Here is a 72,089-nt window from a genome sequence, read left to right on the forward strand (position 1 = left end):
AGTGGACAAACGTACAAAATCAGCAGGGGATCAAATACCTTTTTCCCTCACTGTAACACAACGGTTTTACCCTATTAGGTGACCGGGGCTATCCACTAAAAACGTGGCTTCTCACTCCCTTTACCAATCCCCGAACAGCAGAGGAAATGCACTGCAATTTGGCGCACGGCAGAACAAGGTCAGTTGTGGAGCGCACCATCGGACTGCTGAAGGGCAGGTGGCGTTGCCTTGATGCATCAGGTGGAAAACTCCTCTACAAGCCAGAGAAGGTAATTAAAAAAAAAAAAAAAAAAAAATGTAGTCTTAAAATGGGTCAACTTAAAAAGCAACATATACCAACATTTTATATTTAGCATTTTATTGAAATTGCACACCCAAAGTTTCTGGCCAAATAGCTGAAAACAGTTTTTAATTTGGCCCTACGGTTACTGAGATGTCCCCTTGAAACTTGTTAATTTTGTATCAATGCTAGTGTAAACAAATGGAATCAGCTGATTCCTTTCGTTTCCACTAGCATTGCAACAAAATGCAAACATATTTCAAGGGGACATCTCAGTAACTGTAGTGCCCATTAGTAGTGCAAGTTTCTTTGACAAGAACATTGGGGTGTGCAATTTCAAACCTAAATATAAAATGTTGGCCTGTTTTAAGAATGAATGTTTTCCATCCCCAATCAAAGGTGACGCATAATACTGGCAGGTGGTGTGCTCCACAACATAGCCCTGAGGCATGGTATTGAAATGAATGCAGAGATTAGAATGGACCCCCAAGAGCCTCCTAACCCACCACCCAATGGAGCACCTGCCCCGGCTGATGCAATGAGAACCAGGCAGCTCATACAGAGATTGGTGGTAAGAAACAGAATGCCAGACAATATACAAAGCATAGGTTTTTTTATCCATGTTGTGGAAAACGTTCAACAATTGCATTATGTAAATTAATCAAAACCCTGTGTATTCTTCCGAGTTCAGTCACAATCTGTCCAACCAATGTGTTCAACTCATTCTGGGTTTGCAGGACTGAGGCGGTCAACACGCAAACTGTAGATCTGGACGCAGACGTGGATGGACCCTCGACACATGTGGCCAAACATTTCCCCTCACTCCTGGCACCTGCTGGTCTGTGACACTTGGGAACCGGGGCCTGACGGACTTCATCCCAGCTCATGGATGCAGACGTGGACGGATCCTCAACATCTGTGGCCAAACCTTCCCCCTCACTCCTGGCACCTGCTGATTTGGGAGCCTCACGCACTTCATCCCTGGGTGGAGGGCGCACGGACTGCAACGCAGCTTCCCTTGGTGGAGGGGGCACCCTCACCCGGTACACGGGCTGCAACGCAGCTTCCCCCGTTTCTATGTGAATAAAATAAATCAGTGCATGTCTTGTATATTAAGTTACTGACAACCAAGTTTCACATTCTCTTAATTACCGTGATCCAGTGATGCAGTCGTGGGGGTTTCGCTCGCCGACTTTACCGTTTCCGATGTTACTGCTAAACAATGTAAAAGTTGGGATTAAACCATATGAAAAATGTAAATAAAACAAAAAAGCAAAATAGAAGAAACTCACCTATTTTGAAACATTCACTGTCGCCGTCGGAGCATGTGCCAGTGTATGTGCTTTCCCCAATTATTGCCCCGATGCGCTGGTCCATTTGGGAGAGCTCCGGCGTACCAGGCCCCCCTCCCGTTGCCTTAATGCTGTGGTTATGTAGGGATATTCTTTTTTTCCCTTGCAGTTTAAGGTCAGACCATTTCTTTTCAACATCAGCCACAGTTCTGTCTTGCTGCCCCACCTCGTTCACTGCAGCGGCGACACACTCATAAGCTACCTGTTTGGCTTTGTTTGTCAACACACATTTAGTCCACCAAATAATACATGTTGCCTGTCTTCAATCTCTTCTACTATCGCGATGATCTTGTCTTCCAAAAAGTTAGCTTTTCTCTTTTGATCCATCGCTATTCTTGACTAAACCCTCATTTGTGCTCGCATTCTTTAAGGGAAAAAAATAAATAGGCAAAAATAATGGTGTTCCAAAAAAGGTCCAGTTGCCAGGACCTCAAATACAAATTCCATCAGACACCGTTGCACTAGAGCACACAAAAAACGATACATACCTCAACCTAAACATCAGCGCCACAGGTAAATTCCACAAATCTGTGAACGATCTGAGAGACATGCCATCAAAAGGAACATAAAATTCGACACACCAATTAGGATCTGGCTAAAACTACTTGAATCAGTTATAGAACCCATTGCCCTTTATGGTTGTGAGGTCTGGGGTCCTCACCAACCAAGAATTCACAAAATGGGACAAAAAACAAATTGTGAATATCCTCCGTGTACGATGTAAAACACCAAATAATGCACGCAGAGCAGAATTTGGCCGATACCCACTAATGATCAAAATCCAGAAATGAGCTGCTAAATTCTACTGCCAACTAAAAGGAAGCGATTCCCAAACCTTCCATAACAAAGCCATCACCTACAGAGAAATTAACCTGGAGAAGAGCCCCCTAGGCAAGCTGGTCCTGGGGCTCTGTTCACAAACACAAACAGACCCCACAGAGCCCCAGGACAGCAACACAATTAGACCCAACCAAATCATGATAATTACTTGACACATTGGAAAGAATTTACAAAAAAAAACAGAGCAAACTACAATGCTATTTGGCCCTAAACAGAGTACAAAGTGGCAGAATAGCTGAACACTGTGACTGACCCAAAATTAAGGAAATCTTTGACTGTATACAGACTCAGTGAGCATAGCTATTGATAAAGGCTGCAGAAGGCGTAACTCTGAAGAGAAGTGCACACTGCCCACAAAATGAGGTGGAAACTGAGCTGCACTTCCTAACCTCCTGACAAACGTATGACCATAATAGAGACATATTTCCCTCAAATTACACAGACCCACAAAGAATTAGGCGAAACAAATCCAATTTTGATAAACTCCCATATCTTTTGGGTGAAATACCACAGTGTGCAATCACCGTAGCAAGATTTGTGACCTGTTGCCACAAGAAAAGGGCAACCAGTGAAGAACAAATACAATTGTAAATACAACCTATATTTATGCTTATTTATTTTCCCTTTTGTACTTGAACTATTTGCACATCATTACAACACTGTATATAGACATAATATGACATTTGAAATGTCTTTATTCTTTTGGAACTTTTGTGAGTGTAATTTTACTGTTCATTTTGTATTGTTTACTTCACTTTTGTTTATTATCTATTTCACTTGCTTTGGCAATGGAAACATATGTTTCCCATGCCAATAAAGCCCCTTAAAATGAATTGAATTTAAATCAAGGGGATTGGATGCATGCTTTAAAGAAACTCCCCTCAAGATTAGAGTGGAGTTGAATGGAGAGAGAGAATGTTCTCCGTTGAGTTCGTTAAACTGTACAAAGAGCAGCACGGTAGGGATGTTAAATGTAACAGGGTGTGAACAAAATTAGGTTGATGTTACGTCCATGAATCTATTACAGAATGCAACCTTTTGACAGGATTTGTTAGTCACTTGCATTAGTCCCCTTGTTTGGTGATTGGCATTTAGGCTGTCACAACAAAAAGGCAGCAGACAGACCTACAGTATGTTTTTGCAGGGAAGTTTGGTAGGGTGACCCGATTTGTAACTATGAAAATAATTTTGTCAAACAGATTGATAACCCAAAAGTTTACACTTGACTGTAGAGTGGGAAAATGAATAGAACAATTATTTGGTTACGGTGTAGGGACAGATTTATGTAATCTTGTGTTCAGGAGATTTTCTTATATATTTACTTTATTTATTCTGATCAGTTGAACAGTTCTCATTTTTAACAATTACCAAAAATATAATAGTATTGTGCACGTGCTAGGCAGAAATGGTACGGGGACTCACAACTCATAAAAGCATCATATTTTGTCTACGCAGAATAAGATGATGGCAAGGATGTTCAACTGGTAGGCATTAACAACTTGAATATTGATATTCATTAGATTTTTCTTGAAGGTTGGGTGATTTTGAGAAATTAAATATTACAGTTCCTTGCAAAAGTATTCACCCCCTTGGCGTTTTTCCTATTTTGTTTCATTACAACCTGTCATTTAAATAGATTTTTATTTGGATTTCATGTAATGGACATACACAAAATAGTCCAAATTGGTGAAGTGAAAAACAAAAACGGAAAAGTGGTGCATGCATATGTATTCACCCCCTTTGCTATGAAGCCCCTAAATAAGATCTGGTGCAACCAAATACCTTCAGAAGTCACATAATTAGTTAAATAAAGTCCCCCTGTGTGCAATCTAAGTGTCACATGAACTGTTACATGATCTCAGTATATATACACCTGTTCTGAACGGCCCCAGAGTGCAACACCACTAAGCAAGGGGCACCACCAAGCAAGCGACACCATGAAGACCAAGGAGCACTCCAAACAGGTCAGGGACACAGTTGTGGAGAAGTACAGATCAGGGTTGGGTTATAAAAAAATATCACAAACTTTGAACATCCCACGGTGCGCACCATTATATCCATTATTAAAAAATGGAAAGAATTTGGCACCACAACAAACCTGCCAAGAGAGGGCTGCCCACCAGAACTCACGGACCAGGCAAGGAGGGCATTAATCAGAGAGGCAACAAAGAGACCAAAGTTAACCCTGAAGGAGCTGCAAAGCTCCACAGCGGAGATTGGAGTATCTGTCCATAGGACCACTTTAAGCAGTACACTCCACAAAGCTGTCTTTACTGTCTTTATGGAAGAGTGGCCAGAAAAAAGCCACTTCTTAAAGAAAAAAATAAGAAAACATATAAGCCTCCCCAAACATATGGAAGAAGGTACTCTGGTCAGGTGAGAATAAAATTGAGCTTTTTATCCATCAAGGAAAATGTTATGTCTGGCGCAAACCAAACACCTCTCATCAACCCGAGAATACCATCCCAAGCATTCTTCAAAAGTTGCCAGTTGTTTCTTGGGTGACGCATGCACCATTTTCCTAGCCTGGTCCAAGATCTGTTTGTGCTTTTGCCTACTCCATCGTCATTGTCAGTGTCAAGCTAAATGTTTGTCAAGAGAGCAGAAACAGACTGGCACCCAGGCTACCATTTTCCCAATAGATATTCAAAACAGTAGCAATAAAGTGTAACCCCTCAGTTCCTCTGAGAAAACATTTATCCCCACAGTTAAATAGGTCAAAAGGACTGTAAATCATGGTGGAACACTTGCAATGAGCTGGAAGTCAAATCAGTCATAATGATTGCATAGACAAGAGAAAGCAAAGATTGTGTGAGGAGTCAAAAACCCTTCAGAGTCCTCAGGGCATTTAACAGTAGAGGGGTGGTGAGATAATGTGTGTTTTAATAGATTTTATTTGTGCCATTCTGTATTTGGAATAGCCTCAACCCAATGGCTAATGAGGGATCCAATTACCTCTCTAATTGTCATTCTGGGGAAATTAAAATAGCAGGAATTGCCATTTAAATATCAAGTCACCTTATCCCTTTATGAGGGATCATGTTACAACATAGCTTTACATTTCGCTGATGCTTTCAGCCTGACATTCACTATCTTGAGTATATTCAAACAGTAGGATATTTGACAATAGTCCTATCCAACTTAAACATTTTTTTTGATATTGCCACAATGATGAACAATATTGTGAGGGCAAGTGCCTACTTCCCTTAAATCTGATTTAAAAAAAAATACAAATTCAAAGTGAGATTTTTGTTCTTCACAGTGGAAAAATGTTTTTTATCTCCCTGCTCCACTCCCTCTTCAGCCTGCCCCTGGGACATGACAAGCCCTGGACCCATCGCTCTTCCCGTTAAGCCCGCATCTCTGTGGAATGATGCAAATGATGACAAATTCTTTCATCCCTCATCATGCATGTGCAGCTAATCGGCATAACACACAGGGATGGACAGATCTTGGCACTTGGCTGAGGGGCAAGCTGCCTGATTAAATCACTCAGGAGTGGCGCCCTCGGACGTGCCCGTATCATGCTGCTGTCCGGCTGCTGAACCATCTCCTCAAGCAGGGCTCGATTGACTCTGATGCTAAACCCTACGCTCCTCTGGTACAGTGTGATGAAAACACATTATTCCCATTTGTCACAGAATAAGCTTGTCGATTACGTTCATATTTCATTCTTGTCTGTGACTGACAGTATATGCCATGTCAGGGATTGTGCACTTTATGTTTCTGTGACGTGAACACAGTTCAGTTTGGAGTGAGGCCACTTATAATAACCAATGTGCGCTTGGTTCTAGATGCTAATTGACATGGCCTGCTGATGCGAGCTTATTATATTGTGTGTGTGTGTGTGTGTGTGTGTGTGGGGGGGGGGGGACATTTAATTTCACATTTGAGCTCATTGAAGAAAACACACATTTTAGATGTTCCTCTTGCCTAAACGAATAACCAGGGGTGTAGAACATATTAGGTGTTTACTGCTGGTTAATTGACGGACCGTGCTCTCCGGGATCCTTGGGACGTCCATACCCCACTGCAGTTGAAATTGAAAATGGTTAAGGTAATGGTTAAGGTTAGGTAAGGGTTATGGTTCAGTTTAGGGTAGGGGTTAAGGTATGGGGCTTAGGGTAAGGACGTCCCAAAGATAGCACAGACCGGTAATTAACTCCTAGATGATGGCACATTATCATCACTAGGTGGCAGTAGTAAGTCACAGTGCAGTGGCAGTGCTCCACAGATAAATTACAAAGGTATGGCCTCATTCAGTATACAGGGGAGAGGCAATACAATTTTGCACAAAAAGTAACCATCACTTTAGATGCTATTACTCTTACTTATCGTACAATTTTGTAATTAATAATACAATCACAAAGGTCGTGATTCAAAATGAATCACAATTACAATTCAACCAAGACCGTAGACAGCTTCAGAACTTCTATAGAAGTACAAAAGCCAATGCAGGCTGTAGGGACACTTGTTTTCGGCACTTCCAAGCCTAGATATATCAACTTGTGCTTGTCCCTCCAATGAATTCATATCCACGACCGGTCTCATTTCTCCCGACATGGGCTTGGCCCGTGATGGATGTGACATTAACGGGAGACGAAGCTAGGGAGATGCGACGCCCCAGTCCAATAGTGGCATTTGTCACTGGCCTCCTCCCTGGCTATGCAGATTGGGCGAGCGACAGCGTTGTGGCCACTGACTAAGATTAATGACGACGGTGGCCCCGTCTTTGTTTCTCTGTGTGGCTGTCCTGTGCCAAACACAGTCCCCAAACATGACCCGTCTCACATTAACCCTCACAAATCTGTTCACAATATGCACAATGACAAGTAAATATTGGACACTGAGGCATCACATGGCTTGTATTGTGGTTTAGTTCAATGCCGAGGGATAAAAATACAAACATTTTGGCTATGATTCCATGATATTTAATGGAAGAAAAAAATATATTGTGGTGTGTAAGCGATGCTATATTGCTGCTCTAAAGGCTACCTATATTGATTATGTGAGGTATGCAATGAGTAAAGCAAATGAAAAAATATGTTTTAAAAACATATGTATTATTTTTTCCGCACAAACCTTTATTAAACCACGTTCACTACACCAAGGCCAACTGTGATCTGTATACCAAGCTGTGTTCATCTCTCTCTCTCTCTCTCTCTCTCTCTCTCTCTCTCTCTCTCTCTCTCTCTCTCTCTCTCTGTGTGTGTGGCAAGCTTAGAATTTTAGGATCACCCTGTTTCTATCCCAGCAGTTTGCAATGAAGAAATGAAATAACCTTAAGCTTTATGCACTGCTGCACAGAAAATGGTTTCTCTCTGACAGATGAGGTGGCTGTGGCTGGGGCAGGCTCAGATGGATGTGGGGGGGGGGGAATCGGGCTGCTTGTATCAGGCTGCTGGGATGCAGCACATTCCCCCAGTCATCCATCATCCGGCTGACACATCCACTTATATCTGTACCGCACACACATACAGATGTAATACTCTGTTTGATCATGGATCTCCCTATTGTTATACAATGCACGCTCAGTGGAAGGAAGAGAGTATGTGTTTGAAAATGTCCCCATTCCAATGTGTGTTTATGTGTGTGTGTGTGTTTGTGTGTGTGTGTGTGTGTGTGTGTGTGTGTGTGTGTGTGTGTGTGTGTGTGTGTGTGTGTGCGTGCGTGCATGCAACCTCTCGCCATTACAATAAAAGGAGAGGTTAGAAAAGGTTTGCGTAGTCATGGTAGCATAATCTATTCTTATTTACAATAAAAGTGACCACAAAATGACACAATACATTATTTACCATTCATTTCTATTAGGCACAAAATAATCTGAAACACAACCAAAACAAACAGCAAATGCATCCAACAAGTGAGTCACAAGCTTGGTGTAATCATTGCGTGCTAGGAATACGGGACCAAATACTAACCTTTTGACTACTGTAATACACAAATAAGTGTCCCAATACATTTGGTCCCCTAAAATTTGCAATCTAAGTGTCACATGATCTGTTACATGATCTCAGTATATATACACCTGTTCTGAAAGGCCCCAGAGTCTGCAACACCACTAAGCAAGTGGCACCACCAAGCAAGCGGCACCATGAAGACCAAGGAGCTGTCCAAACAGGTCAGGGACACAGTTGTGGAGAAGTACAGATCAGGGTTGGGTTATAAAAAAATATCACAAACTTTGAACATCCCACGGTGCGCACCATTATATCCATTATTAAAAAATGGAAAGAATTTGGCACCACAAGAAACCTGCCAAGAGAGGGCCGCCCACCAAAACTCACAGAACAGGCAAGGAGGGCATTAATCAGAGAGGCAACAAAGAGACCAAAGTTAACCCTGAAGGAGCTGCAAAGCTCCACAGTGGAGATTGGAGTATCTGTCCATAGGACCACTTTAAGCCATACACTCCACAAAGCTGTCTTTACTGTCTTTATGGAAGAGTGGGCAGAAAAAAGCCACTTCTTAAAGAAAAAAAGAAGCAAACATATAAGCCTCCCCAAACATATGGAAGATGGTACTCTGGTCAGGTTACAATAAAAGGGGAGGTTAGAAAAGGTTTGCGTAGTCATGGTAGCATAATCTATTCTTATTTACAATAAAAGTGACCCCAAAATGACACAAGACATTATTTACCATTTATTTCTTTTAGGCATAAAATAATCTGAAACACAACCAAAACAAACAGCAAATGCATCCAACAAGTGAGTCACAAGCTTGATGTAATCATTGCGTGCTAGGAATACGGGACCAAATACTAACCTTTTGACTACTGTAATACACAAATAAGTGTCCCAATACATTTGATCCCCTAAAATGGGGGGACTATTTACAAAAATTGCTGGAATTTCTAAACAGTTCACCTGATATGAATGAAAATACCCTCAAATTAAAACTTACAGTTTACACTTTAACCTCATAGTCATTGTATCGTTTCAAATCCAAAGTGGTGGAGTACAGAGCCAAAATAACAAAACATGTGTCACTGTCCCAATACTTTTGGAGCTCACCGTATATCCCAGTGACACTTATTATCCCAAGTTACAACAACACTGACTGGTTTAGTGTCAGAGCACAGAGCTCATTACCATCTATGCATATTGGCAAGTCTCTCATGCATTGAGCCAGTACATCCCAGATGTTGTGGAGTCATCTGTCCTCCATGCCTCCCCATGCCCCCATGCTGTTCCTTCCTGCAGTGAGGGGAAATCAACCTCCGCACTGCTGTCACTCCCCTGCCATGTCCAGCCTGCTCTTGACCCTCCTAGGGGGGGTGTAGGTCTGGCCAGGACCTGCTGGAGCATGACAGGGGAAGCTGTCCAGGGGATGGGGGTCTCTTTGGGGGCTCGGATAGAATGTTTGACCCCACTGTAATAGGTGGATAGATCGATAACCCTAAACCAAACCCCAGATTTGATTTGGCTGTGGCTGACTGTCTCCAAGATGACAGTGTCTCCAGTGTGTTTGGATGAGGGTAAACAGTGGAGCCTGGCTGCCGTGGTGGCAGTGGCCCAGGGGAAGGGGCCTAATGTGGCCGGGGTGGTGATGCAGAGAGCTGCCTCCGGATCCCTGGGGGATATGAATGTTGATTAAACATGTGCTCAGCCTTGGATATTGAGTAATTGGACGTGGAGCAAATGTCAAGCGTTTGTTAATTTTGGCGTTATGCAGCTCTGGGTTTATGGGCTGTGATCAGGGAGTGGAGGGAGTGGAGAGAGCGAGGGCTAAGGGGCTGATGAGGCGTGACCTCACAGCAGGGTGTTGAGGAGGAGTTGTTGCACGCCACGCAGATACAGACACACCCCAGATCTTAGAGCCTGTCAAGGGGTCTGGCGTAGTAGTTACAGATATACACTCAACAATCAGTTTATTAGTATCGGGTTGGACACCCCCCTTTGCCTACAGAACAGCCTGAATTCTTCGGAGCATTGTACAAGGTGTCGGAAACTTTCCACAGGGATGTTGGTCCGTGATGGCATCACGAAGTTGCTGCAGATTGGACGGCGGTACATTCTTGCTGCGAACAGCCCGTTCCATCTCATCCCATAGATGTTCTGTTGGGTTGAGGTCTGGGGACTGCGCAGGCCACTCAAGTAAACTGAACTTGCTTTCAGGTTCCAGGCAATGTTTTTCCACTCCTCAATTGTCCAGTGTTGGTGATCACGTGCCCACTGGAGCCACTTGTTCTTGTTTTTAGCTGATAAGAGTGGAACCCGGTGTGCTTGTCTGCTGCAATAGTCCATCCGTGACAAGGATCGATGAGTTCTGCGTTCCGAGATGTCGTTCTGCACACCACTGTTGTACTGCGCTGTTATTTGCCTGTTTGTGGCCCATCTGCTATCTTGCACGATTCTTGCCATTCTCCTTCGAACTCTCTCATCAACGAGCTGTTTTCACCCACAGTACTGCCGCTGACTGGATGTTTTTTGGTTTGTCACACCATTCTCAGTAAACCCTAGACACTGTCGTGGGTAAAAAGCCCAGGAGGACGGACATTTCTGAGATACTGGATCTGGTGTGCCTGACATCGATGATCATAAGTAACTTAATGCCTCGATGCCTGTCTGCCTCCTTTATATAGCAAGCCAAGGCCATGTGACTCACAGTCTGTAGCAGCGAACCGTTTTCGTGAACGGGGTGGTGTACCTAATAAACTGGGTGTGTGTATGCACCCAATTGTGTCAACCTGAACTGTGGTAGCTCGGATTTTGTTTTCACATTCTCTTTTACAGAATGGTTCCAGCAACTACGGTGGTTGCATAACCAGATCGGCACAGTACAGCTCGGCTCGCCTCAGCTCAGAAGTGTGAAAAGGTTATTACAGTTGATAGAGGAATTTTCAGTCCTAATGCTATAAATTAACAATCAATAAGCCTTGACTAATCCCCAGGGTTTGTAAGACACTGGGTTCAGAATGAGGCAAGGACTCAGCTTTCTGCAAAAGGTCTGTTCAGTTTATTCATGAGAACGTTCTGAGGTCCAAATGACAAAGATGTTCATTTTATCCTCTCTCCGCTTACGCACACACATCCACGCCCAAAAGTAGATGACCTATGCACACACATACGCACGGTGAACAGTATCTCTTCCTTGACCTCCTACCACTGTTCCAGCACTGCCTGTTCTTTTCCCCATAGATTAGGAGGACCTTGAAGGCTACTCCCGATATCTCTAAATACACACATACATTTCTCTCCCTTTCCAGCCTTTACTAGACCTTTATGAGACTAACGTTCAGTACATTAATGATTAATTATCCATGTTACATAACTACTAATCAATGATGGATTATTGATTCATTTACCCTTATTAGATAATTCTCTTATCAACAGTATACATATATATAATACAAGGAGAATGTATAGTCACAAGCCACATATAAGGTCCTAACTTCAAAATCTACTGCCAACACCACAGCCCCTGCCCCTGCTCTTCTCTCTGCACCTTGAGGGAGAAGTTCTCCAGGTTTCTCCATCTTGTCTCTATGCAGTGTGCTCTAAATGTGAACCCTGGTCTTCCTTTATTCTCCCTAGTCCAATCTAATGAGCATCCTCTCAGTCCCTGGATGCAGCGGGCTGTGGCTCCCCTCACTCTCTCTCTCGCTCTCTCGCTCTTTCTCTCTCTCTCTCTTTTGTGCTGTCTGGACAGGTGTCTAACTGAATGATGAATGTCCCTGTTTCTCCCCATATAATTGGCTACTGGCTTTTTGGCCCGAGCCTGGCTCGATGTCTGCCGGGGCGGCCACCTCCATCTGTCAATCACCAACCTGCTGCAGCCTGGCTGGACCTCTGATAGTTATGCTAATAACCACCCCAACAAGCAGATTGGTTGGAACCTGCGCCGGACCAAGCAACCAAGCTAATCCATTACAGCTCTGACAGTAATAATCTCCCCCCAAACACAGGGTCCTGTGTGCTTAACGTTATTTGACCGTTCCTGTCACATCAGCGCTGTTGGGCGAACCGGGGCAGATGATGGATGACCCGGGCCAGAGCCCCCTCCCATTCATCACCTGCTGTCTGACGTTGTATTTGGGGCTCATCCCGTTTCGGTCATTTTATGTTACGCTGTGATTTTTAGATGATGTTTAATTAAGAAGTGTCCACCCACTATCACATTTACTGGGAGGGTTGTGTGTTTGTTTGTGAGTACATGCGTGTGCGTATGCGTGTATATGTACGGAAATATCAGATCAGTGGAGGCTGGTGGGAGGAGCAATAGGAGGACAGGCTCATTGTAATGACTGGAATGGAATTGATGGAACGGTATCAAACACATCAAACACATGGAAACCACATGTTTGTCTCCGTTCCATTTATTCCATTCCAGCCAATACAATGAGCCCGTCCTCCTACAGCTCCTCCCACCAGCCTCCACTGGTACGTACGTACATGTGCTTGCATATGTGTGCGTATTTCACCTGCATTTCATCTTACCTCACATGTAAAACAGTATCATATAACAACAGGACATTGGTGTGATAAGTTATCAATGGTTTGGATTGAGCGTCCTCGCCTTCCTGACAAGCAGTGACAGCGTGTGGATCGGCGGACATGTTTATTTTAGAGAGTAATTGCACCAGGCTCACTGTGATAGATGTGATGAGAATGAAACAGACTCGCCTTACAAGGGCAAATCAACCGCTCCTGCACTGTGGAGCACACCGATTAACTCCAATGGTTTTATTTTCTTTTATAAATTGGGTGGTTCGAGCCCTGAATGCTGATTGGCTGACAGCCGTGGTATATCAGACTGTATACCACGGGTATGACAAAACATGTATTTTTAGTCCTCTAAATATGTTGATAACCAGTTTATAATAGCAATAAGGCACCTCTGAGGTTAGTGGTATATGGCTAATATAACACGGCTAAGGACTGTATCCAGGCACTTTGCTTTGCGTCATGCGTAAGAACAGCCCTTAGCTGTGATATATTGGCCATATACCACACCCCCTTGTGCCTTATTGCTTAATTCTCACTCAGCAGCTGTGGACTCTCACTCTGGTCCTTGGATAGAATTCCACTCCTCCGCCTACCTGTATGAGGGAAATTGTATTATTATTTTAGATCATAAAGAATCTTTGTTGAACGGCTCTGAAAATCCAAGATAAGAAAAAGAAGAACAAAAACAAAGAAGAAGAACAAGTAGACTTTCCTTGATCTGAAAAGGAAATGCATAATACAATGAATATTCAGTAGTCCCAAGTCTTGACTTTTAAATTACATCAAATGTTTTTAACATTAACAATCAACATGAAAAGGGCATTGAGGAATTAAGTTTAAACTAAACCGAATCAGAAACATGTCTTTGGAAAAAATGCCTGTTTTGTTATGGGGCCCTGTCTGTGAAAACGCCAAAACGACCGTTCTGCATTTCTGTGTTGTCGGCTTCTGCGAAGATTTATGGGATGTGAGTGGTCTGGGCACGTTTGTTCTCTGGGATGACCCTGTCAGATCCCATCGCAGGCGGAGGGCAGAGGCATTTGTCACATGGACACGGCCGTGAGAGATTCTCACCGCAGGATTTTATCCTATCCAAAAGACGAGGGAACCATGATAGGGCCTAATGTTTTTGGAGCACGGCATACACCCCTGACTCCTCTCAGAGAGACTCTGTCTTGGAGGTGAATAACCCAGGGGAGAGCTCAAACAAACAGCTGCACAGCACTACTCAGCACAGAAACTGTGGACACCTGTAATTCAAGCTTGAGCCAAAATGGAAGATTTTGCAATATAATTTACCGTGTTAAATGTAGAGCTCAAACAGCCCACTCACCAGCATGAGCTTGAGCCAAAATGTAAGAAAATACTGTATAATTTATAACACATATACACAGATTCCTAATGTCAATATCAGGCTGAAATGGCTGTGGCGATGAACTCCTCTTTGGATTAAGTTCCTGTTTATAAATACACTGTGGCTCAGTCCTCCTCTGGAGCCTTGTCCTCTCTCTCAACCCCGACCGTTCCCCCGAAGAGGCCCCACTTTACCTCTGTCTGCCCGCTCCATCCGTCAGGCCCGACCCAGACTTTGTTGTCGTAATGGAGAACCAGATGAGTTTGGCGAAGTCGCTTGGCGCTCACACTCACTCCTCTCTCTCAAATCATGCTGTTTGTATGTGGCTGCTATGAAAGTGAACTGTGTTTACGGTGATCAGGGGTGTATTAATTCTGCCGATTCTGTCGAAATATGTTTCTTAAATGCAAACAGGAAGAAATGAGGATAAACATACTTGAATTTGTCCAATAGAAACTTTCATTTGCAACTGTTGGACTAATGATTACATCCTAGATCAGCTAGATGCAAGTAAGAGTGTGCAAGGCGGTATTGAATCTATCACTGTCTGTCACCTTGATTACTCCGATTTTTTTCTCTCGACCTGAGCACTAGGCTAGGTTATAGCAACCTCATGACGGTTGTCAGCGATGTAAAGGTGCAAACATTGACTGTAGCTGTGTTCCGTGTTGTCTTCTGCACTTAAAAGACTGCGGGGAAACGTGCGCTTAAACGGTACATTAAGGTGAAGAAATGGAGACGTGATTAACAATATCAAAAAAATGAACGCCGATGAACGTGTCGCGTTAGCGCGTTAGTAACACGCTAACTTTGACAGCCCTACTTCTAACGCATGTGCTGGGGACATCTGGACATTTTATCATCAAGTATTTTATCATCTGATCAGATACATAACTTTTGTAGCACTTGATAGGCAAGGAGATGATAGCTAGAACATAAATGAAATAAATAATTTTCAACTCATGTGAACAGGTCAGTAGAAACCTATGGTGAACTAACATCTGAATGTCTAAATGTGCTTTTTAAAACAACAGTCCTTCCCTGTAGTATTCATTTGTCTTTTCGTCATCGTGCCTTAGACAATATGCCTAAACAAATCTCACTTCTATTGCTCTCTGCCTCTCAGTGATTGCCTGATGACTTGACCGCTTGTGACAGTTGTAGCCAAACAGTGGGGCCGGCTAATCAAAGTCATGTGCGCTTTCTGAGGTCCTGTTTTGACCTCTGACCTTTAATTTCTCATTAATTTGCACTGACATACAATATCTCATTTGTCAATGCTTTTCCCTATTCAGACTGTTCCACATGTGCGATTAATTAGGTTACATGTTGGTTGCTCATTTAAACCTATTTTCAACCTTTTTGAGACTCAGTTATTAGACTACTAATGTATTTTATGTTCTGTTACATTAACACATTATTTAAGTGTTGTTACTACTCAGGATAAACATGAGTTAATAAAGTGCAGAGTATGAATTTACTTTTATAAAACAATAGAGATGTAAATGTTTATGAGCTTGTGACTTAATGAACATGCAATGAATGATGTGCGAACACCAGAAGTAATTTCTGACTGAAAACGATAGTAAACATTTATGGATAGGTGTTGTCATTTTACGGGCTCATCATGAGCCACTGAGGACAATAAAATAGGTGGTAAATGTGTCTGAATGAAGAAGGGCTCAGATGTGGCAGCTATGGTGTGAGAGGATGTCACATACACTGGACAACAGTGGAAACAAAGTTGTCAGGTGAATAACCTGGGACGACATCTGTCACTTTGATTCTCAGAGCAGCATCCAGTGTTGCTAGTTCACAGTCCAGCGTGCCTATCTGAATTCTCCTCTCTCTCACCCTAATCCGAGTGAAAACTCTCATGTCCAGAGATCCCAGACGCAGAAGGACAGGGCTTGAGGGAGAGGCTGGGCAGGATGAGAGAAATTCTCGAATATAATCTTAAAATGGAGAGGAAGGGTGTCTGATGCCTTGGCTTAACCCGCTGATGTCAAGAGACATATACATTACATAGAAACATAAACTCATATGATGCCAGAGACATTACACTGTCGTTAGGTAGTAAATCAATGTGTCCTCATCAGAATATTTTACATTAATAATGTTCCAATATTACTGTATGCAACACTGCTGTCCTTTTTCTGGGTCCAATGGAAAAGTAAACAGCATATACTGAATAGCAAAGTTAACATGATATTCAAGTAACCACGGCGATTAATAGTCAGTCAATTCTTGTGTGCCTTAACCCCAAATAAAATGGCCGTTGAAAGACTACAGTAGTGTTAAAAACTCCAAAATGACCTATAAGCTGTCTTTCTCCTTGAAGGGAATGCGTTTCATTGAAGACATGAGGTCACCATTTGATATAGAATGACGTAATAGTATCTCCCTGCTTAGCGCCATGAGGCATGTCAAGGTTGATACCGAAGAGATGTTTAGAAGACCTGACACATCAAACATCACCATCCGCCCTCCTATAAGAATCCCATCCGAACTGCACTATTTATGCCCTGCTGGCCCCTCTCTCAACTTTGACCCCTGACCTCTGGCATGCATTTGCTGTAAATAAAACTGACGAGAGGACTGCTGCCGCCAAGCTGCCCCACCTGATTTTCCTTATCCCCCAAAAATCTCAAATTTAAACACCAATCGCTCCCAGACAGGGAATTGAACCAGGGGCTAAACATCTATCCATGTTGCAGGGAGTCTCAAAGAAACTTTTTGCCGATTCCGAGAGGGGAGATATACACATATGAGATTGTGTTTGACAAGGCAGCTTCAGGGGTTTTGTCATGGCATGTCTGTAGATATTACTCAGATTATCTTACCTGGGATCAGATGGTGGATGAAATCAAGGGGGTGTGGAGTAATTCTATGCTTGTATTAAGAGGAGACCTATTACTGCAGCCCAGTAGTCCATGAAATGATTAGGGGTGAAAGTTGTCATTACTGTTCAAATCAACACGTCAATCAATAAATCACCAATAAATACTGTCATCTACTGAAATATCTTACCATTCAAATATACCTATATATATATATACATGTCACAATCTGGGTAGATGACAGTGTTACCAACTTAAAAAGAAAACAAAACCTTCAACTTTTTGGTCACAATTTTTTTTGTTTTGTTATATAGCCCCTAACCCGAACGTAACCTATAAGCACTGTTTTCTATACCCTACATGTGGCTGCAGTTAACTTGTTGACCCCCTGTTGATAAAGCCACATTTCCCACCAGAGGCTAGATTCTCACAGCATCTTCCAGGCTGTATGACTACCGGTACAGGGCCTGAGCCTGGAGACCTCCCTAGCCTGTTCTGGGTGATGTCAGCCTGTATCTGGGACATGGGTGCCTGGCCTGCTGCCTTGACAGGATGAAGACATGATTGAGAAGATGAGCTGGGTGAGTAGGCTGCGATTTTGTGACCAGAGGGTGAAATAAAACCATCCATATCACCGTCTGACGATCCCTCCATTCCTTGATTGAAGAGAGAGAGAGAGAGAGAGAGAGAGAGAGAGAGAGAGAGAGAGAGAGAGAGAGGAGTGAGTGTGTGTGTGTGCGTGCTTGTTGGACAAAAAGGGTGATAAAGGGAAAGAGAGATCCTCAGATTAGAAAAGACATTTGGTCCCTTTTAAGGAGGGAGAGTTAGAGCAATTTCAGAGGGCACATTCAGCCTCGCTTGCCTAATATCTTTACCTGGCCATAAGATCATGGCTATAGTGTGAAGTTGGTTGCATTGCAACGCGTTGGCAGAACATAATTGAACAGAGCATGCACCCAGTTTGCAATGTTCATTGTTGATGCAAACTTGTTGGAGAAAATACAGTGCATGCAAAGAGAAACACTTCATTTTATGAGTTACTGTTTTCCTGACTAACCATGCATCTTTCTCGTGTGTTAGTTCATGTAGGCCTATCTATATGGGATAAGTTAACTGGACTATTGTAATTAATTCATTACTCACTTATTACGGTTGTAGAGGCGCAGGTTCCGTTTAACAGAAGTGTTGGCAGTATTCCGTTTAGTTTAACAGAAGTGTTGGCAGTATTCCGCGCGCCAGTGTATGGACGTGTTCTGAAAATAAGAGTTCTCTCCCACGTGATGTTACTTTCTGCGGGAGGGATGACCCATATTTCATGTGAATAGGCGCTTGTTTCCGGCAGCCTTCAAAACGCATTTGTTTTAACTACAGTCGGGAAAAGGCTGCATGCGTTTCAGTATGCTCTTTGTTTTTTTGTGTGTTAAGTTGCCTACATCTGGAAAATACAATGGGTATCCAGACCTATGCAGGTCATTTATCACAATGATTTTAGCTTGTATGCAGTGTAAACTATATTTCAATATTTTTATGTTTTGACTTTGAAATCATTATCATATCCAATTGAAATAATTCAACCGTCCAAACCTTTTGTTTGTTTGCGGAAGCAGATTTCGTTGATGTTCATTTAAATAACATGAGGATAACGGAAGAAATGCTTGAACGTTTCTTGTCAAATGTATACTTTTCTTAGACCAATATCAAGTTAATTTACAGCTACCAATTGAAGTATTACATAGGCTAAGGAATAAAGACATCTCAGTATCATGGATTAAACCACGAGTCCAAGGCCATTGGTCTGAAATGCATTGTGCAAGGTGTATTTCTGTATTTTGAAAGTTATTTATCTTGAAAACTTCATTGCTGGCATGCAAACAGTTTGGGCATATATCAACCATGGACTAATGAAACAAACAAAATAAATGAAGGAATTTTGCCTTAAAGATGCTAATTGACATAGCTTATCAAATAAAAACAATAAATATTATCCATAAGGTTAGAATTAGGCTCACAAGTTGTTATTTTGCCTAAGGCATCAGTTTTGATGTTTGACACTAACGTTTGAAAATCATTTCCAATAACCGACCCACGCGGTGCACAAATCACGATGCACGTTAAAGCATCTATATTATTTCGAGAAAACAATTTCCCTGAGTTGTATTGAATTTGTGAACTATTCGTGAGGAAAAGATCTTCACAGTAATGAAAATTTTGCGTTGCAAAAATAATATATATATATATATATATATAGCCTATTTGTTCATATTCGTATTGAGTTGACACAGGTAGAAGATGGAAAAGTGTGATTTTAACACGTAAAAAGCTCTTAAATGAAAGCTTAAATTGAATCTCACAAAACCAATGGTATCTTTTGATGAGTTATGTAAAATGTTCACTGACGGTGGTATAATAGGTGTAATTGCTATTTGGTGTGAGATAAAAACAGGACACGTCAATAATAGTAACTGTTTCAAAAGGCATAACATTGATTAGGCCTATAATAAGTATCAAATAACAAAAATAATTAAATGCGGCTTAAATAACATACCAATAATAATAATAATAATAATAGGCCTAGTAATAATCATCATCATTTATAGATAATATATATATATATAAAACGTATAGCCTAATGTTTATAAGTCATAGCCTATCAACGGACATTTGTCCCAGCTATGATGAATAAAAATGAATAGGCCTAACTCATAATTACGCATTTACCATTGGCCCATGAGTTTCTCATCTCGCAATAATGTAATTCTTCTCATCAATACAGCACACAATATCGTTACTGGTTGACATTGATAAATGATCCTCCAAGTAGCCCACAACATTTGTTTTCTCAGTCCAATTCACACCCCGCAATACAGACAGCATACTAGACAAACGAATATATCCTGGAAAAATACAGCAATATCAACAAGACTCATTATTAAACCATATACCAAAGAATTTATCTCAATCGACGTTTTGCTTAGGCTTCGTTACAAGACTCATCTTGAAATATTTGTTTACCCTTTTTCTCGGGGGACTGATATCATACGAAATTATTTGAAAATATATGACATTTTCCTCGAGGCTTCCACTTAATTTTTATTGCATAAGCCTATTGTGTCTTGATAAAAACGAATTAGTGTGGCTTTGGTATTCAGCGTATCTCCCTGTATTTCGAATACCGGTAGTCCTAGGTCATCCATCATTCCTGTCAGCCTCAATCGAGTAAGAAAACAGCGACAGCAATTTCGTCCCATATCGACCAAAACTGTAACTTGACCTCATGTGTGAATACGAATTGTTGTGTGTTAATACGAAAATCATTTTAATTTACAAAGATATGCGGTATTTCATAAATGTTTACCATAGATACAGAGCAGGAGGTAGCTAATGTGCAAATAACCACCGAACAGCAAACAAAAAAATGCATTCACTTCTTAAAATTATCCAAATGAATTAGATCACAATATCGTATTATATTTTGTACAAAATATTATTAACTCAAGGCATAGCTCTTCTTTTTCTTCCCAACGGGTTATTTATTTCCCAGATGAGAGGGAATATGTGCTGAAAAAAGATTCCTCCAAAAGATTTGAGGTCAAGTTTTAAAATGAGTTTTTATTTTGGTTTTTAGTGTAGAAACCCTTTCCTTCTTCCTGTGTGCTATAAAAACTATTTGAATGCGATCTAAATGGAAGTCAGTCCAGGATCCACCTTACCAGTATGGAGTCAGTTCATCAGCTCTTTCAGTCTTTTACTCTTATAAAAAGCGGGCTTGGTATTTTGCTGGGAGCTGGATGGAGCTGCAGACTCTGAGTCAATCTCTCTCTCTCTTCCACAGCACATAAAGGTGGGATCAGTGATAAACTCTCACTCTATAAACTAGTGATCACAAAGCACAAACATGGACAGATCAGTCAAATGAAAAAGCACAAGTCTATACACCACAACAGTTATTAGAAGTCTTAGTCTCCATCATCTTTTTAGATATTCCACAGTGGTTGTTTTCAAATGGTGTGCTCATAGGATGAAGTGTGTGAGAAGATGTGTGTGTGTGTGTGTGTGTGTGTGTGTGTGTGTGTGTGTGTGTGTGTGTGTGTGTGTGTGTGTGTGTGTGTGTGTGTGTGTGTGTGTGTGTGTGTGTCTGTCTGCGGGTTGTGTGTCTGTACAATTGTGACAATATATCTTGAGCAAATACTTGAAAGTTCTTGTCCCAATGGTCCACCATTGTAGAAAAATAAATAAATAATAATTAAAAAAACCGAATTTGTCAAAATGTTGTTGAGGTCATTTTAGCTTCTGTTGTTCATTAGAAGTATTTTTTGTTGTTGTTGTCTGTAAATGTTGTTGTTGTTGTTTATTCCTAGATCCTGGTCTTCCTCCAGCCATGAGGTTAGTTAGTAAAGGTCAATGTGGGCAGGGTCTTTACAGGTATGGGTTGTCCCAGGGTAGGTGTGGTCCTCTATGCTCCAGTGCGGTTGTGAGGTGGGCGTGGTCAGATGATGGGTACAGGTGTGACTTGGGCGGAGTCACGCTTTCATTGGACCACGCGGCAGGATGGAATTTTCCCTGAGCAAACCATGGAGGCCTGTCACACAAAGAAGAAGCCTGGGTCAGTCTCTTACAGAAAAACAAATATGGAACCTACGTAAATCTTATAAGTTAAAGACAAAGCCACACATGACAGAGACAAACATAGGCCTTACAACATATACATACATTGGGACAGTGCTGGTTCTTTGGTGTAATACTTAAGGGTTCCCTAATAGATAAGTGTTATGGGTCTGACTCCATCGTGCATAGGATAACCACATATTACTGCAAAACAACCCCACATGGATCCTTGGGTAAATTTACTGCCATCACAATCAGCATACGGTCTCACTACAGATTAAATTAGGTGAGGAGAACAGCCTCCTGTATTACGCCATTACAGTAACCGGTCAATGATCATTCAATGAGAAATGATTGGATGAAACAGTCCAAAAATTATATTGCCAACATTTATTCAGCTTGAGTGCATAAGATGTCTATGTGGGCTGTATTTAAAATTTAGGCGATGTGCCGTCGCTGCAATCACCATCATGCTCTTTGGACTTCATTAGCAAAATCTGTGGATTATCGGGAAGGGAAAGGGGCTGTGTTGGCGGATTTGGCACCCAGTGAAAAGTGAGGCAAACGCGGGGTTCCCTATTTACATATAAAGAGCTCAATTAATCAAGGTAAGTGTCATTATAGCGTGGCTCATTGAGCAGTGGAGTGTGGGTGTTAAATAAAATACGGTGAGCTCCAGTGCCTCCGGCAGGCGATACATCTTGATTTGTGAACTGTCAGCAGGGCTAGAGAGCTGATAGGGCTGGAGGGGGACAGAGGGAGTCCAGAACCCCACACTCTTAATCATATTGGGCCCCGAGAAGGAGATGAGAGGAGGATGGAGAGGGGAGAAAATGGAGAAAGAGAGAGAGAGAGAGAGAGAGAGAGATGGAGTGATGGAGAAGGATTGAGGAACGATTGAGGAAAGGGGTGAGAAGGAGAGGAGAGGAGGGAGAGAGCAAGATTTTTTTTTAAATAGATGGGGGTGTTGTGGAGGGATGGGGGACTATTGAGGTGAGGGGTGAGGAGGAGAGGAGTGGAGAGGAGGGAGTGGGAGAAAGATTGAGAAAGAGAGAGAGGGAGTGATGGAGAGGAATAGAGAAACGACAGAGGAAGGAGGCTTGTGGGTGACAAATGTAGCAGGGGAGAGAGATTAAGGCAGTGCTTACTTCACCATCTTCTTCAGGCTTGCCTCGGTTGGATAGGGTTTACATGTAGTGCCACTGTCCATCCATGCCCATATTCATTCCCATGCCACCCATAGGTCCTGCAGAATGAGTGACAGAGAGAGGAACCAATTACATGATGCAATATACACAGGTTCATATAAAACTCTGTAATATTTAACCCATGAATAGACAAACAGAACCAAAACTGATTCTAGGCTACATTGGTAGAAAGGAACAAATAACCAGTGGTGTAAAGTACTTAAGTAAAAATATTTTAAAGTAGTACTTAAATAGTTTTTTGGTGTATCTGTACTTTACTTTACTATTTATATTTTTGACAACTTTTACTTTTATTTCACTACATTCCAAAATAAAATAATGTACTTTTTACTCTATACATGTTCCCTGACACCCAAAAGTATGTTACATTTTCAATGCTTAGCAGGTCAGAAAAATGATAAGATTCACGCACTTATCAAGAGAATATCCCTGGTCATCCCTACTGCCTCTGATCTGTTGGACTGACTAAACACAAATGCTCTGTTTGTAAATTTTGTTTAAGTGTTGGAGTGTGCCCCTGGCTATCCGTAACTAAAAAAACATGAAAATGGTGCCATCTGGTTGGTTTAATATAGGGAATTTGAAATAATTTATACTTTTACTTTCAATACTTAAGTATATTTTAAGAATATTTTTGCAATTATATTTACTTTTGATACTTAAGCATATTTAAAACCAAATACTTTTAGACTTTTACTCAAGTAGTATTTTACTGGGTGACTTTCACTTTTACTTTAGTCATTTTCTATTAAGGTATCTTTACTTTTACTCAAGTATGACAATACAGTACTTTTTCCACCACTGCTTATGACATGGTGAGAATGAAGGTTGCTTACCGCCAGGTCGAATTCCCATGTGCTGCTGTCCGTCGAGTACAAAGCCTCCCATTGGTTGACCGTCAGGGCTGTATGCTGTCCCCTGGCCCACTGTGGATGTAAAATAAACCAGAAATGGCTCAGTATAGAGATATAATACTAGATTATAATTCTATTTCTAGGGTCTGTATGTTTAGAGGCCACAAAACAGAAGAGATACACCGTAACAATAAAAGTGGCATTAAAAAAAATCCTTATATACATAAAAAAATCATATAGTATAGTACAATTAAATATATGACAGAGCAACATTATCATCTCATCGTATTATTATCAATGAACAAATGTAAGTTGTGGTTAACCTGTTCTGTTAGACTGGTCAATCATAGGCTGCACTATTCTCCTCCTGGCGTTGATGAACCTGGGAGAGATAGGGAAGATAGAATGGAGAGAAAATTCCAATCACTGTCCGGACAAACATGGAATATACAGTTCATGAAGCTTCTCCTTGCTTTAGATCTCCTTTGCATTTATCTCCCTGGTCTACTTAAGATAATATTACACAATCAAAGCATTATAAATCAAACAGAATGTGACAATTTCCTACCCCAGGTTTACTAGAGTTCTAATCTCTCATGATCTAGGGTGTTAGGAGAAAGCCACATACAGTATTTTACCAAGTCTATTGATTTGGGTTTAGCCCCTTTAGCCTTGGGCTGTGATAAGGCTAAACGTTTTGCAAATTTTGGGCAGAGACGTACCACTACCCAAAAGAACGGACCGCTAGGTAAACTAAGCATTTGCCTGCTTTGATATGTGTATTGAAGTAGATCCATGAGAAAAATCCATAGACTTCTTAACTCCTTGGGATTAGAGGTACACGTCTATGTAATTAGGTCTGTTGAGAATCTGATACACTTAAAAAAGACCCTACCATGGGATTCTGGGACGGGGGGGGGGGGGACGGGGGATTAATCGCGAGAAGCCAATGTCATCTCAATTAATCCAAAACTGACCCTGTGTAAGCCCCAAGTAAAATGACGCCTTTTAGATGACACGCCAGAAATCTATCCTCTAAACCAAATCCCAAATCCCCCTGTATCTCTTTCCCAAAATATGCTAAGCCATCTACAAAGGGGCAAGGGTGCTGGGCCTTAAATATACTTTAATCCATCATGTTATACATGTAAAATGAGTCTGGGGGATTGTGTGGGGAGGAGGGACACACACACACACCTCCCCTTTAAAGTTTCAGTGTGTCCCCCAGACAGTGAAGATAGATAGAGCATGTAAAACAGTTCAATTTCCAAAGAGCTGAGCTTAGAACGTCTCTGCTTCTCCTAACACATGGCTGTAGCGTAGATGTGAATGGGAGCATATTCACCAGTGCTGGGAGGAGGCAAGAAGGAAAGACAAAAAGGAAGAAGAAAGGACAGACATAAAGAAGGAAAGGAAGAAAGAAGGAGAGAAGGAAGCGCAGGGGTTAGGGTTAGAGTGGGGACATGGGGGTTAGCTACTCACCAGTTGTTCACTTGCAGGATGGTGAGGCCTGTGTCCTGTGCTAGCTGCTTCTTCTGTTCCTCTGAAGGATAGGGGTGCTGTGGTACACAGAGGACAGAAAGAGAAGAGTCTGTGCTTCAGTCTAAAAAAAGAACACCCAGCTTGCATTCATTTAGAATGATCACGTCTAGAATGAAACACCCTGAAACACCCTTTAAAGAGAAAGTCGCTCAGGAAATGTAATCAAGCCCTGTGACCGACTCCCATCCACAGTGATCCTTGGCACATAACTCCCATCCACAGTGATCCTTGGCACATAACTCCCATCCACAGTGATCCTTGGCACATACACACACACACACACACACACACACACACACACACACACACACACACACACACACACACACACACACACACACACACACACACACACACACACACACACACACACACACACACAGAAGTCTATCTCTCTAGTTAGCATAAGCACAAGTGAACAACCAAGACTGACCACTGCTTGGCCCCCGCCCCTAACACTTTGGGCTCAAAGCGTGTGGCATTGTTTGACATTATTTGACATTATTTGACAAATGATCAGATGCGATACAAAGGGACACAATTGCCACCTTTGTTAGGGCCTGAATAGGGGCCCCGGCCCCTGTCTCCCTGTCCCTGCCTCTCCGCTGGCGGTATGACAGAGGGAGGAGGGTGGCAGATGGCAGACAGAGGTGACCCATGTACAGGGTGCAGGGTCGGAGGCGCGTCCCCTTTTTGGTGCTGTCAGGGCCGCAGCCACCTCCTGTGGTCATCGGGTGAAGGATGAGCTTCCAAGCACTTCATTTTTAAACAGGGCTTTCAGGCACACACACGTATACACACACTCAGTCACACAAGCGTGCACACACATGCAAGCATATAGCACACACACACACACACACACACACACACACACACACACACACACACACACACACACACACACACACACACACACACACACACACACACACACACACACACACACACCGACATGGTGGTGACAAAGGCCACTGTTACCACAAGTGATCGTCATGGTCACCTCCCAGCTTGGTGGCTGACAGTCTAGTGACGGATGGCTCAGTGCTCCTCCCTCAACCCAGCAGAACCCCTCTGTCTAAAAAAACTAAAAAACACTTTGCTAATGTCCCACAGACTGTTGTCACGTTGGGGCCTCTCTCCAATGTACAACCAAATTTACTCAGGTCACTCTGGGGCAACCTGTCATTGAGCTGTGGACTTAATCCTTTTATCTCCTAGCAGAGGAAAGGGTCTGATGGTTGAACAAGAGGACCCTTTTACAGCTGCATTTCAAAACGCAATGTATGTTTGTCATAACTAATTATATACATAGTCTAGAACAGAGCTTCACAAAGATCTGTCTCAATCAGCATGCAGATGGAGGTCTTCAAACAGCATGGCTCGCATGGAAACCAACAGTTACTGTATGACCATGCTAATGGGCCAATAAGGAATCCTAGAAGTAATGTAAACCTTACACAGCTGCTTTCTCTATAGCTTTGTAGAGGAGGATCCTTAGAGTTCTTCCTCAGAATAGGGACCACAAAAGCTGGAGGCTAAGACCATCCAGAGAAGCCCCCCCTCTGTCCCTTCTCCGGTGCCAGCCTCAACGGTAAAGTCGGGACAAAACATAATCCGGCTCCTTTCACAATTCACACCCTCCGCGGCCCGATGAATGCTTGATCGCCTGGGTGTTGCAACTGGACCATTCAGAGGACATTGAGGGGCCCTCGCACAGTGTTCACGAGGCACATCCTGCCACGACAAACACTTGTGCTTAACTAATTAGGCTGAAAAGGGGGAACAGAGAGGGGATAATGAAATTAGCCCCTCTTTGCAGCTTCTTTTTTAACTGGGGAATCTAAAGGTGGGTTTTTAGAGGAAAGGATTGCTGCCTGTACAGGAGCTGTGTGGCCGCTTTTCACCCGGCAACCAAATAAGAGGCTATGAAAACATCTAAGAGCGGGAAGAGGAGAAAAGTAGAAAAACTGAGGAGTAAGAGGCAGTGGCGGCATCTTTTGGGCCCGTAGATAAAAGGTGAAACTCTCCTCATTGAGGATTGGTTGGAAGTCGTTGGAATGTGAGCTAGTCCTTTCACTTTGGGAAAGTAGCCTATTCTGTTTTTGTAAAACGCAGTTCAGACGCTGAGTAAAGTGGCATCATTCCGAACAAGTGTGGTATGATGGAGAGGCCACGTTTAGACAACATGCGCTACTTGTCTTTTACACAGCTCTCTGTGCCTTTGTCTCAACGACTGTTCTCACTAAGAAAACATCCGAGAGAAAACTGCTCGGTGAAGGACTACAAAGCCACAGGCCGACGCCCTTGTGCTGTTGCGCGTTGAGTGTTGGATGCAAGACCTTCAGTTCTCAACCGTTATTACTATTGCCCCTAGGGATACTTGGCCTACTCTCAGGGGGTACTAGACAAGAGCCATAAGATATGTGCAAAAGATAGGCTTCATGGTTAAATTGATAATAGTCATGACCAGTTGCACCTGACGGTGGGATTGGTGTACAATAACCAAAAAAAGGTTGAGAACCACTGCATGAAGGGAGAATGTCTGGAGCCGGTGCTAGGCTCGGCCTGCCGTCTTACCGTGAGGTGCTGGAAGAGCCACGCTCGCATGATATTGGTGGCCACTTTGGGGAAGATGCCTCTCTTCTTCTGCCTCTTCTTGTCCTGGTCGTCCTCGTCCCCTGTGCCCGGTGACGCAAGGCTGTTGTCGAGGCCGTCTCCTGCGATAAGAGGAAGAAGTAGAAGAAGAGAGGTGGCGGGATACGTTAGGAGAAAGGAGGCTTTCATTTCGGCACGTCACCTCCATTCGCCACGAACACACATTAAAAGTGCAGCAGAGGTCTAGGGCATGGCAACAGCATAGCAACACAATATTCCACATATCGTTCACATTTGCATCTCCTCATCCACACTCTGCTACAGTGTCTGGATGTTGAAGAGAGGTTCATACAGTATACTGTACTGAGAGACCTCAATAAAAAAGCCAAGCTATTAACTCAATCTGAGCTACAAGTTTGATGTGAAGTAATGATTGTGGGATCCGGGCTGTTCACTTGACATGAATAATGACTGTTAGTGCCGTGGCCGGACACAATGCGCAGGCAGTAGCGTATTTATTTATATACGCCGCCGTTTGATATAGACTAATGATTTGGTTATAAAAAAAGAAAAAGACGAACAATAACAAAAACAACAGTTGTAACCTCATGGTTAAAGCTATGAGAGGACAATAACATATCAACCATTTGGCTAGGGATGTGTTGGTGGATGGATGGGGGGGCTGTGGTCATTTCCCCTCAAGCCCCCCCCATGTGTTCAGTGACCCACACCCCACCCCTTCCACGCCCCCCTCCAGTCTGTCTGTGTCGGATTGTCGGACACACACACGCACACACGCACGCACGCGCACACGCACACACGCACGCACGCACACCACCTCTCTCCACCTGGCATTATTAGCAGGGCATCTTCGTTCGATTTCTGCGGGAACCTTCACACGGATCAAGGCTTCCTTTTAAACTGAGATTTCCGCGGCTTCCGCCCCTGCCCTTCCTCGCCATCACAGCCCTCTCTGTGCACTCTCTCCATGTCTCTCCTTCTCCCTCTCCGCCATTAATTGTGCATCAGCAGAGATGATTTACTTTTAACAGTAGTGGTTATTTTTCTTGCCCTCGGGGCAGAGATGCCTTGAAAGCCTGCCTGGAGGGCATGTGAATAATGTATCTGAGAGACCCCTCCCCCAGGGCGGGACAGGAACCCTACTTTTCTTAAGATTCGCCCTGGCATGTCTTTTTGTTTTTGGGGATGCATCAATCAAAGGGGCTTCTATATATGCGCCCATATTCATGCATAAATATTTAAGCTAATGAATATTGACATTAAAAAGGATGAGTTGGACTGAGTGGGGTGGGACGGGGGTGAGGGGAGGGAGAGGAGGGGGGTGGGGGGGTGGGAGTTTTGACGGATGGTGTAATCCGTGGACCGGACAGGGCATAGGTGATGCTTCACTTTGTTCTCCATACCCCACCTTCTCTATCTGTAGACGTTATAACAAGTTGTTATAACAGTTTTATTCTCTAAGGAAATGATGAGGTTTGTTGTGGGTGCAGAGTACTTGAAGGATGGTGTTGAAGAGATCTGTCATTTCAGAGAGGACAGTTAGTATACCGTCTCACAGGCTGAGAGAGACACCACTCAAGACATGCCTTGAGTGGTAAAATAATCAATACAAACTATGCCAAAAAATCATTAAACGCTGGGCTTAGCGGGAAATCAAAATGACCAAAACCAATATTGGTCATTTTAAGTCATTTGAAAAAAAAGAGAAAAAAAAGAAAGAAAGACAGGACAGAACTCACTAGCACGGCCTAATTATATCTAACTCACTAGCACGGCCTAATTATATCTAACTCACTAGCACGGCCTAATTATATCTAACTCACTAGCACGGCCTAATTATATCTAACTCACTAGCACGGCCTAATTATATCTAACTCACTAGCACGGCCTAATTATATCTAACTCACTAGCACGGCCTAATTATATCTAACTCACTAGCACGGCCTAATTATATCTAACTCACTAGCACGGCCTAATTATATCTAACTCACTAGCACGGCCTAATTATATCTAACTCACTAGCACGGCCTAATTATATCTAACTCACTAGCACGGCCTAATTATATCTAACTCACTAGCACGGCCTAATTATATCTAACTCACTAGCACGGCCTAATTATATCTAACTCACTAGCACGGCCTAATTATATCTAACTCACTAGCACGGCCTAATTATATCTAACTCACTAGCACGGCCTAATTATATCTAACTCACTAGCACGGCCTAATTATATCTAACTCACTAGCACGGCCTAATTAAATCTAACTCACTAGCACGGCCTAATTATATCTAACTCACTAGCACGGCCTAATTATATCTAACTCACTAGCACGGCCTAATTATATCTAACTCACTAGCACGGCCTAATTATATCTAACTCACTAGCACGGCCTAATTATATCTAACTCACTAGCACGGCCTAATTATATCTAACTCACTAGCACGGCCTAATTATATCTAACTCACAAGCACGGCCTAATTATATCTAACTCACTAGCACGGCCTAATTATATCTAACTCACTAGCACGGCCTAATTATATCTAACTCACTAGCACGGCCTAATTATATCTAACTCACTAGCACGGCCTAATTATATCTAACTCACTAGCACGGCCTAATTATATCTAACTCACTAGCACGGCCTAATTATATCTAACTCACTAGCACGGCCTAATTATATCTAACTCACTAGCACGGCCTAATTATATCTAACTCACTAGCACGGCCTAATTATATCTAACTCACTAGCACGGCCTAATTATATCTAACTCACTAGCACGGCCTAATTATATCTAACTCACTAGCACGGCCTAATTATATCTAACTCACTAGCACGGCCTAATTATATCTAACTCACTAGCACGGCCTAATTATATCTAACTCACTAGCACGGCCTAATTATATCTAAGGAACGTAAACCCCCCCTGCCCCCCTCCTCCTCTCCCCCATCCCTTTCTTTTTTCCTGCTCCAGAGAGGGAAGGCCTCAGGGCAGATCCTCCGCTACGCTAATCGCTTCTGACTGTTCCCTGGCAACTCAGCCAATCTAACCAGTGTGATGGTGCACTACTCACAAAGTTGTACCCATGGAACTCTCCTCCCGTGACCTAGCCCCCTTCGCCTGCCTGCTTGCCCAGCTCCCTCCCTGCCTGCCCCAGTGTCTACACGCGTAACATAGAGGGGGGGGCCTGCTGCCGCAAGGCAAGCTGGAGTATCGCCTCGGGCGCTTTAGGAAAAACAGTACCCTAAGATATGAAGAAGAGAGGCATCCTTGTCTGGCATCCGCTTCCACCCCCCCCCACACTTCCCTGCATCTCTCTCTTTTTATCTCTCTTCCTCTCTCTCTCTCCTTCTCTCTCATCAACAACAGCAGAGACCAGTTTTCCTACAGTCAGGTGTAAACTGGGACAACTAGAGGCAAGAGAATCCACATGATGACATGTCCATATAAGACAAAGTGCAGGGTGGGCTACTAGCTAGCAGAACTGATTGCTGTATCCCGGTCCTGCATTGGTGATGCGAGCCCAGTGCAGCTTGCTTAATGAGCTCACCGGGACCTGATCCATCACCAGTGACACTTCTCAGCCCTCCTGTTATTACCCATGATGCACGCTGCTAAATGGGAGCTGCTGTCTGGCAGCTTGCCAAAACACGGTGAATCCATAGTGTGAAGATGTTGATAATTGCTGAATCTTCTCCCCAGATCATGAATATTTCTAGAATTGTGCCTTCCGTAGGTCTATATCCTATTGATGGTGAGTGGTGATTGATAAGGGTTAGATGGAGATGAACACTTATAGTTCTCCTGTCTCACTCCCTTGTTATTTGTGAGAACATTTTGTGACAGGTTCTATAGGGACATTAGCCTGCAGTGTCATTGCTGTTCTGGATTCCATCTTTGGTGGAATCCGGAGGAGACTAAAAGATGCACTGGCTACATCCTGTTTCTTCCCTCTCTGCATTCCCCTCTTGTACAGGAGCGTTGCGGCAGCCAGCTCCCCTTGGGTTCCTTTCCTTTTATTTTTGCCTTTGTCATGGACATTCAAAACCCCTCCCCAAAAAAACATTCCTAGGATATCTCAGCCTTTTTAGCTCTGCCCCTGTGACCCATCTGAGAGAGTCACCCTGGGGGAGGTGTTATCAAAGAGAAATCCCTCTGCATATCACACAGCTTACAAGGAAACAACCAAAGACTGTATCGGCCATGGGGTTAGCGGTTAGCCACATGGCTAACATAGCCACACAGCCATAACCATACCACCACCAACTAACCACATATCAAATACCCGTGGTTGATACTACACGACAACCACACGGCAACCATCCATGAGGCTCCCCGATTAGTTAAGATTGTAGGTTAACCCTTTAAAGGCTTTTATCATTGGCCCAGAAAACCATGACTAATGTCTATTAGGACAATAGGAGCTCCCTCATAGTAGCAGGTGCTTTGAAGGGCATCGGTAATCTCCTACCCAGGTCTGCACTACTGACGTAAGGGCCCCACTTTGGCCCCCAGTTCCCTTCCTATGTTAAAAGTGTTTGCTTTCCTCATCCCCTTGAATGAGAAAAGGGGATGAAAACAAGGGATGGAAACGAGGGATGAAAAAAGGGCAAAGGGGCCCTAGGAGGAGCACGAGGAGCAGCAGGTAGGCACGGCAGCATCAGATCCTGCTACCAGGGGCTTTTTCTCCTCTTTGTTCCTCCATACATAAAGTGGCTCTGTCCTTCCCAGCTCCACGGCAGGGGTTATTGTGCTTCCCCCGTCCTCTATGCATTCTCTACCCAGGTCAAAAGGGCAGGGAGGCATGGACCTTGGGTGTTCCCCCGCTGTTGTTTAAAAAAAACCCTCTCGAGGAACCAAGGAAAAAGCCATTCACACCCATCCTCTTCCCCTCTATTTGCTGACATACAAGTCAGATACACAGTGTTACTGTGTTAAAGCATCCAGTTACATTACAAATAATGCAGGCATGGTTGTTAAGTGTCACTTGTTTGACATGTTTTCAGATCGTTAGGATAAGTGAAGAAACTGTGGTAAAAATCAGAGGAGGAAGAGACTTAATCTGTGTTTCTGACTGTCCTTTCATCCCCTGAATTGCTCTTGTCTTGCAAAGCATCCTCCCATTGTTTAGCTCAATGCCCTGGCTATTGATGCCTGATGGGCAGAGGGTGGTAAGTTGCTTTAAAGTCTATTCTATTTTTACTGTGGCCATAGGAGAGAAAAAGAAAAACAAGTCATAAAACCCTTATAGCCTCCACTGAGCAAATCACTTGCCAAATTAACAGCCGGCACACGGACAGCAACCCAAGTAGGCTACACTACAGCAATGCTTGGCAGTATCATGCAAAAACCAGTAATTGGCAGTAATGACACTCATCAGACAAGCCATCATATAACAGAGAGCCGATTAAACTATAGAACTATTTCCATAAGTGATACACCACAAAGTCACTATCAAAACTCAATCAAATAGCTGTTGATTCAACAACATCTTATCAACTTTATCCGAATGATAAGGATAGAGCAACAACAGCCGCTTATCATTAGGATCTCTGGAAAGACTAAGTTTACCCTATAGCCTACAAAGAAAAGACCATTGCCTTTGTATGGGGTCAGCACTGAGGTCAACCTTTGATATGGAGTTGAGTCTAAAGAGAAGCTGTGGGTCTCTTACCGAGTTCACTGCTGTTGTCCCCACTCTGGGAGACGTGGCCCCCGCTGGAGGGCCCCGGGGTGCCCACAGAAGGCGTGGAGTGGGCGTCTTCCAGGTCTCTCCAGGACGCCGGGTTCTGGGGTCCACAGAGGTTCATCGGGTCATAAACATATCCCACATCCCGGCCACACACCAGGAGAGAGGGGAGAGAGGGGAGAGAGAGAGAGATCACATTAGAGAGCAGTGGAACAGTATGCCATTACTCAATATCAATGTAACTCCCAGACACACACGCACGCACCGCTTCTCTCTCCTCATTATTAGCCGATATACCACAGCACACAATATGGAACAATATGACCCTGACCTCAATAAGAAAATAGAACAAGTTCCAAACAATCGATAATCCCAAACTCTAAGTTACCATTTTCCCTGAAACTGAGATGGCCCCCCAAAAAAGAACAAACAGAAACAAATAGAGCTTATATTCAGCTAAACCTGCGAATACTGTAGAGCAAAACCGATCAGCAAAAGAGCTCCAGCAACACTCCTCCCTATCCTGATTCAGAAGCCCAGTATCTGTCCGAACCCCTATTTATTGGGCCATATAAGGGCAGGGACCATGGTACTTAGACAGACTTAAGCTGAGGGCCAAACAGCAGAGCAACCTCTTCAGCCTCCTGGCGTCAGCTGTTTGCCGGATGGTGCTCAGATGAAGAGCTCAGCCAACGACAAGAATAATCACGGCAACAATGGCAGCGCAGTGTGAATGATGCCTCTCGACGAGCTCGACGAGCAGGCCCCCTTTTCCATCCCAACACACAGTAATTAGAATGCTGTTTGTGTGGCGGCCCCATTCAAAGTGCCATGTGTTTTCACGTTTATCAAGCAAACGAAGGGGGTTCTTTACTCACACACACTCCAGCTGTTAAGATTACATTAATTACTGATACGGTGTGGTCTATCGTTCTTTAAAATGCATCATAAAAACTGAGACCCATAAAGGCAGAGAAGTTGACGAGATAAATAAGACATTATGATATCTGGATTGATTTCTCAACTCACATGATCTTCAAATCATAGTAAAAATGGCAGTATCAACTGGCTGGTTAACCTGATTCAAATAGCAATTTTTCAAGCCAGTCGTACCTTAACTCAAATGAGTCTTATCACTCTGTAATTGAGCGATATAAACATGGATATAAAAAGGTTCTGTCTCTTGGCTATAGGCTGGGTTGTGCACTCAAATAGGGAGATGAGCTCAAATTTGCATAAGAGCAGGGGATGGCAAAAGAGAGGCAGAATTTGATGTCACTTAGAGAGGCATACTCAGACCAATATACTTTCTTGCCCTCACTGTGAGGATTAGCCTTCACTATAGAAATAGAATGAGTAGAGGAAACATAGTTCTAATCTCCACAAGATTTTTTTTATTAACTTCTCACACGTACACTAGTTGTCTTTAGTCTCACAAGTCAGACAAATGTTACTGAAATCATGCAAATGGGCAAGACTGGAAACGGAGGCTAAAGTTGCCTTCGCCAACATATAGCTGACATAAACAAACAGCTGGTGTTTCTTCTCAAACTTTAACTAGGCCCAACATACGGAGCGGTTGGCGTTCACATACACCATTCTGTGTGTGTACGGCATGTGCCCTCACACCCAGAGAACTACAGCTCATACATAATGCAGTGGGGGAAGTGGTCCTGTATGGCTCAGGTGGTAGAGCATAGCGCTTGCGACACCAGGATTGTAGGTTTGATTCCCGGGGCCTACCATACATCAAATGTATGCACACACGACTGCAAGTCCTTTTGGAATAAAAGCGTCTGCTAAACGGCATATATCATATTACGAAGGTGAACTGGATCCCAGGATGAGCAGCAGGAAAATGTCCTGTCTTGTCAGACGAATGAACAATGTTTGTTTGTGTCTACAACCGCCGAATCAACAAAGTGCAACATCATCCAAAAATGGAAGTGGACGTTGGATACCATTTTTTTTTTTACTTACTTTCGAAAAATCGACTATACATGACAGTAATCTAATATGAGGAATCTCCCCAACACTAAGTTCCTGCCATTGCTCCAATACTAAGGTTAAGGAACCATGTCACCTGAGATGACGTGTGTGACAGGGGGAGTGGGTATTGGGAAGAGGAAGAGCCAGAGTAGGGGCACCCTATGGGCACATGGATTGACAAAGACCCCCCTCTTTACTGACAATAATAATCTGATTGGATTAGCATTCAAGTGTAAAATCAAACACTAGAAGGGGAAGGAGAGGAGAAAGACCAAACAGGACACATCCAGCTGTACTAATCCATTACCTCAAAGTAAAAACATCAAAAACGCAATTTAGGAAAGAATAGAAAATGATAGAAAATTGACTTAGGAGATTTCTAATAAGCACATTCTCATCTAATATACAACATATGCCATTGGCTTACAGTCATGCGTGCATCCCTCTCCGATAAACAGATAAAAGTAGATGATTTATACAATAGAGCAGAAGAAGGTTAAGAACGAAATAAATCATTCCCTCTCTTATTCCTCCTCTTTTTGAGAAGACATGAAAGCTCTATGAAACTTCCCTACACACCACCAGGACAAAATATAATGGGAACACACACACATGAATAAAGGGACTGACTGTCACAGTTTTGCACACACTAGTGTGCATTAGATAACGTTTTGTTGACAGGTTATTAATACAAAAAAATCGTTTAATACCAGTAAATTACATTTGACCGTTTATTTTAAAAGCTGTTGATTACATTTGTTATTTATTAAACTTACTCATAATTACGCACATTTCTTGAAATTATATTTTTGTACATCACAAACACCATGTTATTGGGACCCCTTGTCAAAATTAGCAGCAATATGTAGGCTAATTTCAAAGCCGAGCCACTCACGTGATCTGCTAGATTTGTGGAGGATCCTGTCAGGTCATCGAAGTCGGATTTGCAGCCATCTCGGTCGTCTATGACCAAGTCGATGGGCATTTTGCCTTTCAAACAACTGATGTACCGATGGCAGAAGTTGTCGCAGAGCTCGTGCACCTATTCAATGAAAATTCGTGTTAGCGGCACTCAACACAGGACATCCGTGCAGCAGCCAGGTGAACTATATGCCTAGTGTGTTCGAGTAAAATATGCAGTTATGAGTACAACTGTGCGATTATCAGTGATTGCAGGACGTTTTGACAAAATATAGACTAACACAAACAAGCACCGAGTAAAGCATTAAATATAGGTCTACAATACAACAACATAATTTACCTTCTCTAATTCCAAAAGATGAAATCGTAATACTTGTATAGCTTGGATCATCTGGAAAAGGAAAATATACGAGTTAGGCTGGCATGTTGACCTCAAATGGATAGTAACTAACCTATCGTCGCTGTCTGATGAAAAGCTCATCAACAGAAACTTTTCAACAACAACAAAAGAATAAAACGCCCATATTTTCCTATTAACGAGCATATTATAAAACTTATGAAGCTATTCTGAGTATATTTTCTTGGTCCTAGAGTCATGAAATGTTCAGAGTACACCGAGGGGAGTTACTGCTTTCAATTAATGTAAAAAAATATGAAAATTGGCGAAAACGGAGATTAGATTTTCATTAGACAGCGACGCTATGTAATAACCCCATAAATGCATGAACGCACACTGCAGGCATATACAGTAAAGAAAGTGACATGTAACAGTATTCTACATGACTTAAAACAATGTATTTTCTTATTCAAATGGATTCAATAGCACAGAAAGGGTTCCTAGAGTCCCTGCTTTGGGGATGCCCAAGGCAAGGACCTCCGCGGCTTCCCACTGCAGAGGAACAGAATATGTCTTTGGATAGATGACTCGTCTGCGTTTCCTGTTGCTCCTTCAAATGAACGTTCTGAATATTCGTGTTGTGTTCAAATAAAGTGAACTCAAACATTGCCCATATCACACTATTTGTCCAGCTGCGCAATTGATGCGTAAACAGTGGATATGCAGGTTAACTTGCTTACCAAGTTGTCCAACTCTGGATTCGATGAAAATAACGGTTTCTCTGCACGTATCTATAAAAAAATATATAATATGAGTCTACTGCATACAGCAATCAATCAGTCCATCAATCGGTCAATTAATCAGTCAATCAATCCATCCATCCACCTATCAATCAAACATTAAATAAATTAAGGAAAACATGTTTAACATTTACAGTAGCCTTCACAACAATAATATCTGTATCCCTATTTTTTGCTGACAAAACGTGGCTTAAACCACAAGTAGCCTACCTGTTTTGCAAAGACAGCGATGTCTTCGTTGAAGGAGTCTGAGGAGCAGACATCGCCGCCCGCTACTCCAGGCTCCCTCGGTGTGCAGGTCGCCAACTCACACTTCTCAAACACTAGTGCTAGCAGAGGGAATAACGGGTGACTGCAACATGATGGAAACAAAACGTGAATATGCGTTCCCACTTTCCAGGAATATTAGTTAAAAAGTGGACTGCATTGCACTTGATCTGTGTTTTATATTTCTGGATGGACTACAGTAGGTGACAGAAGGGAAGTGTCTCCACTCAGAGTAAAGGCCGAATCTCGAGATGCAATATGCTCGTAAAATAGGCCTAGATTTTTTGGGGGGCGCAAAATGAATAAAATTCGATTTACTCAATCATGTCAAGTTAGGATTTGGGTCTAACTTCTGACTAAATGCTTTTAAATACTTCACTTGTAACTGTAATTTGTAGGCTATAACAAAAATAAGAAAACCCAGTGTAAACCATGGGGAAATTCTGATGCGCACCCATAGATTTGATCTTTGTCTCTTTTTAGTCCGTCGTTGACAGCGCTGCCCATGCTGCTGGGCATGATGTTGTGGGGTGCGTGGGCTCCATAGTGCTGGGTTGGATGTGGAGGCGGACCGTGGTTCAGGTGGTGGACTTGCGGAAGCGGCCGGGGAGCATGCGGGTCTCCATACATAGACGCCGGGAGTCCAACTCCGTCCATCCCACCACCATAGTGGGCCAGCTCATCGTACTGGATGGAGAAATACAGTGAAGTGTGAGAAACTCGAGGACTGTCTGGTGGCATGCTTCTATCACGGATATAAGAGAGGCTACAGACATCCGCTCCAAACACAAGCCTTTATGCATGAGGATGACAGTGAACATGAATCTAATCAAATTGCCCATGCATGGAAAACAGAACAATGCATCGAACACAGGGTCCAGACTTCTTATGGGTATTCCAAAAGGAAAATGCATTCAGTTTGATCAACTCAGAAATGACACATTGCAAGTGCACTAAGACCTACCCTTTGCGCCATCGACATGCGCTTGTCTTGGAGATTACAGAGAGGTTAGAAACAGCTACTGTCTCAGTCCGCAGAGAAGGTGGTGTATGAAGTTGATGCCTTTTACGTCCAATTGAATATTGTAATCCGCAGTGGCAATAAAAAGGAAACCCGCAGCAAGGTGAAGAATTATTATTTTTCAATAATAATTAATGCTATAGTCTAAATGGCGAAATCACCATGACGGATAATACTAACTAAGAACCTTCGGTTAAAAGTTGTTCTAATAAGCGCATCGACAACCCTCGTGTGTCGGTCCTGCTGTCAATCACCGAGAATGCTTGTCAAGGTAATCTATAGCCTATACAGTTGATAGAGATGATTAGTTCCAGAAGGCCGTATATTGCTTCCAACGCACCGTTTTCCTTTTTGAATGAAATGTAGCCTAAGAAGAAAGAACTTCCCAGGATAAACAGGCTATATCGATGCGTCGGTCCTCGTGGCCATTGCCTCCTGCTCTGAAATGTGAAGGTGTCAGCGAATGTTCGCAGGTTGGCTGTGAGCGCGCTTATAGGATAGACTGGCTCCACTGATCAGCGGTAGAAGGTGATGACGGAACCTGGAAAGAGGGAGGGTTTAACCAGTCCCATACTGCTAAATAAAGGGGGGCTGGAGTGAAGCCCATGACACGCCAACGAATGTTGTTTGCATTGGATAAGGCAGAGGGTGACGCAAAATAACTGTCACATCTTGTCACCAAGGCGGTGAGGATATCCATTGCAATTAGCGCTGGAAAGGAATTTGGTAGATGACAATTCAACACTTTAACTATTCCCCTTGAACGTAACCGTCAAGAAAACTGTACTTATTTGTTTTAATGATCTAACTTTTCCAAATGTCTGATTATTTTTTAGAGCAGTCTTGAGAAAATATAATTATATTCCACTTTCTGTACTAATGATCAAGGTATAGGCTTACATTATAGCATGCATAGTATAGGCTATGGATAGGATATAAAACAGGAGTTGAATTTCGGCGCAAATAGCCTCACTCAGCCTTGACATTGGTCACTCAGTCATATTTTGATATACACTCTTAGAAAAAAAGGTTCTGGATAGAACCAAAACGGGTTCTAATGCTTGCTTCATATATGGCACCCCTAAAGGTTATATTTATAACCCTTTTGTAGGGTTCCATGTAGAACCTTTGGGTTCCATATAAGGTTATATGTGGAACCAAAATCGGTTCTTTATAGAACGAGGTGCCATGTATGAAGCAAGCATAGAACCTTTTTTGGTTCTATCTAGAACCTTTTTTTCTATGAGTGTGGCATATATATAGCTTGAATCTGATATATTTTGGGCACATATTTTGCTCTTTATGGCAGATATGGGTAACTTGAAGTAAGCCTTCCGGTCCAGCGCCAGTATTGGATAACAATGCAGTCGTAAACCGAGTTTAGGCTACAGACTCTATACATGTATATTGTGGTCAGCGTATGAAGAGATTGTGTTTCACATTGTTAGAATGCTGTAGGCGTGTTGGCTCGAAATCTCTCTGCCTTTCGACTTTCCATTCCTCCTTTTTTTTCTCGACCAAGTCATGCCTACTGGACCAACATGTGTATAAAGGAATGTGTGGACAGATAAAGATAGATAGCCTTATTACTTTGTGGTGACAAATACTGCATGTGAAATACATTATGAAACATGCAGATTTGGTGGTAAGGTGTAGTTAGTCAAAGTTTAAGTTATTTGTACATGAACACATATTTCGTTGCATTGGCAGTTATGAAATGCATTTACACATCATATAAACTTTTATTCACATAACATGAAGCCAGTATTATAATATGGCTAATAATAGGCATATCTTATGATTACATTTTGAAGAACAGGAACATTTACGATAATACATGTTAAAATTGGAAATTAGTTTCTAATATTTATAAAATGTTCATTTTGTGTTACAAAATAATTTACTTGAGAAAAAAAGAATCCTAAACAGTATACAGTGCCTTTGGAAAGTATTCAGACCTCTTGACTTTTTCACATTTTGTTACATTACAGCCTTATTCCAAAATTGACTAAATTGTTTTCATCAATCTACACAGAATACCCTATAATTACAAAGCAAAAATAGTTGTATAATTTTTTTGCAAATGTATTACAAATAAAAAAAACGGAAATATCAGAATCTGAAATGCACTGTCACGTTTACGTAAGTATGCTTAGGGTCATTGTCCTGTTGGAAGGTGAATCTTCACCCCAGTCTGAAGTCCTGAGTGCTCTGGAGCAGGTTTTCATCAAGGATCTCTCTGTACTTTGCTCCGTTCATCTTTGCCTCGACCCTGACTAGTCTCCCAGTCCCTGCTGCTGAAAAACATCCCCACAGCATGATGCTGCCACCACAATGCTTCATCGTAGGGATGGTGCCAGGTTTCCTCCAGACGTGACGCTTGTCATTCAGGCCAAAGAGTTCAATCTTGGTTTCATTAGACCAGAGAATCTTGTTTCTTTAGGTCTTTAGGTCTTTAGGTGTCATGTGCCTTTTACTGAGGAGTGGCATCCGTCCGGCCACTCTAACATGAAGGCCTGATTGGTGGAGTACTGCAGAGATGTTTGTCCTTCTGTAAGTTTCTCCCATCTCCACAGAGGAACTCTAGAGCTCTGTCAGAGTGACCATCGGGTTCTTGGGCACCTCCCCGACCAAGGCACTTCTCATCCGATTGCACAGTTTGGCCAGGCAGCCAGCTCTAGGAAGAGCCTTGGGGGTTCCAAACTTCTCCATTTAAGAATGATGGGGGCCATTGGGTTCTTGGGCACCTTCAACGCTGCAGACATGTTTTGGTAGCCTTCCCCTGATCTGTGCCTCGACACAATCCTGTCTCAGAGCTCTACGGACAATTCCTTTTTACCTCAAGGCTTGGTTTTTGCTCTGACATGCACTGTCAACTGTGGGACCTTATATAGACAGGTGTGTGCCTTTCCAAATCATGTCCAATCAATTGAATTTACCACAGATGGAGTCCAATCAAGTTGTAGAAACATCTCAATGGTGATCAATGGAAACAGGATGCACCTGAGCTCAATTTCGAGTCTCATAGCAAAGGGTCTGAAAAGGTATGTAAATAAGGTATTTCTGTTTATTATTTTTAATACATAAAAAAAATGTGCTTTGCCATTATGGGTTATTGTGTGTAGATTGCAGAGATTTGTATTTATTTAATCCATTTTAGAATAAGGCTGTAACGTATCAAAATGTGGAAAAAGTCAAGGGGTCTGAATACTTTACGAAGGCAATGTATGCACACCCAAATAACAAAATACAAATATTCGCTTTATTATTACATTGTAATAAAGAACAGTCCTAGATTTTTATTCCACTGAAATGAAATACATGACATGTCAATAAAGTGCAATGGAGTAATACAAACTCGATATTAGTGATTTAATATGGCCTAAACCATCTTGTTCTAGGACTAAGCTTATGGAGGCTGGAATTTGTTTTATTCCTATGTTTAAAACAGAAAATGACCAAATGCCTTCTGTTTGTTTGTTTAAAATGATTAATATGTGGAATACAAAAATAAAAAGTTGGATCTTGGTAAATCTGTTCCCTCTTATAGGACTCCTGCAGGCTAGTGCTGCGTTCGTAACCAAGTGGGAAGTGGACATTTACCACCATAGAACAGGACTCTACATGGATAAAACCTGTTTTGGCATGGACATTGCCATTGACGTCTACACCATTTTAAAGTAGTCAACTGGGTGGGACTTCCTATGGGTGAAGGAAGGGTAACATGATTCCATCCGGGTCATCTGGAGGGATTAGCCAATGAATTATGCTTGTGAGCAAACATTCCATAACTGTAGGGGGCAGTAAATTACCATCCTTGGCTTTAAACCTGTTCAAATAACACATTCTAGATGGAAGTACAGTACCAGTAAAAAGTTTTGACACACCTACTCATTCCAGGGTTTTTCTTTATTTTTACTATTTTCTACATTGTAGAATAATAGTGAAGACATCAAAACTATGAAATAACACATTGAATCATGTAGTAACCAAAAAAGTGTTAAACAAATCAACATTTTTTTTAATATTTGAGATTCTTCAAAGTAGCCACCCTTTGCCTTGATGACAGCTTTGTACACTCTTGGCATTCTCTCAACCAGCCACCTGGAATGCTTTTCCAACAGTCTTTTTAAAGGGTCAGTGATAGTAGTACGGCACCCCTGGAGCAAAGTAGGGTTAAGTGCCTTGCTCAAGGGCACATCAACATACTTTTCACCTTGTCTGCTCAGGTATTCGAACCATCAACCTTTCAGTTTGGTAGTTGCATTTAACTGATTAAAATGCTGTTAGAGGTAATTTCCTTAGTAGGTGGTGTCAGAAATCCATGCCAAAAGGGGTTTATCTATGGTAGTAAATTCCCATTTCCCAATTGGTTGCGAACGCAGCATAATAGTTTTTGTAAGTTGCTAGCCTACTAAAATAATAAGGTTTTGGTCAACAAGAACATTACCTCACTCCACTGACATACTGTATGAATTCTGACTCTCCACTTAAAACATTTAAGCCTGAGTGCTCACAGATTTCAGAAGATCTGTAGGCTAGTCCTATAGCTACCAACTGAAGGCCTACTGGAGCTGATGTGACTCTTAGGCTACTCCAATTTCTCTGTAGCATTGAAGAAGCATTAGGAGTCACCTGCCCAAACTTCTGAAGTTAACACAAGAAGTCAATTGGATCTGAAATGGTTTATGAAACTACTGAATTACATGGCCATCTAGCGTTTAGAGGAAATAAGCCTCCCGGTGTTTGTGAACAATATTTGTTTTAAATGTGTTAAAAATAGTTTTGCCAATAATATATAGGCATTTGGTTATGTGTAATAAATATTATTCATAACCTTGTAAAACGAACAAAAATACAGTCTAGCAAAAAAAAAAATAAAAAAAAATCTTTATATAATTATATTGACAAGCAAATGAAAAACAACCATTCACTTTTATCTACATCATTATCAACAGAGTGAGGAAGAAATGGAATAGCCTTAATCATGTGGTAATTTCTTCTTGCAAAACAATACACTTTTATTATTTATTCTGTTTAAAAATATCATTATGCACTACCCTTTGATATTCTATTCTGGTGAATTATTGAAGGCATATAGGCTATTTGAATTATAAATACACTAACTATACAGAAATAGGCAAAACATGCATCATGCCTGAGGCTAAATTCTCCCATTGCACATTATTTCCTACTACTCTCCTCCATTTCCTCTGCTCCCCATTTCTCCTCCTTTGTGTTTACCTTCCCACCTCCCCCTCCCACTCTCTCGCCCGGCTAGTGATCTGAATGCAGGCTGATTCAGGGTGTCATGCCTGTCTTAAATGTAATAAATTACCATCTTCCTCGTGTCTGAGCATCCTCCAACCTTCCACCATCCAGAAAGCAGGACCCAGGCCAACCACCATCCCTGACCCCCCCCCCCCATCTTCCCCACTCCCACCCCCTATCCTCAGCCCTGGTCTGGCTGCCTCTGTCACCCGTCATCCAGTGCCTCAGTGAGAATCATTAGCGTTGTCAGGACTGGGCCGGGAAAGGAGGCCAACAGAGACTGGGATGGTGTGTGTTTGTGTGCGTGCATGCATTTTTATCTTGCATGCATTTGTATGTGTGTGTGTGTGTGTGTGCTTGCATGCAAATCTGTGTGTATGTGTGTGAGGCAGTGTAGTGGAATGGTACACAGTGTCGTGTCTAGGGAGAGAGGGAGAGATGGAGAGAGGGTGGGTGATGAATGGTAAACAGTATACATGTGGCAGGTCTCAGTGTCTGCGTGAGTGGAGCTGTGCATGGGGCTGTGGATAGGAGAGATGTTGCTGTGTGTATCTGGATGTGTTAACGACCTCTGTGTTGAAGCACATGCTGTACATATAAAGATGTCGATCACTGGAAGGCAAGTATGAATAGTGAAAATAGTACAATAATTTTGTTTATTTATGGTTTCCTTTATATGAATTCATACGTTGATACACAACTGTTAGTAACAATACTGCAGATTGTTGTATGTTTAGTAATATGCTATTAAAGGTGAAGAGTTGCTTATAAATTTCCAAACAGATGGTGAACTGTCAGTATGCAGACCGCATGGCTTCTCCTATAAGTAGTACTACAACCCACAAATAAGCCCAGCGCTCTAAGGGGTTAACACATCCTTTGCATGCCACAGCATCTGATTATCAATAAGCACGCTGTGGGACTGAAAATACTGAATGATCTATTGCTTTCTTCATTCTGTTAAAACACCATTCTACACCATTCTATCCTTCACGTCGTGTCTCTGCGTGTATTGGAGACACATAAGTGAGTGTTGAGCTCAGAGTGAAGGTAGAGTTCCCGCTAACCATAAATCCAGACAGTGCCTATTATAAATCCCAGGCCTAATGCAACCCATACATACCATTAATCATTCGTATAATCAATCCCATGCACGCCATTAGTCATTAAAGCAAAGCCACGACACACTCTGTCCTCACCTCTTACTCCATCTCCACCGCGATAGGAGACGGGAGACCCCTAAGGAGCGTATATATGTGTGTGTGTGTTTGTGTGTGTGTGTGTGTGTGAGAGAGAGAGAGAGAGAGAGAGAGAGAGAGAGAGAGCGAGAGGGAGCTTGAGTGTGTATATGTTTCCATGGTTGTGTATTCGCGAGTGTGTGTGTGTGTGTGGTGTATGCGCTTGCGCGATCACGTGTGTGTATTCTCCACAAACAGCTTATGAGAGCCATAGATAAACAGGATGAATGAGAGGATGCCAGTTTGTGATGCCTCGCAGGCCTATAGAGGTCATTTACTGCATCGTTCAGAGATGCTCATTTCTTTGTCTTAACAGTGTGGGTCACTGATCACTGTGTGATGCCCACATCGATCTCTAGAGGAGAAAGATACACAATAAGATCCTCAATGTTAGCTTGTAATGATTAGCCTGTCATTGTTCTGAGTGGTGAGGCAGGGTGGCGGAGTCCCCTCTAAGGCATGTATGTTTGTGTGTGATTTATAATTGCAACGTGTCCGTGTGCAAGTGTGTGTTACTGCTCACACACACAAACGAGACGTCCCAGACGCATTGTGTGTGTGTGTACTCTCCCTTCCTAGTCTGGGTGTCAGTATTAATGAGCCCGGATTTCATTTCCGATGAGCGATCATTTGACTGTTCATTTGGCTAAGATTTATGACATGCCCTATATCTGTAGCCTGCAGCGCGGGTCTAGTCTTTAATAATAGGAAATGAACACATTAATCACCCTGTAGCAGTCACCCAGCACAGAAAGAGCCAAGCATAGGAAAAAAAAAAGTCACCTTATATTCATTCAGAGATCGTAGAAAGCTTATCTCGCACAGCGAGCTGGGAAAAATGACCTGTCTAATTGGATATGATTTAATATCCTGCAATTTTGAAACAAGTGCCGTCTACAAGTGTAACTATGAGGGCCACATCGAATTTCTTGTAGTAGCAGTGAGATCAAAGTTAACTTGCGTGCTTATCCCCACTCACAGTTGTGTGCTTGGTCAGTTATCAGCACCTCACCACTACCGTAGTAAAAACAGTGGTAAGTAACTACAACAAATCCACAAGATTTACCCAGGGAGGCAGAGTGAAAGATTTACCCAGGGAGGCAGAGTGAAAGATTTACCCAGGGAGGCAGAGTGAAAGATTTACCCAGGGAGGCAGAGTGAAAGATTTACCCAGGGAGGCAGAGTGAAAGATTTACCCAGGGAGGCAGAGTGAAAGATTTACCCAGGGAGGCAGAGTGAAAGATTTACCCAGGGAGGCAGAGTGAAAGAAGCCAAGAAGGTGGAGTCCATTCAAAACAGAAACCCTATGAGTCACGCTGCCACCTATCTGTAGACCACACCCCTCAGAGGGCGAGAAGCATGCGATCAGACGCCCAGTCGCTGCCTTTAACAAAAGATCCCAGTAAGTACACAGTAAAGATCAGCTTTCAAAGGCAGGCGCTTGCTTTTAATACAGGCAAGCCAGTAGAAGACTATCAGGTAGAAGAAAAAAAACAGGCTCAGCTCAATATTGGTGGGAATAATGGTGAGTTCAATCAGAGTGAGATTACATTCATCTAGCACAGGTGAGGTGCAACCCTCAAAGGTGTAGAAAGTATACCTCGACCAATAGTTTTCACAGATGAGCTAAGCCTTGCTAGGAGTGAACAGTGTTAGAAGTATAACAAAAGCCAAATCACTTCTGATAAGGTCACCTCCACGATGCAAATGACAATACTACTAATCCCATCACAGTACATTTTAGTCACACTTTTTGTATAAAACTCTTTCTTATTCCACAAAAAGGCAAGTATTACAGGAAGTTTGACTTCATGGAATTCCTATGTACTGCATTAGAATACGGGTTAGGAATGTGTTATGTAGGTACACCTCAAATAAAGTGTCACCGAAAAAGGAGCACCAGATATTCCCATGATGTCCCCATAACAAATCCTACCTCCATATAGTAATATCCAGTTTTTCCTTGAACCTTTTTCTAAATGGCTAAATATTAGCCAACAATGTTTATCCCAATTGCTACAAAACACTAGAACCATGAATCCATATCTATGATTCTTTGTATGCCTATGCTTTCTACTGTCAATAAGGATCTGATTGGTCATTAGCCGTTCAACGCCGCTGGAGTGTGTTGTTTTCCCCTCCCCTAGGGAATTGTGGGCTAGAAGCCAGCCAGCTCATTACGGGTCCTTTGGAGCATTTTAATTGTTCATCCTAAACAAAGACTGTTGGTCTCTGCGGCCACTTCTGTTGTGTGCCATGCCTCACACGTTGTGCATGTGTGTGTGTCCCTCTGCAACACCGCACCCCTCTTCAATATGTACCTGGCGTGGATGTGGGTGTGGAGGGACTGATAGCATTATCCAGTCACTTAGAGGAGGTCTGTGTGGTTTATAGGGTATAGGTCTATCGTTAAAGGCCTGTGCCAAACAATGTACCTAACTGTACTCTCATTCATCATTTTGGATCTATATTGGTTAAGTTATTAACAACAACACACGTGGAGTGTGCAGTTTCCACCTAGAGAAGAGATACATTATCCTGTAATTATTCAATCATTAAATTTCATAACGTAGCATAAATTCACAACTTTAAATAGATCATTAAAGCATGTTATTATCGTCATAAAACTGTGTTATAAAACTATTTTAACCTCAGCAGTTCACCTTTCACACAATCAAAATGCTATCACTGCGTGTTGAAAGACTTAGCAAAATATTTGATTTGAGAATGTTTAATCATCATATTTTTGTTGAGACCACTAAACACCGTGCATTTAAGAGATATACGTGAAAGGTAATCTCAGTAAGCCTATATGAGGTGTATTGTGGAAATTGTTAGAGGGCCCCCTGCTGGCTATGTTGAGGCAGCACCACCTGCTGTCTAGTAGGTAGACGGCTCCACCCACTGGCCATATGACAGTACTACTTCACAATAAGATCCAAGGGTGATACAATTACGTTTTAGCCATTTAGCAGAGGCTCTTATCCAGAGAAATTTACAGCATTCATGATGGTCCTGCTTGGAAATTGAACCCACAACCCTGGTGTTGCAAGCTCCATGCTGTACCAACTGACCTGTATGGGACATATTATATGTACTGTAAATCAGCCGTAGAGTATAGCAATACATCACTTTTCAACAACTAAAGCAGAAGAAAAATACAATTAAAACACAAAGTTGCTTCTCTTACTCACATTTCAGACGCCAAACTTATTGCGAGTCGAACTGAATATAAATTAAAAGCGGGCTGGCACAGTTAAGAGCTTCCCTAAAAGTCTATTGATTCACCCGTGCATTAATCTAAGTAACATAATAAAAAATCCACATCAAAATCTGTCAGGTTAAACTAGAGATATGTGTTTTTGCATGGGCTGCGTCTCAATCCACCTCATCCGTCTATAAACCATCTGCAGCGTCCAAACAGTTTGGCCTACTCTAACCGTTATGACCACTTTATGGAAAGACGAGACTCTCATGAACATATTCTCCATTTTGCAAACCCTTTCCGTTTTACAACCCCTACAAGCCCTAGGGGACTTGTCTGAAGTCGGTAACGCTGATGTGCCAACTTCCGTCTGTAGCATCCAAACTGTTTGGGCTACAAAATATTATGACCCCAGTGTGGAAAGGGGAGACCCATACAAATGAATGACAGTATGGAGGTTTTGTGGCATCAAAAATAAGGGGTTAAATGTGTCCAAAAACAATTAAAATACAGTACATCCTAAATATAATGCAGACACTTTTTGACTGTCTTTTTTTTGCCATTTATGAACGTGTTATTCTATGGATTTCTATGAGCTATGGTAGCAAAGGCCAAATTCAATATTTTATTAAATATTTTATAATATAAAATTCAAAGTCAAATAGCTAAATCATCTATGGTATGACCATCTTAAAACAATTCCATATTGTCACGCCCTGACCATAGAGAGCCTTTTTATTCTCTATTTTGGTTAGGTCGGGGTGTGACTAGGGTGGGTAATCTAGGTTGTCTATTTCTATGTTGGCCTGGTATGGTTCCCAATCAGAGGCAGCTGTTTTTCGTTGTCTCTGATTGGGGATCATATTTAGGCAGCCATTTCCCCACTGTGTTTTGTGGCATCTTGTTTTTGTGTAGTTGCCTGTGAGCAATTCACTTGCGTCATGTCTTGTTTGTTGGTTTATTGTTTTGTTTTTGCTGAAGTTTCACTTTATAATAGAGCTGTGGAACGCTACGTACGCTGCGCCTTTGTCCAGTTCTTACGACGATGATGACACATATGTTAGCTTAGTAGAACCTTTTGCTGTTTTAAAGCTAATTTCCTGAAATTCCACACATTTTGCCATGACTTTTGCCATGTTAAAATGATCTCTGAATGAGAGTGGTTAACAAAATCATTGGGGGCCCCCTGGAGGTCAAGGCCCCTGGGCACGTGCCCTTCATGCTCGGTTGGTATTTTGACAATGATAACAAGTTAAGATAGTTTACTAGACTAATTTACCAATCTAAAAATGTTTAGTGAGTGACAATTGAGTGACTGTCATTGACATAACAAAAGGAAAACTGCTGAAACAAAACCATATTTCAAAACTGCACCTTGTGTATTCTCAAGAGTAAGTTGAGACCCTGACTAACCCTAGTGGCCGGGGCCCTAAGTGACCACTTATGATGCTTATGGCTGGAGCCATCCAGGGGTGTGGATATTTTCTTGCAATTAACATATTAATATTCATTACCATTGCACAAAACAGAGGTGCGCTTCACCGGCACCACTCCAAAAGAGTGACAGATGCTGCCAAACTACTTTCAATAGTCAGTTGAGGCACTCTTATTGGGCACGTTCGAGCGGATCACGTTTGTCAAGTCGGTAACCATTATGGGGTTAAAAATTGTACGACTAGCGCCTACATATCGACTGCATGAATTTTACAGAAATCATGTTATCAAAGGTCATGAAGTTTTGACTGCAGTCAACTGTAGTGTTTCGCAAGATGCTCTCTTCACCAACTTCATCCTGCAGCCGTCGCCTGCATTGTGGGAGGCTTTATTGTCAACCAATCATTAGGGTGCTTTTATTTGACCCATGTGTTTGAGGAATGTGACCAAAGACAGGAACCAACTTCATGTAAGCTATTTTATTTATTTATTTATGTATTTTTATTTAACCTTTATTTAACCAGGTAGGCCAGTTGAGAACAAGTTCTCATTTACAACTGCGACCTGGCCAAGATAAAGCAAAGCAGTTCAACAAAAACAACAACACAGAGTTACACATGGGATAAACAAACGTACAGTCAATAACACAATAGAAAAATCTATATACAGTGTGTGCAAAAATAGTACAATTAGGGAGGTAAGGCAATAAATAGGCAATAGTGGTGAAATAATGCATACTGTTCCTTGAGATGTTTCTACATCTTGATTGGAGTCCACCTGTGGTAAATTCAATTGATTGGACATGATTTGGAAAGGCACACACCTGTCTATATAAGACCCCACAGTTGACAGTGCATGTCAAAGCAAAAACCAAGCCTTGAGGTAGAAGGAATTGCCAGTAGAGTTCCGAGACAGGATTGTGTCGAGGCACAGACGTGGGGAAGGGTGCCAAAAAATGTTTGCAGCATTGAAGGTCCCCAAGAATACAGTGGCCTTCATCATTCTTAAATGGAAGATGTTTGGAACCACCAAGACTCTTCCTAGAGCTGGCCACCTGGGCCAAAGTGAGCAATCGGGGGAGAAGGGCCTTGGTCAGGGAGTGACCAAGAATCCGATGGTCACTCTGACGGAGCTCCAGAGTTTCTCTGTGGAGATGGGAGAACCTTCCAGAAGGACAACCATCTCTCCACTCCACCAATCAAGCCTTTATGGTAGAGTGGCCAGACGTCTGTAAAAGGCACATGACAGCCTGCTTGGGGTTTGCCAAAAGACACCAAATGACTCTCAGACCATGAGAAACAAGATTCTCCGGTCTGATGAAACCAAGATTGAACTCTTTGGCCTGAATGCCAAGCGTCATGTCTGGAGGAAACCTGGCACCATCCCTATGGTGAAGCATGGTGGTGGCAGAATCATGCTGTGGGGATTTTTTTCAGCGGCAGGGACTGGGAGACTAGTCAGTATCGAGGGAAAGATGAACGGAGCAAAGTACAGATAGAGCCTTGACGAATACCTGCACCAGAGCGCTCAGGACCTCAGACTGGGGCGAAGGTTCAACTTCCAACAGGACAACGACCCTAAACACACAGCCAAGACAACGCAGGAGCAGCTTCAGGGCAAGTCTCTGAATGTCCTTGAGTGACCCAGCCAGAGCCTGGACTTGAACCTGATCTAACATCTCTGGAGAGACCTGAAAATAGCTGTGCAGCGACGCTCCCCATCCAACCTAACAGAGCTTGAGAGGATCTGCAGAGAAGAATGGGAGAAACTCCCCAAATACAGGTGTGCCAAGCTTGTAGCGTCATACCCAAGAAGACTCAAGGCTGTAATCGCTGCCAAAGGTGCTTCAACAAAGTACTGAGTAAAGGGTCTGAAAACCTGTTTTTCGCTTTTTCATTATGAGGTATTGTGTGTAAATTGTTGAGGAAAAAAAACGATTGAATCTATTTTAGAGTAAGGCTGTAACGTAACAAAATGTGGAAGATTTAAGGGGTCTGAATACTTTATGAAAGCACTGTACAAATGAATGTGATATTTGAGACTCTCTCAGTAATTGATTGTACAATGAACACATATGATTTTAGTTTGTGAGCGTGTGATAAGGGTGGTGGAGCCATGTTTATTTCGACATCATAAAGAAAACCTTCTTTCTAAACAATGGCAACTCTGCCATGTTGATCTGAGCCTTGCTGTTGGAAAACCACATTAATGTCAGCCCTTCGGCTGTCGCAGATGCACCTCCCCTGACATAACTCTTCGACTGTCGTCTACAGTCGGTTGCTTTCACCTTACCACTCAAAATGCACCCAATGGTTCCAGACTGCACAGTATCAACTGGCAGACTTACCATTTGGCAGAAGAGGCAATTGCCTCAGGCCTCACATCATCAAGGGGCCTCATGAGATTGATATAAAGAAATGTATACATACTCTGAGCGCACAAAATATTAAGAACACCTGCTCTTTCCATGACATAGGCTGACCAGGTGAAAGCTATGATCCCTTATTGATGTCACTTGTTAAATCTACTTCAATCAGTGAAGATGAAGGGGAGGAGACATGTTAAAGAAGGATTTTTGAGCCTTGAGACAAGGATTGCGTATGTGTGCCATTCAGAGGGTGAATGGGCAAGACAAAAGATTTAAGTGCCTTTGAACCGGGTATGGTAGTAGATGCCAGGCGCACAAGTTTGTGTCAAGAACTGCAACGCTGCTGGGTTTTTCATGCTCAACAGTTTCCCGTGTGTATCAAGAATGGTCCACCACCCATAGGACATCCAGCCAACTTGACAACTGTGGGAAGCATTGGCGTTAACATGGGACAGCATCTCTGTGGAAAGCTTTCGACACCTTGTAGAGTCCATGCCCCAACGAATTTAGGCTGTTCTGAGGGCAAAAAGGTGGGCTGCAACTCAAAATTAGTAAGATGTTCTTAATGTTTCGTATACTTATTGCATATGTAGCCCATGTATCTGATGCTGTCTGGCCAAAAGTAGTATGGCATGTCAGCCTGGCCTCTGCCTGGGGCATCCAAAGCACTAAGTCCGCCCCTTACGCTATCCGCCCTCTTCCAAAGAGAAAGTTACATCTTTTTTGGTTCAGTGCGCCAAAAGAGCGGTTTTTGAACTAGGGTTTAGCATAGTACTGTATCTCAATCCCACTACCTACACGCTGTCATTTTCTTAGTCTAGCGACTCCAGCCCTATATTTGTTCACATTTCAGTGGAGTGGCCCTGATTATGTGCCCTGCTGACACCAGTGAGAGCCAACCAAATACTTAAACTCCAGTGCCAGTCTCCCTGCAGGGCCAGAGAATATAGATGCTAAATGGCTCACTGGTCATGTCAGTGGTACTTGCCCTAATAAGGTACATTGGGACCAGTGTCACTGTCCTGTCATGTTGGGACTGTTTGAGTGAGAGTGAATGATCTACAAGAAAATCAAAAACAGTGTGGGGAGTGTCGGGATTTTGTTTTCAGTCTTGCTCAAACATTTGTAATATTTTATTAATTGCTGCCTTCCACAACATGTCTGGCTGATAAGTATATTTCTGAGTGTACATTTTAACTGGGTTCAAGGTATATATTATTTTACAGTGTACATTATTCAGGGGAGGGCTACACTGGAGGCCATTCCGGGGGTGTCTCAGTTGGCTCTAGACATTGTGTGCGTTCCACAGCTAATACCGTGTTCAATTGCTAGTCGGAATTAGGAACTGGTTGAACGCGGCATGTGTATAACTACAACCAGTAGTAGCAAGTCTGATAGAGTAAGATAGGATTGGATAATATAAAATGTATATAGGCTAGTAAGTAGGATATATTAAAATAAATATCTAGGCCCTATAAACATTGTGACATCTTTTTGAATCGGGACGCATCACTTCCAGACATTTCCCTCCATTTCTCGCCGCCCAAACATAGACTCATCGTTTGGTCGTCTACAAACATTGGTTGATAAATTAACTATGCTATCGTACTCCCATCAAACATTGTGTGTGATATTTTGTTTTCTCTTTCCTTCGTATGGCCAACATGTTTACTCACCACCGCTGTTGCAATGGCTTCCTAGGTGAACGTGTGTCAGTCATGTTCACGGCTTTAGCCAGTCATGTTCTGTCACGATTCCCACCGACGGTGGCGCCCCCTCCTGCTCGGGTGGCGCTCGGCGGTCGTCGTCACCGGCCTATTAGCTACCATTGATTCCCTTTTTTGGTTTTCCCTTTTTTTTGGTTTTGTGCACCTGTGTTTAGTTTGGGTAATTAGCGGGGCTATTTATTTTAGCTGGTGTTTTAGGGCACCATGGCACCGGAGCCAGACAGAGGCTCCTGGGTTGGATGACTGGGTACAGCACTCCAAGGAGACCTGGAGAGCCGTCCAGGACTCCCTGAAGGAGGCCAGTGGACGGCAGAAGAGGCGTGCTGACCGCCACCGCAGTGAGGCACCCGTGTTCGTACCGGGAGACAGGGTCTGGCTCTCGACCCGGAACCTGCCCCTCCGCGTGCCCTGCTGGAAGCTGGGGCCGCAGTGTGTGGGGCCCTTTAAAGTCCTGAGGAGGATAAACGAGGTGTGTTATCGGTTACAACTCCCTTCCTATTACCGTATTAACCCCTCGTTTCATGTGTCTCTCCTCAGGCCGGTGGTAGCTGGTCCCCTGCAGGAAGGTAAGGTGCCGGAGGTCCCTCCACCCCCTCTGGACATCGGGGGGTCCCCGGCGTACAGCATACGGGCCATTCTGGACTCGAGACGCCGGGCGAGGGGCCTGCAGTACCTCGTGGACTGGGAGGGGTACGGCCCGGAGGAGAGATGCTGGGTGCCGGTGGAGGACGTCTTGGACCCATCCATGTTGAAGGATTTCCATCGCCTCCGTCCGGATCGCCCTGCGCCTCGCCCTCCGGGACATCCTCGAGGCCGGAGTCGGCGCGCTGCGGGAGCCGCGCATCAGGACGGGGGTACTGTCACGATTCCCACCGACGGTGGCGCCCCCTCCTGCTCGGGTGACGCTCGGCGGTCGTCGTCACCGGCCTATTAGCTACCATTGATTCCCTTTTTTGGTTTTCCCTTTTTTTTGGTTTTGTGCACCTGTGTTTAGTTTGGGTAATTAGCGGGGCTATTTATTTTAGCTGGTCCGCTTCCGTGTTGTGCGGGATTATTTCGGTACTGACGGCTCATGTTCGTGTCGGCGCTGTTTTACGCCGTTTGTGTTTTCTCCCCTGTGTTTGGGAATATTTGTTTTATGTGTGAGTGTAAATTAAATACACCACTACCCTGTGCTCGCTGCTTCCTGTGCCTCGTTCCTTCACCACAACTACCAACCCGTTACATGTTCACGTCTAGCCACAGCTGTGCGCCTCATGTTATTTGGTTCTCCTGTTTTGTTGTTTACCAGAAACACAAATGTTTATGCAAATTATACCTTTGTTATCTTAACGAGTTAAGAATTGGCAATTGACCCTTCGCTTATCCCCGCTATTCTGGGGCAACCAATCGCAGTGCTCCAATGGATAGCAACCATTGTCTAGTCCGACATCTCAAACAAGCTCATGTTTTAAACACATTGGAAGCCATTGAGAGTTGTCATACAAAAACAAATGGTTTAAATGGCTAAATAATGTAACAGTGCACCAGGGGTACTTGATACTGTGTTTCCTGAAATGCAGAGCCTGTTGGAGTATTTTTCTAATCTAAAATGATACATTTTTTACATTGTTTGCTAGCTCAGCTGGTTAGCTAGCTCCCAGTCTCAGTCTCATTGACCATACAATATTGCTAACGCAAGCTAGACAATTAATAACTTAATTTGTATTGCATGTTAGCTAGCTAAGTTAGCCATGTTATGAATACAACTTATCTGCTGTTGACATCAGGATACTATCTGAGAGCACTAGTTAGCTCCAAAAGGTTTGTAGCTCTGGCTGCATGCTGACAGTGCATTCAATCAGAGCCATCCAGTGTCTAGTCACACTACAACCTTCATTTTACCAGGTTCCTGTGAAGCAATTGTCATGACAGTCCACCACAACATACCCAATAGTCTCCTGATTAGCAAGAGGTAGTCTGTGTTTCATTTCATTGCGTATTAAAAACACAGTTTGAGATCATTGTGAGGGTATTTCGCCAGTGGGGAATGGGGAAATGTGCTTCCCGGTAAAATGCCTTATTATATCACTGTTCATTAAGAATGGACCTACCAGGTGAGGTGAGGGTAGGTCCTTCGGGATGCCCGTGCTTCTCATTCTTGGAGAGCTACAGTTCCTTGCAAAAGTATTCATCCCCCTTGGTGTTTTTCCTATTTTGTTGCATTACAACCTGTAATTTAAATGGATTTTTATTTGGATTTCATGTAATGAACATACACAAAATAGTCCAAATTGTTGAAGTGAAATAAAAAAAAAATACGGAGAAGTGGTGCATGCACATGTATTCACCCCTTTGCTATGAAGCCCCTAAATAAGATCTGGTGCAGCCAATTACCTTCAGAAGTCACACAATTAGTTAAATAAAGTCCACCTGTGTGCAATCTAAGTGTTACATGATCTTTCACATGATCTCAGTATATATACACCTGTTCTGAAAGACCCCAGAGTCTGCAACACCACTAAGCAAGGGGCACCACCAAGCAAGCGGCACCATGAAGACCAAGGAGCTCTCCAAACAGGTCAGGGACAAAGTTGTGGAGAAGTACAGATCAGGGTGGGGTTATAAAAAAATATCAGAAATGTTTAACATCCCACAGTGCGCACAATTATATCCATTATTAAAAAATGGAAAGAATATGGCACCACAACAAACCTGCCAAGAGAGGGCTGCCCACCAGAACTCACGGACCAGGCAAGGAGGGCATTAATCAGAGGCAACAAAGAGACCAAAGATAACCCTGAAGGAGCTGCAAAGCTCCACAGCGAAGATTGGAGTATGTCTCCATAGGACCACTTAAAGCTGTACACTCCACAGAGCTGGGCTTTACAGAAGAGTAGCCAGAAAAAAGCCATTGCTTAATTAAAGAAAAAAATAAGCAAAAACGTTTGGTGTTCGCCAAAAGGCACGTGGGAGACTCTCCAAACGTATGGAAGAAGGTACTCTGGTCAGATGAGACTAAAATTGAGCTTTTTGGCAATCAAGATAAACGCTATGTCTGGCGCAAACCCAACACCTCTCATCACCCTGAGAACACCAACACCACCGTGAATACTTTCGCAAGCCAATGTACTTGTCTAGGTAACATGCTGTTACTAGGATAGCTGCACAAAATACTCAGATGTGTGAGTTCATGGGCGTTTTGCCCTGTGTTTGAGTTTTCCCTTAGTCCTCGAGTCGAGGTAATTTAGCTATTGGCCAAGTAAGTGTATTGTTATGTGTGTGGTGGGAAAGGAGGCCAGCAGAGAGTTGTACTGGTGTGTTTGTGAACTCAGTTTTTTTAGACTCAAATAGTTTATTTTGTGACCCTACATTAAGATGATTAGGTATCAGTCTATACTATGGCATTGGTCCATATTTGTTTCCTATTTTATCTCAGTCATTTCTCGTCAGCATAACTCTTGGAGGGGGGGACCATCATCCACATTCAACCTGATCTATTTGTGTATCTCTCAGAATGGCCAGAAGATGGCATGCTTACCTGGTCTCCTCTCCCACTGGAAGAAATGGTTATGTCATGGACATACCAAGAGATGGTGCCTGCAAGCACTTTCTCAGAGAAGTTTGTCACCAATAAACAACACCCACCACTCAATGTCAGCCAATAAACAACACCTACCACTCAATGTCAGCCAATAAACAACACCCACCACTCAATGTCAGCCAATAAACAACAACCACCACTCAATGTCAGCCAATAAACAACACCTACCACTCAATGTCAGCCAATAAACAACACCCCCCACTCAATGTCAGCCAATAAACAACACCCACCATTCAATGTCAGCCAATAAACAACACCCACCACTCAATGTCAGCCAATAAACAACACCCACCACTCAATGTCAGCCAATAAACATCACTTCAATTCTGCAGGACAAAACGAAAGCGCCTTACTGCAGCTAAAGTATAATCAGTACAGTCATGTAATTGAATCAGAACTGGACTTCTTATATTTTAGTCATTTAGCAGACGCTCTTATCCAGAGCGACTTACAGTAGTGAATGCATACATTTTTTTTTTAACTTCCTTTTTTTTTTTTTTGTACTGGTCCCCCGTGGGAATCGAACCCACAACCCTGGCGTTGCAAACACCATGCTCTACCAACTGAGCCACACGGGACTTGTGAGAATGTAATTCATGAATCATGACACATTAATCAAAGGTAAGTTTATACATCTTGGATCATAAACCCAAATGGTATAGCTTTGTGTTTACATTTGTTATTGATACCAATCATGAGAAACAGCAGTAGAATATACAATGGTACTGTTTGGTCATTTTTTTAATGGTTTGTATCGACTGATAATGTAATAACTGACCATATTGTAATAGCTGCTAATAATGTAATACTTTTTGCATGTATAATGCAATAAATGCTGATGTTGTAATAAATCACAAATAATGTAATAAATAAACTGAACACATAACATAATAATTATTTTGCACATAACGTAATAATTATGGTCCAAACACACCAAGACAGTCGTGAAGAGGGCACGACAACACCTTTTCCCCCTCTAGAGACTGAAAAGACTTGGCATGGGTCCCCAGATCCTCAAAAAGTTCTACAGCTACACCATCCGGAGCATCCTGACCGGTTGCATCACCGCCTGGTATGGCAACTGCTCGGCCTCCGACCGTAAGGCACAACAGAGGGTAGTGCGTATGGCGCAGTACGTCATTGGGGCCAAGCTTCCTGCCATCCAGGACCTATATACTAGGCGGTGTCAGAGGAAGGTCCAAAAAATTGTCAGACTCCAGTCACCCTAGCCATAGACTGTTCTCTCTACTACTGCACGACAAGTGTTACCTTAGCGCCAAGTCTATGTCCAATTGGCTCCTTAACAGCTCTTACCCCCAAGCCGTAAGTTTGGTGAACAACTGCTGAGCAATTAATTAAATACATATTTATATTGACCCCCACTTTGTTTTTACACTGTTGCTACTCCTGTTTATTATCAATTTATTGTCACTTTACCCCTACCTACAAATTACTTTGACTAACCTGTACCCCCACACATTGACTCAGTACCGGTACACCCTGTATATTGCCTCGTTATTGTTATTTTATTGTGTTACTTTTTATTTCATTTTTTACTTTAGTTTATTTAGTAAATATTTTCTTAACTCTATTTCTTGAACTAAATTGTTGGTTATGGGCTTGTAAGTAAGCTTTTCACGCTAAGGTCTACACCTGTTGTATCCGGTACATGTGACAATTTTGATTACATTACAAAATGGGTAAAATTGTATTCATGAACAGTGTAAAACCTTCAACCAATAATGTATTAACCTTAAAAACTACATTCAAATGTCATGCTTCAGTTATAGCTGACTACACACCAAACCACAGTCCTGAATCCTAGCTCTAAACCTGACATTAGCAGTAATATCAATACTTTTAATTGACCCCCCAATACACACCAACAACCCCTGGCAGGGCCAGCTTGGATCAAGGTAAGGTCATCTTGACCAGAGGCTGGGCCAGCTTGGATCAAGGTAAGGTCATCTTGACCAGAGGCTGGGCCAGCTTGATCAGAGGCAGGGCCAGCTTGGATCAAGGTATGGTCATCTTGACCAGAGGCTGGGCCAGCTTGACCAGAGGCTGGGCCAGCTTGGATCAAGGTAAGGTCATCTTGACCAGAGGCTGGGCCAGCTTGGATCAAGGTAAGGTCATCTTGACCAGAGGCTGGGCCAGCTTGGATCAAGGTATGGTCATCTTGACCAGAGGCTGGGCCAGCTTGGATCAAGGTAAGGTCATCTTGACCAGAGGCTGGGCCAGCTTGACCAGAGGCAGGGCCAGCTTGACCAGACTCATAGGTCTAAAAACTATGGCTATTAAACCTATCGGTCCCAACTTTTCAACTCAAATGATTTGCCCTACGCATACCATTTGCTCAAATGTGCTGACACTGATCATAGCCATGACGGCTAAACAAGGCCAATGCCGTCACGTCATGGTAACGGTTCCCATAACATGAGCTGCATTAACAACTATGGCCATGTCTAGACTTGACTGTTCATGCAGCTTTTGTATTCTGATCACGGAGTTCTGATTTTGGAATTCTGAACTTGTCATGCTTCTACAACTACATTTAAATGTGTCTACCATGTCCACATTGTGTCTGGATTCCATTTCCTGCGCTATATTCAAATGCCAGTATGCATTCTGCAAATGGTGGAACAGGCAAAATCTGATAATACAACAACAACTTGATGGCAATAAGTTAGCCATCAAGTTAGCAAATGCTGTAGCTAACTAGCCAGCAAATCTCTAACTAGCCAGCAAGCTATCTAGCAACGATAAAGGGATTTCAAATAGGTTAGCATAACTGTAGCATAAAATAGTTTTTTTTCTAAATAAGCTTGCTGGCTAGCATTTATGAAGCCAGCAAACACCTTCCTCACACACTAGGAATCTATTTCCTCCAACGTTTAATGAAAAAAAAGGTGCCTTTCGCTCCCAAACACAAGTTTTCTGGAGACTTGTGGGCGGAGTGCCAATGATGTCGCACTGTATATGCTTTCAGTAGCCTGATTGCGTCCAGACGAAGGAGAAACCCGCGCACAATGCATCCCTGACCCCCTCTTGAAGTTGTCAGCCAGATCTGAACACAATCTGACCACAATGAGACTTTTGTATGTCTAATACCAGAAGTCGCATATAAGTAAGTGTCAAGTGTAGACACAGCTTATGAGACATGCTATACTGCGACATGCTATACTGCGATATGAGACATGCTATACTGGCTTTCTTACAGGTTAACAAACAGAAACTAATATAGAACTGTTGTTTCTGATCAACAAATATTTTGTAATTAATGTTGTTGTATTGTACTGGAACTAATGACAACAAACTATAATTTAATGGATTCAATTAAGAAAAAAGTTCTAAAATGATTCTGACTGGGGAGACAAAATTCCACAAGATTGATCAAAATCCTATAGGATCCAATCTGATTGTTTTTGATTTCCAATAGGATTCTAGTAGAGGTGATATAAAATCCTATTTGATTGTGAGAATCACATTGGATCCAATAGGATTACTTTCTATTTCCAGTAGGAAAAAAGTAGTCCAATAGGATTCTGATCCCAAAAGAAAGAAATGATCTCACTCCAATACATTTTTTATAGAAAGTTAGCAGAAATAGATAAGATTTTGCTACCATGGAAAGGAAAATACCTGTCTATTTGTGGAAAAATCACCCTGATTAACTCTTTAGTCATATCACAGTTGACCTTTTTGCTTATGGTTTTGCCTACACCTAGTGACCTGCTTTTTAAATTATATGAACAAAAAATATTCAATTTTATTTGGAACGGCAAGCCAGATAAAATTAAAAGGGCCTATTTATATAACGAATATGAATTCGGAGGGCAGAAATTATTAAATATTAAAGCATTAGACCTCTCGCTAAAGGCATCAGTCATACCAAAGTTATACTTATATCCAAACTGGTTTTGTAGTGAATTGGTACGAATGTCTCATCCTATGTTCAAGAAGGGCCCTTTTCCCTTTATTCAGATTACACCTGCCCACTTTCAGTTGTTTGAAAAGGAAATAATCTCCAAAATATCTTTATTTTTTAAACAAGCCTTAGAAAGTTGGTTGCAATTTCAGTTTAATCCACCTGAAAAGACAGAACAAATAATACAACAAATATTGTGGTTAAATTCAAATATAGTAATTGATAAAAAAACAGTATTTTCGAAGAAAATGTTTAAAAAAGGTATAGTTTTAGTGAATGCTATTATAAATAGGACTGGTGGAGTGATGTCACACATGCAGCTAACACAGACATATGGAAATGTCTGCTCTACCCAAAATTACAACCAATTAATTGCAGCATTACTACAAAAATAGAAGAGGCAAGTAGAAGGGGAAAAAAGTAAGGAACTTGTATGTTGGCCCTGTATTAAGGAACATAAATGGTTAAAGAAAAGTTTGATAAATAAAAACATATACCAATTTCATTTAAGGACCAAAAAACTGACAGCTGTGCCATATAAATTGCAACATAGTTGGGAAGAGATTTCTGATGTACTCATTCCATGGCACATGGTTTATGAATTGATACGCAAAACAACGTCGGATTCAAAACTTCAAATTTTTCTATTTAAATTACTATACAAAATTCTTGCAACTAATAGAATGTTATATATATGGGGGATACAATCTTCCCAGCTCTGCAGATTCTGCTGTGCGGAGGCAGAGTCATTAGATCATTTATTTTGGTATTGTAGCTCGTTTTTGGTCACAGGTCCAGGAATGGCTGAAGAATTGCAACATTTGCCTAGAACTAACCCTGCAGATAGCAATAGTGGGTGATTTGAAAAGCCACCGTCAATCAATCAATAATATAATAATTATTTTAGCAAAAAAATTTATTTTTAATTTACAATCTGTAGAAGCTATGAGAATAGAAATGTTCAATTGTTTTGTGAAGCATCACAGCACAGTTGAAAAATATATGGCAAATAGAAATCCGAAATGGATGATGTTGAGAGATAGATGGGAGGGGTTGAATGGAGCTGAAGGGTGGGACAAATAACAAGATAAACAATGTAAAACATACGGGGTCTGTAAAATGTATATAGGTTCAGAACTTTTGTGAAATAGCACAGTTACAAATAGAAATCAAACTGGATGGACATCAGAAATAGAGGAAGGACTAAAACCAAACAAAAAAGAACTATTGTAAAATAGACTGTGTCTGTAAAATATGTATAAGATGAATAAATTGAAGGTAAAAGCCAAAGTGTTTATTAGTTTACTCCAATTGGGGGATCGGTGGTAGGGTTTGCGGGGAATAATAATAAAGGTATATTCTTTAAAAAAGTATGTCTATATAGGTATGTGTATGTATATATGTGTATATGTATGCATGTATGTATGGATATATATATTTACCCCAAAAATATATGGGGGATTGGAAATGATGCAGACAATCACATTGATGGAAGCAATATTCTTTTCGCAAAATATTACACTGATCCACCCCTAAACATTTTTTTTTTTTTGAAGTACATTTACATTTACATTTAAGTCATTTAGCAGACGCTCTTATCCAGAGCGACTTACAAATTGGTGCATTCACCTTATGATATCCAGTGGAACAACCACTTTACAATAGTGCATCTAAATCATTTAAGGGGGGGGGGTTAGAAGGATTACTTTATCCTATCCTAGGTATTCCTTAAAGTGGTGGGGTTTCAGGTGTCTCCGGAAGGTGGTGATTGACTCCGCTGTCCTGGCGTCGTGAGGGAGCTTGTTCCACCATTGGTGGAACATTGTATTGTTCCACCATACCAGGTGCCAGAGCAGCGAACAGTTTTGACTGGGCTGAGCGGGAACTGTGCTTCCTCAGAGGTAGGGAGGCGAGCAGGCCAGAGTTGGATGAACGCAGTGCCCTTGTTTGGGTGTAGGGCCTGATCAGAGCCTGAAGGTACGAAGGTGCCGTTCCCCTCACAGCTCCGTAGGCAAGCACCATGGTCTTGTAGCGGATGCGAGCTTCAACTGGAAGCCAGTGGAGAGAGCGGAGGAGCGGGGTGACGTGAGAGAACTTGGGAAGGTTGAACACCAGACGGGCTGCGGCGTTCTGGATGAGTTGTAGGGGTTTAATGGCACAGGCAGGGAGCCCAGCCAACAGCGAGTTGCAGTAATCCAGACGGGAGATGACAAGTGCCTGGATTAGGACCTGCGCCGCTTCCTGTGTGAGGCAGGGTCGTACTCTGCGAATGTTGTAGAGCATGAACCTACAGGATCGGGTCACCGCCTTGATGTTAGTGGAGAACGACAGGGTGTTGTCCAGGGTCACGCCAAGGTTCTTAGCACTCTGGGAGGAGGACACAAGGGAGTTGTCAACCATGATGGCGAGATCATGGAACGGGCAGTCCTTCCCCGGGAGGAAGAGCAGCTCCGTCTTGCCGAGGTTCAGCTTGAGGTGGTGATCCGTCATCCACACTGATATGTCTGCCAGACATGCAGAGATGCGATTCGCCACCTGGTTATCAGAAGGGGGAAAAGGAGAAGATTAATTGTGTGTCGTCTGCATAGCAATGATAGGAGAGACCATGTGAGGATATGACAGAGCCAAGTGACTTGGTGTATAGCGAGAATATGAGAGGGCCTAGAACAGAGCCCTGGGGGACACCAGTGGTGAGAGCACGTGGTGCGGAGACAGATTCTCGCCACGCCACCTGGTAGGAGCGACCTGTCAGGTAGGACGCAATCCAAGCGTGGGCCGCGCCGGAGATGCCCAACTCGGAGAGGGTGGAGAGGAGGATCTGATGGTTCACAGTATCAAAGGCAGCAGATAGGTCTAGGAGGATGAGAGCAGAGGAGAGAGAGTTAGCTTTAGCAGTGCGGAGAGCCTCCGTGACGCAGAGAAGAGCAGTCTCAGTTGAATGACCAGTCTTGAAACCTGACTGATTTGGATCGAGAAGGTCATTCTGAGAGAGATAGCAGGAGAGCTGGCCAAGGACGGCACGTTCAAGAGTTTTGGAGAGAAAAGAAAGAAGGGATACTGGTCTGTAGTTGTTGACATCGGAGAGATCGAGTGTAGGTTTTTTCAGAAGGGGTGCAACTCTCGCTCTCTTGAAGACGGAAGGAACGTAGCCAGCGGTCAAGGATGAGTTGATGAGCGAGGTGAGTTAAGGGAGAAGGTCTCCGGAAATGGTCTGGAGAAGAGAGGAGGGGATAGGGTCATGCGGGCAGGTTGTTGGGCGGCCGGCCGTCACAAGACGCGAGATTTCATCTGGAGAGAGAGGGGAGAAAGAGGTCAAAGCACAGGGTAGGGCAGTGTGAGCAGGACCAGCGGTGTCGTTTCACTTAGCAAACGAGGATCGGATGTCGTCGACCTTCTTTTCAAAATGGTTGACGAAGTCATCCGCAGAGAGGGAGGAGGGGGGGGGGGAGGAGGATTCAGGAGGGAGGAAAAGGTGGCAAAGAGCTTCCTAGGGTTAGAGGCAGATGCTTGGAATTTAGAGTGGTAGAAAGTGGCTTTAGCAGCAGAGACAGAAGATGAAAATGTAGAGGTAGGTCTGCCTGAGTATAAGTAACTTGTCCTGTGCCACGTCTAACACAGATAAACTACAGAAAACATGTCTCTTAGACCAATTCTAGGTGTATTGTGTCCTTCATGTCTGGGACACAATGACAAAACCATCTTAAGCCATGTTCTCCTGCGTTTCGCTTGAGAGAATGGGTTAAGATAAGACTTGCTCTATGTCAGAGGGAACAGGCCCTGAGTGGAACATCCCTGCCTGGGTACGCATTGGAAGAGGAAGTCTGTGGGCAAGATGATTTGAAAGCCATAAGAATCTCTTCAGTGGCATATGGTCCAGACACCAAAGTGACAATTTTAGATTGTGCCGAATTCAATAGCTCAAATGCAACCAAATCTGTTAGTTCGTATGTATTTTGAAAAGGATGCACAGAGGTCAACTATTTTGTGCGTGTCGTTAGCTTTAGGTGGGGAGATTATTTTAAAGTGCTTGTTAAGATGAAACAAGTGGAAAAACTTTTACAAAATCGTGAACATTTACGAAGACGGGCCATTCTGTCCTCAAGACATAACTTGGGCTTAAAGGCAAGAAGGTTGATATATCATGGAAAAGAAAACATACGAAACCTGGAAGGCCCTGGAGATCCGTCATGGAAGAGACATTGTCTGACGCGCTCACAGCTTGAAGATGGGGATTTAGAGACTGATGGGGGTGTTGGTTTGCAATAGACCATTCCCAAGGCCTTTTTCTCTAAGAAAGGAAATAAAAAATATATAAATATAAACATGTATTATGTAGTATTGTTCAATAATAATGTGTAATATGTATGCATTTCGGTGCTAAAGATTTTTAAAGAAAATGTAATTTACATTGATTGAATGACAGCTCTTCCTATGGCCCTATGTCTCTCTCTCTCTGTGTGTGTGTGTGTGTGTGTGTGTGTGTGTGTGTGTGTGTGTGTGTGTGTGTGTGTGTGTGTGTGTGTGTGTGTGTGTGTGAGCGTGTGTGAGCGTGTGTGTGTGTGTGAGAGGCATGTTGTTAGGTTATTAGGTTATACACAGAGAGAGAGACAGATCCCAAGGCGTTCTTTCTAAGACAAATACATTTAAAAACAGTCTTTCCCCAAAATATATTTACACATATAAACACTTATTGGGTAATAAAGTGTACTATTGTGAAATAATATGTATGATTTATAAACTCAGCAACAAAAAAAACGTCCCTTTTTCTTTTTCTTTCAAAGATAATTCGTAAAAATCCAAATAACTTCACAGATCTTTATTTTAAAGGGATTAAACACTGTTTCCCATGCTTGTTCAATGAACCATAAACAATTAATGAACATGCACCTGTGGAGTAGTCGTTAAGACACTAACAGCTTACAGACGGTAGGCAATTAAGGTCACAGTTATGAAAACTTAGGACACTAAAGAGGCCTTTCTACCGACTCTGAAAAACACCAAAAGAAAGATGCCCAGGGTCCATGCTCATCTGCGTGAACGTGCCTTAAGCATGCTGCAAGGAGGCATGAGGACTGCAGATGTGGCCAGGGCAATAAATTGCAATGTCCGTACTGTGAGACGCATAAGACAGCGCTACAGGGAGACAGGACAGACAGCTGATCGTCCTGGCAGTGGCAGACCACTTGTAACAACACCTGCACAGGATCGGTACATCCGAACATCACAAATGGCATGACCAAATACTCGCAGTGGCAATGTGAAAATACAATTATTAAACGTATCAATAGCAATAAGCATACGTGATTAAGCTAGCCAAATATAGCAACATAATAACAATATAAATGTTAAAAGCGGGATGCAATAACATATAGTGTGGTAGGCCAAAGCTAGAGTAGGCTAAATTGGCAGTGGCTATTTAGTGTAGCATTTAACAATAGATACAGCTCATGAATCTACTATCTAACCCTACACTCACTAAAAACCCACCACCCTACTCCACTATTTAAATATATCTAGTCCTACCTCAGGCCAACAGCCTAAAAGGACGGGACACCACCATTCAACACACCCTGTAACTCTGCTGATGTCAAGTATCGCACACCCAAATACCTCTCTGCAGCTGCCACCACAAAGTCAATTTTCTGTGACTTACGTTCCATCCCTGCAGTAAAGTTGATAACCATTGCTAGAAACGCAAAAAATCCAATCTTACTGAAACATATATCACTTGTTGGTTTGTCCCTCTGTACTGGTACAGATCTACTACTCACACCACTCCTCTCAGGATCTCTCCTCATTGACCCATCTTCCTCTACTTTCTTCACTGCCTCAGCATATGACAACTTCTGCACTACTCTAACCCTGGAAACCTCAACCTGCCTCTCTTGCACCATGGGCACCCCTACAATTAACACATACCACTACTTTCCCCAATGCTACACATTTCTTTGTCTCATGCCCTTCTGCACACTTCTCACACCTAGGAGCCTCCCTCCTACACATTGCTGCCACATGCCCATAAGCTTGACACCTTTAACAACTAGTGGTGTGTATTCATGGATGCCAAGGGAAGCTAGGCTTCCCCAAAAAATTGACCAAGAAAATAATAAAAAAAACTCTCTGTGTTTAATAATTTTCCTTCAATTCGCAAGAGTCTGCATGTATCTCACAGGAGAAAACATGCGAGCGAAACAGGGCCCCTCGGCCTCTCGACGTTTAGGCCATCTATTTGATTTTGTCAGGTCCAAACAAGCATGACATTGTTGCTGCCCATAGCATTGAAGGCAAGGAAAGCCAGCGAGCATTTAGCCCCCCTTGATAAAATAAAGTATAAAAAAATGCCAATCAGCATTGAGCTAAACTGAGTGAGCTCAACTGTGAATGATCTTGGCTCACAAAAAAAAGTGTCAAGGGAAGCCAGCTTGGATTTTGGCGTTAGGCAAAGACTCAACATCAAAACTCAAAAGAACTGACTACGACTCTTCTGTTTCACCGCTCACGCCACCTTGTCTGAGTCGTGCCAAACGATGAGCATCACAAACACCGGGAATCTGCCTCTTCAGTTGGTCAACTTTCACATTTACCCCTACCCCAGTAATCACTACTTTCAATGGCACCTTTTTTTTTGTTGAGTTCTCTGTTTCTAATCTGTCTAAACATGCTCAGTGTAACAAGGGTAATTCAGCACAACAGTTTTGTCCTGAAGACTGGATGAGTGGACTAAGGCAAGCAGAAGACCTGGGTTCACTTCCACCTTCTAACATGAATACCAGTGATAAAGGCCCACTTTTCACATGTTACCTCTGCTATAATTTATAGCCCTAAACATTTTGATTGTAACATTATTTATAATATTACAATGGGCCTGGCAACTGTAGCCTATAATTAGTGCCAAAGGCTACCCTAGGAAAAGTATTTAATTCCCAATGCCTTCCTTAAAATGTTAATCAAAATATGGACTGAAAATCATCATCAATCAATATTTATGCTATAAACCATTTGCAATTTAAAACCATTTGGTTGTATGAGAGACACAGTCCGCCAAAATATTGTTTTTGTGATGTGATGCTGCCTTTAACATGCACTGAAATACCAACAATTGTTTTCACAACACTCTCTTAAAAACACAATAATTCAGATTGAAGAACCATTTTGGATGTTTTAGAGTACTTCCATTCTGTTTCGAAATACATTCAATGTATCATAAAACTTACATTGGGTTTAGATTCAAACACCCTCCAAACACCAGATCTCAGCTTAGGGACACTACTTTTCATGGTTTTACTACACAATGACGGTGTTTTGAGTCTTACTATTTTAACAGTGTAATTGAAATCATTTTAATTAAAACAAACATGCAAATTGTTGCTGACGTTGCAAGAATATCCTCACATTATGATATGTGGGCACAATGCATTTTACATGGCATCCTATTCTTCTTTTGTCAATTATGTATAGGCTGCGGCTTATGATAAAAGGTGTAGCAATGCATGAATGTAACAACATTCTATCGGCCTACATTTCTCAACTGGATGCGTTTTGGGAATTTATATCATGTTCTCAATGTCATTTCTTGACAGTAGGCTGTCACTGTTGTAGTTTAAAGCAGATTTAATTGATAGTTCAAACAAAGTCCATGATAGTGGCTCAAATTGATCAAATCTGGTCTACAGATCAAGTGGGTCGTTTGCAGAAAAGGAATTAGAGGAATTGTCATGATCTTCCTTATGCTAAATAGACTACAGATTAAGATTAAAATGTATAGGGCTGATTAGGCCTATTATGGATTTTCATGACAATTACGTTGGCATATGCCATGAAATTCTACATTATTGTCATGGTCCCAATGTAGCACCCTGAAAACCTTGTTGACGGACATATGACGGTACACCTCGTCACGGTATCAGTGTACTTTCAGTGAGGCTCTGATGAGTATGTGGATATACGATGTTAGGTTTTCTGGTCATTCATTCACACCAGCCAGCAGAGGACAATAAAGAAGCCTTGTGCCTACCTTCAAAATCCACTTCACCAGAATGACAACTCCAGGCTATTTTTCTTCCTCTGGCATTTCTGTGCCTCTCCAAGGATTATAGAATCAATTTTAGGATATCAGCTCAATGTATATGGGTTGAGATCATTTAATCAATTTCCCCCCAGGACAAAGTGAATACAGCTGTATATTATTCTGCTTGCTTTCCTCCAACTTAGTACCAGGCATCATTACGTAGTTGGATTTACATATTGTCTCAGGGTTTCTCAAACAGGACAAAGGGCTGTGAGACATGGGTTTAACCTGATATGGATAGGGGGCAGTATTTTCACGGCCGGATGAAAAAACGTACCCGATTTAAACTGGTTACTACTCTTGCCCAGAAACGAGAATATGCATATTATTAGTAGATTTGGATAGAAAACACTCTGAAGTTTCTAAAACTGTTGGAATGGTGTCTGTGAGTATAACAGAACTCATATGGCAGGCAAAAACCTGAGAAAAATTCAACCAGGAAGTGTAGGATCTGAGAAATTTAGTTCTTCTTTCTAGTCCCTTTCGAAACTACATTATCTGTGCTGTTACGTTGCACTTTCTAAGGCTTCCATTGGGTGTCTAAAGCCTTCAGAAAGTGGATTGAGCCTTCTCCTGTCTCTGGGCAGAGTATAGGAGCTCAGTTACTGAGTGGTCTGCCTGAGGAGAAAGAGATTGGATATGCGCGTTCTCGCAGGCACGCTGTTTTTTCTTTTCCTCCTTGAATGAATACACTATTGTCCGGTTGGAATATTATCGCAATTTTACGTTAAAAATACCATAAAAATTGATTTTAAACAGCGTTTAACATGCTTCTAAGTACGGTAATGGAACATTTTGACTTTTTGTGTCTCGAATTGCGCTTGCGCATTACCCTTTGGATAGTGACCTGAACGCACGAACAAAACTGAGGTATTTGGACATAACTATGGATTATTTAGAACAAAAACAACATTTCTTGTGGAAGTAGCAGTCCTGGGAGTGGATTCTGACGAAGATCAGCAAAGGTAATACAATATTTCTGTCACGTCCTGACCAGTATAAGGGGTTATTTGTTATTGTAGTTTGGTCAGGACGTGGCAGGGGTGTGTTTGTTTTGTGTTGTCGGGGTTTTTGGGTAGTGTTCTATGTTTTGTATTTCTATGTTCTATTTTCTATTTTTTCTATTTCTATGTCTAGTTTATTGTTTTGACCTTCAATTGGAGGCAACTGTTCCTCGTTGCCTCTAATTGAAGGTCCTATTTAGTAGGGGTGTTTTTCATGGGGTTTGTGGGTAGTTGTTTCCTGTTTAAATCAAATCAAATCAAATTTATTTATATAGCCCTTCGTACATCAGCTGATATCTCAAAGTGCTGTAGAGAAACCCAGCCTAAAACCCCAAACAGCAAGCAATGCATGTGAAAGAAGCACGGTGGCTAGGAAAAACTCCCTAGGAAAAACTCTCTAGAAAGGCCAAAACCTAGGAAGAAACCTTGAGAGGAACCAGGCTATGAGGGGTGGCCAGTACTCTTCTGGCTGTGCCGGGTGGATATTATAACAGAACATGGTCAAGATGTTAAAATGTTCATAAATGACCAGCATGGTCAAATAATAATAATCATAGTAGTTGTCGAGGGTGCAACAAGCACGTCCGGTGAACAGGTCAGGGTTCCATAGCCGCAGGCAGAACAGTTGAAACTGGAGCAGCAGCACGGCCAGGTGGACTGGGGACAGCAAGGAGTCATCATGCCAGGTAGTCCTGAGGCATGGTCCTGGGGCTCAGGTCCTCCGAGAGAAAGAAAGAAAGAGAGAAAGAGAGAATTAGAGAGAGCATATTTAAATTCACACAGGACACCGGATAAGACAAGAGAAATACTCCAGATGTAACAGACTGACCCTAGCCCCCCGACACATAAACTACTGCAGCATAAATACTGGAGGCTGAGACAGGAGGGATCAGAAGACACTGTGGCCCCATCCGATGATACCCCCGGACAGGCCCTGTTTGTGGCACCTAACAAGACTGTTTTCGTCGTTCTTTTTGTTCAGTGTTCATTTTATTTAATAAAAGAAGATAATGAGCATTCACATTCCCGCTGCGTTTTGGTCCAATTCATACGACGCCCGTGACAATTTCTAATACTAATTCTGAGTTTATGTCTGAATAGTGATGGCGAGCTATGTACTCAGAATATTGAAAAATGTGCTTTCGCCGAAAAGCTATTTTAAAATCTGACACAGCGATTGCTTAAAGGAGTTCTGTATCTATAATTCTTAAAATAATTGTTGTGTATTTTGTCAACGTTTATGATGAGTATTTTTGTAAATTCACTGGAAGTTTTTGGTGGGAATACATTTTCTGAACA

At 42.5% G+C, this 72,089-nt stretch overlaps 1 protein-coding gene across 1 annotated transcript; it reads right to left on the minus strand.

Moving 5' to 3' along the window:
* Window positions 1-20,413: 20,413 nt before the first annotated feature.
* On the minus strand, window positions 20,414-39,500 carry LOC106571644 (homeobox protein Meis2). Its single transcript, XM_014144951.2, has 13 exons — window positions 38,908-39,500; window positions 38,398-38,630; window positions 37,887-38,028; window positions 37,617-37,667; window positions 36,880-36,930; window positions 36,514-36,660; window positions 33,615-33,729; window positions 27,901-28,040; window positions 25,264-25,340; window positions 24,105-24,163; window positions 23,764-23,853; window positions 22,868-22,965; window positions 20,414-21,693 (listed from the first exon to the last, which is right to left on the minus strand). Exons 1-12 carry the CDS (start codon window positions 38,923-38,925, stop codon window positions 22,907-22,909), a joined length of 1,182 nt encoding a protein of 393 aa, XP_014000426.1. The 5' UTR covers window positions 38,926-39,500; the 3' UTR covers window positions 20,414-21,693; window positions 22,868-22,906.
* Between the last annotated feature and the right edge of the window lie 32,589 nt (window positions 39,501-72,089).

Source organism: Salmo salar, chromosome ssa15 (genome assembly GCF_905237065.1).
Source record: "Salmo salar chromosome ssa15, Ssal_v3.1, whole genome shotgun sequence".
In the NCBI taxonomy this organism is placed as follows: domain Eukaryota; kingdom Metazoa; phylum Chordata; class Actinopteri; order Salmoniformes; family Salmonidae; genus Salmo; species Salmo salar.

Bases quoted from the DNA above. Each gene is read 5' to 3' on its own strand.
- LOC106571644 (XM_014144951.2), bottom strand. The intron at 38,029-38,397 runs GTGCGCATCAGA...ATCATGTTGCAG, and splicing joins GACAAAGATCAAATCTATGG to TCACCCGTTATTCCCTCTGC. The intron at 28,041-33,614 runs GTAAGAGACCCA...CTCTTATCGCAG, and splicing joins GGACAACAGCAGTGAACTCG to GAGACGGCCTCGACAACAGC.